Genomic DNA, 72,089 nt, shown 5'->3' with positions numbered 1-72,089 from the left:
TCCTAGACCTCTTTTTCTAATTCCAAGGCATTTCCCCCTTTTAAAAATTAATGATGGAGTTACAGCTTTAAAAAGAGACAAATACTGAGTTTACAATCTCAGGTTACCTAGGGGTGTGACTGTTAATAGTTCAAGCAGGTGATAATTCTTAGTTGATTTTTAACCTGTTGCTCTAAAGGTCATTGGAAATCAGTTAAAACGTTACCAAACGAATGCTCCGATTTGCTCTTAGGTATGTCAACATGCAAATTTCTAGTATTCTAGAGGATGTTGGGTGCACTGAACACAGTGGGCTTCTGGCTCAGGACACAGATCTATCCCAGCTGCTTCGGTGGGGAGCTCTGCCGCTTCAGGGCCCTCGCTGTTCGGGGGGCAGGTGCACTGCCACGAGTGGGTGGGCATTTAATAAGTATCCCAGCTATTACTGTGATGTGGACCTTCTGGGAGATGGTTTTTTTTTCTGTTGTACTTAACATAACTGGATGAACTTGAATTCCTTTGCCTCTCTGAGTCCCAGTGATTAAAAGAAGGCAACAGTGATCTACTTTATTATTTGTGAGGAGTAAGTGAGGTCAACAGGAGAGGACTCAGGGCGCTGCCTAACACAGTAAATACCCGTGTCTCTCCTTGGCCTCTCTTTGAGAATCTGGTCTAGTCCCAGCGATGCAGGAAATCACACCACCAATGAATCACTGATAAAATAGCAGCTTCTAATGTTAGACCCGGCTAAGTTGAATTGTTGGTCATCCGTACACGATGTAGGAATAATTTCAAAAATAATTACTCTTAATTTAAGAGAATTACTCTTTCAGAAGACACTGAAAGAGTAAGTTTACAATTTAAGATCGTGAGGAAAACTATTTCTTTAAGGAATTAAATTGTCTGAAAGCCCTTTATTATGCTAACTTCTACATGAGAGATCGTACGTCATACTTACTTGCCTTTTAATCAGACCTTTACGGTCTGCCATAAAGGGAACACTTGATCAGTTAAGCTCTGCTCGAAATACATGCTGTCCAGACTTATGCTTCTCCATTTAGATGTTTTACTAAATTCATTCAGATTCTTCTCTAAATTAGTGAACATTTACTGTACATACTTTTTAAAGAATTAAGAGAAAATGATCTCTATATTCCAGCTCACCATGACTCAGTGTTAAAAGTGTTTTTTTTTTTTTTTAAACTCGATGACTTAAATCAGCTTTCCATGTCAACATTTTCCATCTGAACCTTGCTCGGCCCTTTCTAACTAGCTGTGTTGGTTAATACACGCTGACCATGGAGCCTCATCATTTTTAATGGTGATCAGACAGATTTCTTTCTACTTGACTTTCAGCAGTCACATAACTCATCTTGCTATTTGGATGCTATCAGGTAGGACTAGGGACTCATTTCAATGGCATGGTTCCCTTGCATCCAAGAAATCACAAGAATTAATGAACCGTTGATACCAATTTTGGTACTGGTAACAAACATGTAAAAACGTGGAAGTGGCTTTGGACTGGAAAATGGGTAGAGGCTGGAAGAATTTTGAGGTACTTCATAGAAAAAATTTATGCCTTGAAGAGATTATTGGCAGAAATATTGCTGTTAAGTGCAATTCTGTTGAGGGCTCAGAAAGAGAGAAGCGCTATAGAGAAAGTGTCTATTGTCTTAGAGAAGACATATTTCACCGGGAACAGAATGTTGCTAGAAATATGAACGGTAAATGTGCTTTTGGTGATGTCCTAGATGGGAAGGAGAAACATGTTATTGGACACTGGAGAAAAGGTGGTTTTGTTTTAAAATGGCAAAGAACATGGTCGAATTACATTCTGTTATTGGAAGGAGAGTAGAACTTGAATGCACTGAATCTTGTTTGGAGATAGTTTGCTCGGAGCATTCCAAGCAGTGTTGAAGGTGCAGCCTGGCTTCTCCTTGCTACTTATAATAAAATGTGAGAGAAAGGAAAGAAATCAAGGCAAGAACTCCAAAGCAAAAGGGAACCAGCACTCAATGACTTGGAAGACTCTCAGCCCCTCTAGATAGTATGCTTTATAAACAGAGCCAACAGTATGGCTGGACCATCATTTGCTACAGAGCCCAGGTATGTGGCTGGTGGATCCAATCAACCACCCTAGCAGAAGCCAGGAATGGAGATATGGGCTTATCCTGGAAAGCTCCATGGAGGACCCTCTAGTCTGATGGTTTGGACCTCTGTGAATTGCATGGGAGTCTGGCGGGTCTTTGAGAATTTCATATCAGCAGAATCACTGCCAGTTCGGCTCAACAGGGGCAGAGGCAGCATGAAACAAAAAAAGAGTGAGTCTGAGGGCAGAGACACAGATGCAGAAGTTTGGGCTGACGGAGGACAGAGCATCGAGCCACAAGGGATTATTTTCAGGCCTTGAAATCTAATGGAACTTGCCCTACTAGTTTTTAAGACTTCCTTGGGACCCATTGCTCCATTTTTCCCTTTCAATTTCTCCTATTTGAATGAGAATGTCTACCGTATGCCATGATCATTGTATTTTGCAAGCAGATACCTTGTTTTCTGATTCACCGCTGGAGGGGAATTTTACCAAAGGATGGATCATACCCTAGGTCTCACCTATAGTGATTTATATGATTTAGAGGAAGAAATTCGGGATTGATGATATTTAGAGGAGTCTGGATTTAGAGTGGATACTGGGATGGTTAAGACATTTGGGAATGTTGGGAATGGGGTGAATGTAATTTTGCACGTGGGGAGGACGTGAATTTTGGGAGGCCAGAAGGTGGACTGTTATGGGTTGAGTTGTGTCCCCGCCCAAAAAAATATGATGAAGTCCTAACTCCCAGGCCCTTAAATAGAACTTACTTGGAAACAGGGTTGTTGCAGAAATAATTAGTTAAGATGAGGTCATCCTAGAGTAGGGCGGGCCGTTATTCCGACATGAATGAGATGCTTATAAGGAGAGACACAGATACGGAGACGCACAGGGGGAAGGTGGCCATGTGCCGACAAAGGAAAAGTTTGGAACGATGCATCTACAAACCAAGGAACAGTAAGGATTGCCAGCAAACGCCCTACGTTGGCAGAGGCAAGGAAGGCTCTTCCCTACAGCTTCAGAGGGAGAAGGGTCCTACTGACACCTTACTTCTAAACTTCTAATCTCCAGAACTACGAAAGAGGCAATAAATCGCTAATGTTTTAAACCACCCAGTTTTGTGGTGCTTTGCGGCCGCCTTTGGAAGCTGATATTGATTCTGATACACCTAATTTGAATTTTTAAAATTTAAATTCAATTAATTAACATGTAATGTATTATTAGTTTCAGAGATAGGGCTCAGTGATTTATCAGTTGCATACAACACCCAGCGCTCATCATAGCACGTGCCCTCCTTAATGCCCGTCACCCAGTTACTCCATTCCCCCACCCAGCTCCCCTCCACCAACCCTTGGTTTATTCCCTAGAGTTAAGAGTCTCTTGTAGAGTTTGTCTCTCTCTCTGTTTTCATCTTATTTTATTTTTCCCTCTGTTCCCCTCGTAATTTGAATTTTTGATAATTTGGACAAAATGTATGATATATTACACATTTAAAATTTTTCATTAAATATATTCTATCCAGTATTTCCTTGTATTCATATTTTCATTACTATTAACTATAAAAAGGACAAATGAGTCTTTTTTTACATATTGAGTGAAATTTCCCAGTTCATTTTTGTAGCTACCTATAGATATCTTCAGCTAGGTAACAGACATTAGTTATACCCCATATGGTGTTGGTTCAAGAAACTGAAGTGTTCTCATGTGAATTGCAGGAACGATAAAGGAGTGCCTCACCCCTTTAGGTCACCTGACTAAGCAGACAGTAATTTTTAAATAAAAATTTATACATTTCCTTAGAGCTTAGTCATTACTCATAAGTTTATTTTATATTGACTTTCCCACTGAGATACTGATGTATATAACGACGGGAATCCTTTTTACTGGGTCTGTCTTCTTTACCAAGTTATCAAGTTTTAGGAACAAGTGTGCCATGATGGCAACGATGGTGTCTTTTGTACAGGAGGCTGATGTTCCCAAGGCACCTTTGGTTGGGTTTTTGCTTTCAGCCAACAGAGCCCTCATTCACCCCAAGTACTCAGGAAGCCTTTGGGGAAGGAAGAAGAAATAAAGGAAGGAAGAAAGCCAGTTTTGTTGCAGCTGTAGTAAAATTACTCTAACCCATTCATGCACCCGTATTTGATCAGCCTGGTCTGAAAAGAGCATAAATTCAGCATGGCTGCCCAGAAAAAAAGACTTATGATGGAAATACCATCTTATGTATGTAATAAACCCAGGCTAGAGTTACAGGGTTTTCACCACTACTTCACAATGCAAACCCTATGTTTTACGATGGGCATTATCACTACAGAAATTTTCTTTTAAAGAAAAGATGACTAGGTTCATTCTAGAACCTTCTTTTGTCATTCATGGCAGTGCTACAGATAAATTGGGTCCTACGGTATTGTTGGAATGGATGTAACTCATACTGAGTCTGAAAGAATGGCATAAGTGAAAATTGCTGAACGAATCCTAGGTATAGAAACTCCTCTGTGAATTTTTGGTTTTCAGCAGGCTGTTCCAAGTTCATTTTTTTTTCTTAATTGAAAGCAACATGGTACTCCCTCCTGTGGGTGATGGGCTGAGTTCTGATTTTGCTCATCTGGAGAAGGTGTTTAAACACTGACCGTTGGGTCTCTTCCCAACTTACTGATTCGGCAGGTCTTGGCAGGGAGGGGTTGAGCCTGAGAATTTTCATTTCTAACAAGTTCCCAGATGATGCTGGTGGTTGGGGACCTCACTTTGAGAGTCACTGCTTAGCAAACAGCAGTTTGGGGCAACTTTGAGGCTGGAAGTTTGAGAGATTTCTGTAGTAGTTTTAGCTTTACTCTCTTTGAAGGTTAGACACTAGAGGGCAGTGTGATCCCAGCACATGGGGACAGACAGCCGATGATGTCACATCAAATCCCGACCTTTGCTTTTGCTCAGGCATCTCTGATTTTTATCTGCTTTGTTTATTGACGGTTCATGTAAGAATTTATTTATTTTTATTATTATTTTTTTCACATAGGAATTTATATGTAAGAAAGGTTCTATTGCCAAAAATAGATTTAAAAGCTGTTCTCTCTCTCCAGTCCCTTCTTTTTGAAGTCCTAGGGCTTGCTAGCTGGACAGCAGGGGAGACGGGGGTCTGTGATTTTATGTCCCATTATTCAGATGGCTTTAGTACCGAAAGATAAATTGGCTTCTTAGAGTCCGGTGTTTCTAAAAGTGTTTGCAATGAACTCAAATTCTATTCATAACAGAAATAGAGTTTTGAGACTAAATAAGTTCAGAAGAATGGGTTAGATCAAGTTATACGAGTTCTTTACTGGAACATTCCTCAGAGTCTTTATTTGTACGTTGGAAATCCTTGACAGGAGGACGTAGAATGCAGGGCCACCACGAGTATTTTGTAAAGAAACACCAGTCTGGTCCTTCATTTTTCTCGAAGGAAGTAGAGACCAGAAGATAACATGGCTGCTGGGTAGTGACAGGGCCTGTCTCCTGAGTACGGCTCAATGTACTTTCCACGGGAAATTACCTACAGGCCCGTGTGCAATGACAATGCCCACGTGAGTCAAATGTGCTTCCTGTTTGGGGCCCTGAGTCTTCCTAGTCCACCTGTTGGAATGCTCTTCCTCCAGGTGCCTGCAGGCCGCGCCCCATACCTTCTTACAGACGGTGCTCCAAGGCCCCTTTCCAGACCGGACTTCCCAGGGCACGCAGTGCAAAATGGTTGTTTTTGGTTTTACTTTGTTTTGTTTTGTTTCCTGTCACTATTGCTTTGTCACTACTTGTTATATATTAATATGCTTAATGGTTTTTGCTCATTTCTTCCTTTTAAAATAGAAGAGCCAGAGACATCTTGGTTTCTACTATATTCATATTTAGTAGGTACTCGATGAACATTTTTTGGATAAATTACCCAGTGCTAGCAAAGTATATAACCTAAGATTGATTATTGTATCAGTCAAGGTTCTCCAGAGAAGTAGAATCAATAGGAGTTATAGATGTTATGGGCTAAAATGGCAAAAACTAATGTGTGTGGTTTTTTTTTAAAGATTTTATTTATTCATTTGAGAGAGAGAGAGACAGCCAGTGAGAGAGGGAACACAAGCAAGGGGAGTGGGAGAGGAAGAAGCAGGCTCCTAGTGGAGGAGCCTGATGTGGGGCTCGATCCCAGAACGCCGGATCACGCCCTGAGCCAAAGGCAGGCGCTTAACGACTGAGCCACCCAGACGCCCCAAAACTAATGTGTTTTATAAAATAGTTCTAATAGGACCCAGATAATCTAGAGACATTTAGGACAAATTTCTATTTGCATTTCTGGGTTTAAAAGTATAGTATCTGACACTTTCCAGTAATTGTTTAAATGTAATGGTATTTTATTCGTATACATCCTGGTATGTTGGAGAACAAGCTTCAGGAAGTTTGGATTTAAATGTTATTAAGGTGATGGGTATTTACATTTATCCAAAGGCCTCTCTGAGAAGGGGTTCTACACTGGGTTTTACTGCAATTAAGGTAACTGCCTAGGAAAACACTGGCCACTTTTTTATTTTCCACCTTCCGAATCTCACAGGAAAGCTTCTCATGAGCAGACTGACCGGAAACCATACAGGGAAGCAAAGTCAGGCAGATGTCATCCCAGGCTTCTTCCACGCAGGAGGGAGGAGGCCCTGAAAGATGGCCGTGGTGATGGGGATGACATCCAGTCGCCAACAGACAAGCACAGATGTTTGTGAGGTTAACTAACTTAAGATAAAATCCACCCTCTGAGTAGCTCTTCCCTGCTTAGCCTCACAGAGCTTATCTTCCCTCCTTGAATCATAAGGTCCCTCCTGCACGCTGACCATTGAGGTAAGCGAGCAGGGAATGGGGAGTGCGTGCGTGCGTGCGTGCGTGCGTGCATGCAAGCGGTCTTAGATACAAAAGAAACCCTGAAAATAGATGTGATGTGTTAAGGAACTCAAATGTCAGGTACCCGGCTTCTAGTACTCTTAGCTGGAGCAGTGCTGCCTACAGTGAGAGAGAGATACGTTTCCACAAATGCATTCACACTTACTTGCTAGCAACAATCAATGAGTCTTCAGTAATTTCACTTTGAAAGGAGGCTAGAGATAATGTTCTCCAGGGAAGATGATGTTCCCTGGAAAAGAGTGAGTAACCTTGAAATCTCGGCTTTCCGTGGGAGAAGAAGTTTGGGAGGGATGACCTTCCAGATGACTGCATGTTATCTACCACCCACTCTGCCTTCCCAAGGTGGGCCCACATGAAGACTGATTTATTTGGAGACCTATTAGATTGATTGTCCTCTTCCTCCGGGTAAAGTAAATACTGATCCAGTTTATATCAATAAAGCTCTTACTTAAGTAGAGTAGGTGGCAATAAAAATCAGAAACTGAATTACATCAATAAACAGGAATGATGACAATGAAAAATATTTGCCAGTGGTTGAGATAACTATTTTCCATTTACTTCTATTTCACGGAAAGTAGGGATTAGCTTTTCCATATGGAATGCTTTTGGGGTTTTCTAGGTCTTTCTTGTGTAACTTACGTGGAGCCATTGATGAGCCTCACTGAGAGTCATTTGTTTTCTGTGCTCCTAGAAGCCCACGCGCTTCTTTCATTCATTATGTTTCTGTCTAACCTAACCCTAGGTTGTTTGCATAACTTCATAACTGAACTTGGAGCTGAACTTCTGATCTTTTCTTCTCCATGACTTTCATGGACCTACAGCTATTTCTACTATCCTGAAGATGCTGAAATTCCTCTGCTTTCTGAATTTTGGTTTGAGAAAATCAGAGATCAACCTAATAGAAGAAACACAATCACGCCCTTGATGGGGATGGGAGAAGACCACAGCCTTCTTGCAGAGAGGAGGAGAAGAATAGGCAAAGTTCTGGGATTGAGCAAGAATATAGAAATGGAGGAGGTGATATTGAGAAAGAAGGGGGATGGAAGTTAGTCCCCGCAGCTAAGGAGAACAACAATGCTACCAGTATTTTCTAGGTTCTTGAGTTCAAATGCCCACTCCATTTTCTAGCTATGATTTCTGGTGTTTACGTGTGGTAGTTGATAATGTCCTTGATTCTCCATGCTGCCTCCAGACAATTATTCTCAATCTTTTGACAAAAATTAAAATGTTCATTTCTTTGGAACTCACTTAACTTGAACACTTTCTTGTGGTCTAGTTGCCGATATTCACTGACTTCCCCATCTCTCTTCCTCTGTCTTCCAAATCCTTGGCCTCAATTCTTCATCCCAAGTCCTGCTATTATCTTCCAGTTCTTCAATATCCACCTGAAATGCATCTCATCTTCCCAGTTCCTCAGTCTTCTCATTCCGGGGACTCCTTTTTCCATTCTGCCTGAACTCCCCATTCTCATAACTACACTCCATTCTCCCTCTAATAAGAGATCCCATCATCTGGTTGTGTCTACAAGTACCTCTTCTTGCTTTCATCAGCTACCTTGATCATGCCATTCCTTAGCGCCATTGGGATGTCTCTGTTTTGCTTCCAATATCTCAGCCTTCTCCTTTCCTTCTTTCCCTTATAATTTCTCCAAAAATCATACCAATACCCTAAACTCCCTTGCCTGTCTATGTTTTGATCACATCTGTGTGGAAAAAAACCTCACCTTAAGGTTTTTTCATAGCACATTTCTTAGTTGGTGATTTTGCATTTCTGATCTTGTCTATTGGACTCAAAACTGAGTTCTCCATTAGGGCTTTCCCTATGTTCCATGGAGTTCCTAGAGTGCCCTTCCACGAGGGGGTATTGGAATCTCCTGTATGCAGTTTTCAGCTGCTACTCAGAGATCCTCTGGATTCTGACGCACCCCACCCCTAAGCTGAGGACCACTCTGATACCTCCACCCAGACTGCTTTCCCAAAAAGGGACCACCTGAGTGTCTGCATGCTGCCCGGGTTAGTGCTGTACAAGGGGGGTGTGGCAGGGCTACACGGTTTAAAAGACATATCTGAAATTCTTCAGCCCACAGAAGATTCTCATCCCCTCCATACCCCCTGGAAGCCCCTGGGTAGTCAAATACAATCTGTCTTCCTCTGATCCCTCTTTGGTTTGAATAACCACCATACGTATTACTTCTAGTGACCTACTTGAATCTGGTTGTGCCTGTCTGTCCACATTTCCTGAGATTCCATGTGCTCAGCGTGCACTCCAAGTATGCAATTCCCTATCAAAACCAAATCAATTCTTCCTAACACATAGTATCAACAAGCATGTAAAAATAATACTGCTGGTAGGTTCCATTGACCCAAATACTTGCTTGGGCAGACATTAATATGACATGCTTTCTATGCCTTGTTTTTAATCCTCTGAAAAGTTCACAAAGTAGATACTGTCTCCACTTGGCAGTTGAGAAAGCAGACATTCCGGGAGAGAGGATGTGGCTGGCCCAGGGTCATGCAGTTTAGAATCCAGTTCTGGAAGGATGCAAGGCTTGAACTCTTCTTCCTCTACCTGCTGGGTGGGGCATGCTGGTCTTGTTTCCTTCTCTCATTCCTTTCAAGTTGTTCCATGGTCTTGTTTACTTTCTCCTCTGTCCTTGCTGGCTACTCCCCAAATTAGAACTGTGTGGTGTACAATTTAAGGTTGCCACGTAAAATGATGAACATTGGGGTGCATGGATGGTACAGTTGGTTAAGCATCCGACTCTTGATTTCAGCTCAGGTCGTGGTCTCAGGGTCATGAGATTGAGCCCCCCCCCCCTCGTGTCCAACTCCTCACTTGGTGGGGAGTCTGCCTGAGAGTCTCTGTCTCTCCCTCTGCCCCTCCCCTCATGCGCGTGAGTGCTTTCTCTCTCTCTAATACATAAATCTTAAAAAAATAAAATGATGAGCATCATTAAATGTCACGTATTACCCCAACTGATAATAAACGCAGCATGCATTCTCTTTTTTCTTATTGAAGTATAATTGACATCCAATATCCTATTAGTTTCAGACGTACATTATAATGATTTAATATTTTTAGATATTATGAAATGATCCTCACAGTAAGTGTAGTTACCATCTGTCACCATACAAATTTATTACAATATTATTAATTATGTTCCCTATGCTGTATAATACATTTCCAGGGCTTATTTATTTTATTTTTTTATTTTTATTTTTTAAAGATTTTATTTATTCATTCGACAGAGACAGCCAGCGAGAGAGGGAACACAAGCAGGGGGAGTGGGAGAGGAAGAAGCAGGCTCCCAGCGGAGGAGCCTGACGTGGGGCTTGATCCCAAAATGCCAGGATCATGCCCTGAGCTGAAGGCAGAGGCTTAAGGACTGAACCACCCAGGCGCCCCAGGGCTTATTTATTTTAAAACTGGAAGTTTGTACCTCTTCATCCTTTCACCTGTTTTGCAAATCTCTGCCTCTCCTCCTCTATTTATTTTATGTATCTGTGAGTCTGTTTCATTTTATTTACTTATTTTTTTAGATTCCACATATAGGTGAAATCGTACAGCATTTGTTTTTCTGTGTTTGACTTATTTCGCTCGGGGTAATACCCTCCAGGTCCGTCCATGTTGTTGCAAAAGGCAAGATTACATTCTTTTTATGGCTGAGTAAGAGAGCATGCATCCTTGAAACCAGTTCAGTGGACATTTACAGAAGTTTTCTTTGGCTAGTTTAAGCCCCCACAAGCTGTTCTGTGGGTGGAAGAGATCCTGTACTATTTACTCCTAGTGACACCTGCCAGGGTCAGGCTTTCCGTGGTGTGCTGTTTCATGCCCATCTGTAAAGGTTCCTAAATTGAAAGTCGGATGTAAGGGGAAGAACGTTCTCATTGAGAGCTGGCTTTATCCCGTGAATGCAACGAGGCTTAGACCCCTCTGGTCCCTGCCTCCAGAACATCCTGTTCCAGCTGCTGCTGGTGTGGCTTAGCAGAATTTTGGAGGTTGCTTCAAGGATGCTTCGCCTTTATTCTTACACCTAATAGTATACAATTTTGAGTAAATGTTGCAGCCCTGTCCAACCTTGGGCAAACTCTAAAAAGTAATGACATTTTAATTATTATTTGACTTGTACCTTCTCCATAATAAGGAGTAGAAATCAGAATTCTGTACACATTGTTATTCTGTTATTGCCCTCTCTGTTCTGATACAACCCCCCCCCCCCAGAATTGAATACTTTTCTGTACTTATTTTACCCTATGAAGATGAAGCAAGAGTGGTCCCGCATTTGGTGAAACCAGTGTCTGAAGCAAAAACTAGAAAGGTGCCTTTCATCAGCGGCTTCCTCCAGCAGATGAGTAAAGCTTGTCTGGACTTACCTTTGTGGGCTTAAAAGCCAGAGGAGAGGAGGCTTCACACAAAAGGAGAGCATTAGTCAGCAGAAAGCGAAATTCACAAGGTGAGCATGGCGTTCTGTCCTCTGCTCCGCGGGGACACAAAGCCAGCCAACGTCAGCTGCGATCTCCAAGTTCAGGTCTGTAGGGCAGACCCGTAACANNNNCTGCTGAACATCTTGATTGAGCAACCAAGCACGCTGTGGCATGCTGCGGTCCTCGGCAGACGGGAAGGAAGGACCAGAGTTCATTACCACAGAGGAGGGAGCCCCCACCTTTGCATCGGCGGAGACTTGATTTCTCCTTGTATTAAACACAAACCGCTACTATCATATTAACCACTGCTTGGAGAAGCTAAGTTTTTGGATTTTCTCAGCACCTGATTTTGTGAGTGGCCAGAAGACCGGTCAGACCCATTCCTCCTATTCCTTCGCTGGCTTCGTATTTTAATCTCACTCCCCAGGTCTCATCCAAAGACACCGTTTTCTTCCGGGAATATCTCATCGGGTTGAATTTTTGAGCGCACTCACTTGCCTTTCTCTCCATGACATTTGACTTTAATTCCTATCTCCAAAGGGGGTGCATTTTGCCTCCTTCCATTTCCTTTGAGAAAGTCTCCGTTTCTAGGATTTCCTAAGTAATTTGGTCTCTCAGGAGGAAGATTCAGACCTCTACCCCCCCTTTGTGGGCACTGTTAATGTGCTGCCCCATTTCTCCAGCCGTATCACTTACAACCTATTTTTGAGCCATTTTCTTCCAGACATTTGCAGCTGGCTCCCCGCCAGCATTTTTCTCCCTCTGTGTGGGTGTAGCTCACAGGGCTGGCATTCATCCGCCAGTCAGCCCTGTGCATTTTATATAATAACCTCGAAGCTCACATGCATTCTTAGTTTAGGTCAGTTGTCCTTATAATCATTTCGAAAGATAGGAAAGGAAACAAAAAGAAATGACAAGGTTCTCCTTTTGTGTTTAGCAGGAGGGAACAGAGTGTGGGATGTGCCTGCCCCCCAAATACTCCATGAATTTGCTGTGGGTACTGTAGCCTCCCTGGCCCCCCAAGATTCATCCCTTAGCTTTCTTTTTTTTTCAAATTTAAATTTAATTAGCCAATATCTAGTACACCATTAGGTTCAGACGTGGTGTTCAATAATTCATCAGTTGCGTGTAACATTCAGTGCTCATCACATCACGTGCCCTCCCTAATGCTCATTCCCCAGTTACCCCATCCCCCCACCATCTCCCCTCCAGCACCCTTCAGTTTGTTTCCTGTAGGGGCGCCTGCGTGGCTCAGCTGGGTAAACGTTTGCCTTCGGCTCAGGTTATGATCCTAGGGTCTTGGGATCAAGGCTCACGTTGGGCTCCCTGCTCAGTGGCGAGTCTGCTTCTCCCTCTGCCCCTCTCGCTGCTTATGTGCTCTCTGTCTCAAATGAATGAATTAAATCTTTACGAAAATCCGTTAGTTCTCTGAGGCACACTGACTGCGGCGGAGAAACTCCAATGTGGTACATCTAGTATCAGTGTCTGGGGAGTGGACATGGCTAAGTTCCCCAATATTGTTTTGCTCCCCATCCCAGCCTTTTTTTTTTTTTTTTTTAATTCTGAAGCTCTGGAAGAGCTAAACAACATTATTTGGGCAACTATGTTTTACACCTTCTTTACAACCCACCAATTCCTACAGTGTCCCTAGAATAAACGCTGACTAGGAAGTTACAGACTGATGTTGGGGATACGGTCCGCCAAAACTGGATACCTGACAATGGAAAAGTAAGCACTTAGTTAAATTGCACATACTTTCAAATAACACAACGATTTAATTTACTCTTTAGTGTTAAAGCAGGAAAACCGCGGTAAATTTAGATAAAGCCCGCATATGTGGTTCAAATCTGGGCCAGGATCGGCTGGAGCAGAAGCTGACGCTAGAGGAAGTGAGGAGGGTTGTTTAATTTCTTTTTCTCTGCTGCAAACAGAAAACGAAGAAGCACGGTTCTTTGAAGACTTCTGATTAAAAATAAGCTAACTGCAGGAACTAGAACAATGCCTGGTTCATACCAAGCACTGAATTAATTATTAATAAGAGGTGTTACTTTTTAGACGGGATTTCCACTAGGGCAGTTCAAGGTTTCAGCCTCATACAGGCAGTCTCTTCTCCTTTTCCCATCAGTGCAATGACCGCAGTTTCCAAAACTCAAAGCATGTGTTCTGCAGCATAATCAGGCAGTACCATAAGATATTTGAATTGTGACCGTTCTAGAAAAATGCTACTGATATGGTCTCTCAATCAAAACTCAGGCAACCCAAGGAAATGTGTATGCCTGGACATCTCACATTTAGAAAAATAATTATTACTAGTAATATCAGCCAAGACTTACGGAGCCTTTACTGTGTGCTGGGTGCTCTTGGGTACTTGATAGACATGTCTTGGCTCATTTCAGCCTCATAAAAATCCTGCGAAGTAAGACTGCTCTTGTCCCCATTTTATAGATGAGAACACTGAGGTACAAAAACGTGAAGTAACTTTCCCCGAGTCATGCAGCACGCAGGGCTATTTTCAGCGGGGCAGGTTGGTGGCACGGGCAAAAATCCCCCTGAAGCTCCATCAAATACCGCATCAGACCGTCCCATTCCTTCTTCCATGGTCGGGGAGACAGGAGGTTGGCAAATTCAATGAGCTATCTTTTCTCAGTTCTGTTTGCTTTTATTCCTTTCTGGAGGAGTTCTGCTCTCTTCTGCTCTCGCTGCCAGTATCAGAGATCACCCGGCTCCGAGTCCTCCGAGCCACCTCCCTCCCCGCCACACTGTCAGGGCAGAGTCCAGACACTGAGGTACACACCCCACCGAAGCTGACTTCCTCTGTAAAGTCAGAGACTTGATGTTTGGATCTAGATCTTTCTGAGAATATGGGTGGCTGGGGGGAAAATGCAAGCCAACATCTTCCCCAGACTGCCATGATAGAAGGAACTTAATTCTGAATTTCTTCAGAATTTTGTGCTCAGTGGCTCAAAGTCCTAGAACCACAGATTTGGAGAAGACTCCCAGGGCAGCCTCCCACCCAGTGTAGACATGACCTGAAATCTCCCCCTGTTCCCCCCCCCCCCCACACACACGGGTGATGTTTTTCAGCATCTGAAAGAGTAAAGGGACATCCAATGATCAGGTCAGAATGTTGCTGCTTTCGTCTTGCTTTTTTACTTTTCAATTGAATATGAGGTGTTTTGATACGTAGGGAAGAATCTATGCATCAGGAAAGGACTAGATGCTGTCTAGACCCTAAAGCACATTTTTCCCAGTTACCTGATTCTAGCTTTTCATTACCGGGTGAGCTATTTTCCAGATCTAGATGTTGCAGATAGCTAATAATGCTTATGGACTGACCTGCAAGTGAATTCTGTCCAGTTGAGGGCCCATCCCCCATCCACGTGGTAAAAATTCTGAATGTTTCCAGTAAGGATATAAATGAGAAAGAACTCGAGATTCTTTTCTGGATGTTGGAATAAATAATAAGGAAGAAGCCATTTGTCATGTGTCCTGGGTCTTTCCATCACCATCCTCCTCAAGATGGTACAGGAGGGGCGCCCCCAGCAGACAGCGGCAGCAGACCTCCCTCACCTCCTGAGTCTCCCTCCTCACCTCTCCTGAGTCCTCTCTCCTGACACCATGGGGTGCTGTGGCTGTGGAAGTTGTGGCGGCTGCAGTGGCTGCAGTGGTGGCTGCAGCAGTGGCTGTGGTGGCTTTGGTGGTGGCTGCTGTGGCTGCCGTGGAAGCTGCCGTGGCAGCTGCAGGAGCGGCTGTGGCAGCTGCACCAGCTGCAGGTGCTACTGGGGGGGCTTGCTGCTCTGCCTGCTGCCTCTGCTGCTGCGGCTGCTGCGGTGTCCCTGTGGTCTGCTGCTGCCACTGCATCTGTGCAGTGGCTCGTGTGGCTGTGGCTTGTGTGGCTGTATCTCCTGTGGCTGCAGCTCGTGTGGCTGTGGCTGTGGAAAGGGCTGCTTCCACCGAAGTGCTGTTGCAAGTAGCAGTGCCCTGCTAGGTGGCTGCCTGGCGTCTCCTCTAGGGTAAGAGGTTCTGGAGCCTGCTCTCTCCAGTTAATGAGACTTTCCTCCATCCGTCCTGTCCGCTTCTGCTCCCACACCTCCCCACTTGTTATCACATGGGTGCACTGGGACTCCCTCTTTTGGAGAATATCACTGGATTTTGAACTCAATGCCCTTCTCATTCAACCAATGGTCTCAAACATTTTTATCTGAAAAAATCCCAAATAGGGAATGGGCATCACAAAGACGTAAACCCAGCCAACACCTTTTGATCAGTCACCTCACTGAGGCCAAAGGGATCACGATTCTGAATATTCTGTGTGAGGGATATTCGCATGGCCTCTGGGCTTGGTACTTCTGCTCTGTACCAGTGTGCAAACTATTTTTATTACTATTACCATGTTCTATTACCATCACTATTGTTTCCAGTCACCCTGTAGCTACGGCCTAAATTTCCTAAGAGAACACAGAAAACATCTGCTGAGAGATGAATGGATGAAGAAATTGTGGGGTGTGTGTTTACGTGTGTATATGTCTGTGTGTGTGGTGTGTGTGTGTGTATAATTCAGCCATAAAAAAAGAAGGAAATTCTGCTATTTGTGACAACATGGATGGACCTTGAGGGCATTTTGCTAAGTGAAATAACTCAGAGAAGGGTAAATACCATATGATCTCTCTTATAGGTGGGGGGAAAAAACAAAAGGAAAACAAGACCATAGATACGGGGAACAGGTAGGTAGTTTTCAGAGGTGGGGGTGGGGACGGGAGAAACAGATGAAGGGGGTCAAAAGGTTAAAAGAAATAAGTAAAAAATGTAGAAAAATGCAGAAAACAACCCAAAGCAATTCTGCCTGTGTTCTGCTATGGCAACAGGTGCACCTGTCACCTGGGCCGAGCTGAACGGTAAGTGTGCACAGCAGCAATGCAAGCTCAGAGCTGCTGGGCAGGCCACGGCCGCGGGCCCCTCCCAGACACCTGTCATTTCTCCATGAGATTGGCAGGCACTTCCGTTGGACCTTTCAGCACGTGCTACCCTATGTGCCTCTTCCCCAAAGACCCAGCGACCCCGCTTATTTGTCAAATGCGCATCACGTGTCTCTCCACGTGACAATTTCCTCAAACCAGATCTAAATATTTCACCTAAACCAAGGGCAACTGCGAACAAGCTAGAACCATAACTTTTCTCAGAAATGGTTACTCTCTTGCCATTTCTATCCTCTTACTTCTGTTATTTGTTTATGAATTCTGTTTCTGTTGTTTCCATGAGTCAATCTAGGGACAAAACAAAGCATTTAACGTATTTCTCCATCAGGTGTTTTAGCCAGTCAAGAAACCCCACACCTTACAAAGCACATCTGTGTTTTAATATATATTTAAAAAAAAAAAAAGACCTTTCTCTTTAATGAGAAACCAAATGAAAATATTTCTGTCCAAAATACTGTTTTGTCTTCTGTGTTTGTTCCTTTTAATTATAGATGTACATTTAGGTTATTTATGCATATTACAGAAAATGAAAAAGCAGCAGAATGGTGACATGGAAAAAATAAAAATCTCCAGCTCCTTATTCTCTGATGCTAATTTATTTCCCAAGAGGCTAAACACTTTTTAAAAGTTAGCATTTCAATTTTGTTATGGGTAATGTACGTGGTGGAAACATCAAAAGCCATGGAAAGAGCCCATCTCCACCCCCACTCCTCATTATTCCATAATAGGTCATTGTTCTTAGTTTTGTTTGTCCTTCCAGAAAAGTCGTATGTGTATACCAGCCGATACAGGTATCTCTCGCCTTACTTTTGCACAAATGATGAGCTACTGCAGTCATCATTGGCACTTGACTTCTCGCCACTTAAGAATTTATTTTAGAGCCCTTTATCATTATGTAAGGATCTTCCTCATTTTTTTATCCAGTTAATATTCTTACAAGTGAATATATTGGTGCACCATAATACATTTTTCCTGTCCCCGTGTAACGACATTTAAATGGTTTCCAATCCTTTGTTCTCAGAAACACTACTGTAATGAAAAACATCTGTGCGAGTCATTTCCCAGGCAGGCAGTACCTCAGTAATGTATATTTCTACCAGAGAAATCTATAGGTGGAATTTGTAATTGTGAGAGTGTGGAGTTTTCCTTCACAGCAATGAAGCTAATTTATACCCCCACCCCCCATCTTTGAGACTGCCTGCTGACCCATTCCCAGAGAACCAAGTGTACTGTTACACTTTTGGATTATTTTCTAGTCTGCCAGGTGAAAAATTAGTATCTCATTGTACTTTAATACACATTTCCTTCATGAATTAATTTAATCATCTTCATGTCTGAGCCATTTGTATTTCACTTTCTCTGAATTCCTTGTTCACGTGCTTTGCCCATTTTTCTATCAGGTAACTGATCTTTTTCTTATCAGTTGTTTTTGTTCTTTAAAAATTAGGGAAAGCAGCTTTGGAGTGTTGCAATATTTATTCCAGATTATCGTTTGTCTTTTGGGTTTGTTTGCAGTGATTTTTTTTCCACACGTAAGTTTGGTTTTATGCTGTCAATTCATTTTCTTAAATGACTTCAAGGTTTTATACTGCTTTAGAAAGATTTGAGGTTATAAAGTAATGTTTACATGTTCTTTCTAGTATTTTTGTGATTTCATTTTTTTATATCTGTGCATTAATAGGTATATGTTACATATAGATAGAGTTATTCTATCATTCTTGGATCCAACTTTGTTTTTCTTCAAAAAAATTGTTCCGATTTATCAAATATCCTATCTTTTTCTTCCTTTTATATGAAATGCTATCTTTATCATAGCCTAAAATCCCATTAGGGACTAGGGATTAATTCAGAACTTTCTACTCTGTTCCAGTAGACTGTCTGTTCATGTTGCTATGTTACTGTAGTTGAGAGTTCAAATAAGATTTTATTCTTTGCAAATAATTTAATTTCACTTTACCACTTGACAAAGCATTTTCTTGGTACTTCTTTGTTAACTTTCCAAATAAAATTTAGAATCACCCTTACTAGTTTTGAAAAAAAAATGTTGTATTTTTTCCTCTGGGATAGGATTTAACTTGTAAATTTACTTAAAAGGCGTGATGTCTTTATATAATTTTTTTCTTCCTAACCAAGAACAAGATGGGCTTTTCAATATGTTTAGGTGTTATTGTGTAATCTACAGAAGTGTTTGCAGGCATATTCATACAAGCTTCACATTTATTAAATTATTAAATAGATTACATGTAATTATTTTATATTATTTTTGTCCTACCATAAATCAGGTCTTTTACTCCCATGCATCTTCTAAATGGTTGTATAATGAAGACAGTTTATTGCTATATACTTACTTTCTGCACTGCAATCTTAGTTTTTAGTTGAGTCTCCTGGGTGTATACTTGTGTCTGGAATGGTGACGTTTTACTTCCTCTTTTACAGTTCTTGACTTATTTATTTATTTATTTATTTACTTACTTACTTATTTATTTCTCTAATTGTGTTGGTTTATATCTCTATTACAATAAATTAAATAAGGAGAATGATAGCAATCATCCTTTCCTTGGTTTTGATATAAGTAGGAATGTCTTTAGTTTTCCCTACTAAGTGTTGGCTTTGGGGCTGAATCTTATTTTCAGTCCAGAGATCGAATTTTAGAATCTGGAGAAGAGAAAAGTATATTTGAAACACAAATCTTGAATCAGCATTCTTTATTTCCATTGCTCCATGTGTCCTCTATTGAAGTTTCAAAGGACGCAAGCACAGATGATTCTCAGCACAAGTCATCAAAAATTTAGAAAGGCTCTTTAATATTTTTGCACACATTATTTTATGTAGCACAATCTCTGCCTTTTAAAAATTCGGTGTTCCCCCCACCCCATCAGTGTTTTCTTACTGACAAATACTTTTAGAAACTCCTGGAAATTTCTACTTAAGTTTTTCTGTTTTAGACAGAGATCACACCGACATAGCATTAAAACACCTGTCTGGGGTCACAGTAAGGAGAAAGCTCATTGCCTCCCCCAGGGCCACTGGGGATTGACTTGAACGTCATTCCATGGACACACAGGAATGTCTGGGGCTATTCCTGAGGTAGAGTTTCAACAACGAAGCTCAGCAGAACACAAAGTAAAAAGTAATCATGACAAAATTAAATGGTGATATTATCAATAATGGCTTGTGAATAATAGCATGTTGTCAGGATTGAAGAGAGGTCCTTAGAAATGGGACCAGGCCTTGAAATTCGCACAGGCAACTGCAAGTTACATAGATATACACTTAATGGAAGAAGGAGGAAAATGACTGACAAAAAATGTCCCATCTCTTGCCTGTTTTGGTAAGATAAAACAAATATCTAAACCAAGCAGAGAGGTCAGTTGAGTTAGTATTTCTGCTTATCAATGGGGAACATCAACTGCAGGATGACTGGAGTTTTCTCATGGTTTGTTTCCATGCCATTTGATGTCCTAGTGAGTAATCAAAACCGGAATTTCCCAATCCTCTACAGGGACTAGTTGACTGAGATGACGGGCCTTGTCAACTGCATCCAGCTGGGCACGTAGTAATTGACATAACTCTGACATTCTGTTGTGGTTTTGTAAAGGTTCATTGAAATCCAGACTTAGGAAGCATGTCAATGTATGGGACTCGGTGACTTTGTGACCAAGAGGGTCCTTGCTCAGTGAATGCAGCCTCTGCCGTAAGGTTAGAGCTTTGTTCCTGTGATGACATTCTTTAGTCCCTCTGGGCGGGGCTCATCTGGAGTCTGACTTGCAGCAGAGCTCTGTGCTTGCTTTCGGCATTTGGTTAAGTAGATGATGGACATACTTCTCATTAGAAAAATGGCAGCAATAACTGCAAAGTAACTCCCATAAACTAAAAACTAGAGAAAAACAAATAGAGTTAATTAGACACACATAAAATATCACTGTGTATGTCACTGATAGTACACTGTGATGGTGCTGATTTGCTTGGATGGTGGGATAACTAAGACCCAGGATCTTAATATGGGTCATTTAGATTTGCACAATACTTTCTTCTTCTATCTTAGAAGAATCAGCTATAAAAGTGTAAGAAATGCAATAACTAAGAATGTGGGCTCTGGAGCCAAGGTTACTTGGGTTCAAACCCCAGCTAACACCACCGGTCGTGAAAAAACACTAAATCCCACTGATCTATGAGTTTATGTCTGCAGGATACTGCAATGCTATGAGTGAATTTTAGATAATGAGGCTACCTCTTACATGCCTTATCCCCCCCTTTCCCAGATTCATATGTAAAATGTGAAACTGGGCTAGTTTCAAGTCCCTCAGTGGAGCAGGGAAAAGGAGCTGAGCTCTGCAGCCATGTACCATTTCTAGTTGAATCTCCTAACCCTTGAAAGTGGGTGACGGGAGGAAGAGCAGGCAGACGGGGGACACAGTGGCCTGAGTAGCACCTGACGAGGTGTTAGGAGCCATAGGCGAATGCTAACCGACTGCGTTTATTGCTGAAAACCTGCTTGGTGTGTTAAAACATGATTATTAAGAAACTGCTTATTTAAAAATTTGCCCAACTAAGCAATTCAAGAAATTAAATATTGGCTGTGGTGAGACTGAAAAGAACCTTTCAGATTTCCTAGGTATTCTACATTCCCCCAACTACCTGGCTAGGAAAACAGCAATATTGCAGCTTACCTGTATGCTGATTGGCAGGTTGAGTCCTTTCTGATCTACTACGATCACTGTCATAATGGTCTGAATCACCAGGGCCACGAAGGTGTTCATTCCAAACACCAGGGCATAGCGTTCCACACTCAGATTAACTGCAATCTGAAATCTATCATTAAACATTGAATTACGTTTTTTAACAAAATACATGTGGGACTCTTACCTTTAAAAGACAGAAACTGAAGGTAAAAGCAATGTCTTGTTACCAGTACTCTTTGTCTAAATCTCCTCCAGTTTATTTATTTTTTTATTTATTATGATATGCTAGTGACCACACAGTACATCATTAGTTTTTGATGTAATGTTCCATGATTTATTGTTTGCGTATAACACCCAGTGCTCCATGCAATATGTGCCCTCCTTAATACCCATCACCGGGCTAGTCCATCCCCCCACCCCCTCCCCTCTAGAACCCCCAGATTGTTCCAGTTTTTTTTTTTTTTTAAGATTTTATTTACTTATTTGCCAGATAGAGAGAGAGAGAGAGAGAGAGCGTGCACATGCAGGGGGAGAGGCAGAAGGCAGAAGGAGAAGCAGGCTCCTTGATGAGCAAGGAGCCTGATGCAGGACTCGATCCCAGAACCCTGAAATCATGACCTGAGCCGAAGGCAGACTCTTAACTCACTAATTCACCCAAGCGTCCTTATCCTCCAGGTTAAACAAACAGGTAGAGCAAAGAAAGGGAATTAATTTTAAAAATACAGTTGAAAGCTGAATTAAAATACCAGTTGAGGAAATACAGCACAATCCCTCCTATCCAATTAAATGCTTCCAGAAATGAAACCTAAACATTCTAAGTACTCATAACCTGAGAATATTCAATGTTATCTGATTTTAGATACTATTTCACAGTGTATTTTTATGAAAATGCAAACAATATCCAATCCGTGGAATCATTTGGGGAGTTACTCTTTTTACCGTCAATTGTATCAACAGTTTCAAATTTTGGTGGGTGAGTTATTTATTCTTTGGAAGATCCAGATCATGATAGGCCGTGCAACTGAGTGAATCTGTAATTAATTTGTTTTTAATAATTATATAGATTTTGACATCTTACAACTCACGAACGACTAGCAAGTGTATGTTATTTAGAGCTCTTCCATGGAGCAAAGGTAAAAGATTTTTGGTTCTGAAGATTCTTAAAATGAAAAGAAGTAATGTAATCCTACCTTAACAGCGACCTCGCATTAAAAAGAGAAGCTTAAGAGACATGAGTTTGATTCATTAAACCGACATATTTCCATAAAAAAGTAAACTTGCCAACAACCTTATTCTCTTTCTTTTGTTGCATGATCTTTTCGAAGTCTGCTTATATTCCTGTGTTTTGTCAATTCCTTATCAAACATTTTTCACACATTAAATCCCAAAACTTAATAAAGTTTTCGGCTCTACTTCTTTCATATGATTTGAAATTCAAATATTTCTTATCTCTTTTGGTTAATACCAAAGCACATTTCCTATAGTCAGCTTTCTCTGAACTTCTATTCAGAACAAAACGCTTTCATTGTTAAAAAAAACTGATTTCTGGGATATATAGTTTCTTATAATCGTTCCATCTACTTTTTTCAATATCCAACTTTTTATAAGTTGCTGAGCATATTTAAGTTTCACACAAAAGTATATGCCTGGACTTACACAAACAACTAAGTGAAATTAACAATAAACGTAATCATTCAAAATCAGATTGCACCACACCTTGTTATGGCAAAAAGCGCGTAATAATAATCACAACCCAACAGTGTATCGTTGCTTTTGGTTTATGAACCCACAGAACTTTTTTTCTTTGATAACTAATCTTAGCAACATTCACAGGGCAAATAATTAAATGAAAACATGGCTTGATTTAATATGAAATCAACATTTAATATGGCAGTTGATTAAAATCCTTCTGAAGTTCTACAAGGAACTATAGAAATGCTATGGAATATGGTGTGGGCTTAGGAGTGGAAAGAAATGGTTGGTAATACTTACACTGCTATGGTTATAAGAAGCATATAGCTGGACTTGAATATCAAATAACCAGCATAGCATGCCCAGATGTCGGTCGTGTAATGCATGAGAAACAGAGAGCCTGCACTAACGATGGAGAAGATGGCTAGAGCCAACTCTCCCAGAAGATCCCAGTTGACTTTCACATAGCCTACTGCAAAGGCAGCCACAGCCCCTGAAAAAGAAACATTAAGGGAGATCCAACACATTGACTTTGCACATGGCATAGGTCAACATGCTCTCTTTAAAAAGCTACATCTTGGGCAAATCTACAAAATGAATATGTGGCTTTCACAAAAATAGTGTGATCCACCTAAATATGTATTTATCTTTTTCTCAGCCACGTTTTCGTTCGGCTTCTCTCTTTACCTCCTCTTCTTTCAATTGGGTAGTTGCCGCACTTTTAATTGGCGTCTACACCACATGCCATGCAGTGTACCCTGTGGAGAGGCCAGAGAGGTTCTTTACCACAGAACCATGGGGGAGAAAAGATACATAACCCTAGTCACTTGCTACAACATGCAAGAGGCTGGGGTAGAGAAGAGTGAAAGGGCTACTCTGGTAGTACACCTAGCCTGTCCGCACTTGCCTCTCTTGCCATTGTTGATCATACATTTTTTCAATGGGTAATGGATGTGTTGCACTGGGTAGAAAATTTTAGTCTTTATTAGTAATCTTAATCTTCTGGCCTCCATCTCAATGTCTTTGAGATCTGGTCTCCTTTACTTGAGGTTTTCAGCGAACTCTATACTGATTTATAGAGTTTAAGTGATTGAATAATTGGCAGTCATTACGGTTAGTATTTATAGTTCTTTTTAACAAAATGAAAGGTATTTATATTTCAAATTACTGATGTTTGATTAATTAACTTTTCTACATGTTAGCCAGGAAAGGACCAGTGCTACAGAGGAACTAAAATCCCGCCCCCTCCCCCCCGAATTTGGAACTTAAGAGAAAGAATTTCAGTGAACCAATTCTAGCTCAGTCCTGGTGTGCAGGAGTTAAGGTGAAGCCTCCCAAAAGAGAGACAATAAGAGAACAGACACCACATGAGTTTTCTGAAATTTTTGGTAAATGAGGGTGTGGAAATCTCCTACTTCCTAGAAAATATCTTTAAAGTCTCAGTTGAATTTAAGTTTCCACTTACCAGGATATAAATATTTATTGTAGAGTAAACTTCAAAGGCAGATTTCCTTCTGATATTAGAATCCTGACTCTCACATTTATTCCACTTCTCAAGTCTTTTAAGAGAGCTACTTTTGGAAATTTTTGGCATGGAGCCTAGAATTGCTAAAGGTGGGCACTAGCTAAATCAAATCCTTTATTAACAAAACTCTTCCAGTGGTAATCTGGAAGCTTTGATAGTTCAATCTATTTTACTAAAATAATAAAAACTCCTTACTTATATACAAAGTGAGTATTTTCCTTTGGATATAAAAACAACCTGGAAGAACAAGGGGTATTATTAACTCCCTTCCTGATGATGAATTGGAATCTTAGGAATTTGGCCAGAATTTAATCATTTGGTGCTTAATCCTGAGCTCTTGAGTTACTTGCTATAACTCTACCACATTGAACAGAAGTGTCATAGTCCTCTTTTTCTTTTTTCCAGTGCCTTCCATTTAAAATTTTTTTGAATATGCTTTCTGAACAGAACTAGTTTACCACCATAGAATTTAGCAACTGAAGACATAAACTTAATGGGGGTAGCCCATCAAAGGAAGATAAAGCAATCTTTGCTTACCTCCAAAGGTTGCAATAGCTTCCACTGCCCCATTATAGATTGCAGAACTCTGGGACGGTGCCTTGTAATCCCACAGGATTTGAACATAGTTCAAAACCTGGTTAAAACCTGCTGTGGAGAAGGCCCACCACAGGGACCAGTAAAAAAGACGCTTCGAGGAGTAGCACTCCTTCAAATCTCGGAACCACTGCACAAAAACACTCCACACCACATTTCGTGGCATCGGGCTGCTCACCGGACCACCATCCAGGTTCCCTGAAATGGTGGGTATTTCTGAAGTGGGTTTCTCTTCGCCGCCTGGTGCGTTAACTTTGGAAGGTCCATCTAATGCCGCATTTTTATTTGGTGGCTTCTGTACTTCTGTGCTGGATTTTGCATGAAAAAACATGCTCTTCTTAGGCATCGGTAGGAAAAGCGACAGAAGAAAGGCCACGGAGACTGAGACCAAGGATATGACGTTGAGGTGAAAGTACGACAGGCTGGCCAGGGACACCAGGAGCTGGGCCAGCACCGAGGCCGCTGTGTAGGCGACGAGCGTGACGCTCCTGCAGTAGCCGCTCACCTTCTGGTAGTGCTCGGGGCTGACCACGCTGTAAATGTAGGCGTAGTAGGCCACCTCGGTGGCAGTGACCATCCCATAGAAGAACTCCACCACCTGCATGGCCTTCACTCCCTGGCCAAACAGGAGCAGCAGCCAGGTGACGATGAAGGCGATCCCTTGCAGGATGATGACGGGCTTGTAGCGGACATAATCGGTGAGGACGAACACGGGCAGCAGTAGCGCCAGATAAGAGTATGTCCAAACCGGAAAGATCTCATTTGTGATCTGTGAGGTTGAAAAGTGGATCACGTGACCCTGAAGCGCCGGGAGGTGAAGGGAAACCTTTCTAGGTACTACGTTGCTAAGGGACAGGTGGCTTGCCCATGAGCAAATTCTGCATCCAGTTGGATAGGATGTTCTTTGTTATGATGGAAAAGGACAAGAGAAAACTGATTTTTGAGGAAAAGAGAGCTCCCCCGCCTTCTCCAAAACAAAGCCAATTTATAAATGTACTGTGCCTCCCAACATAAGAATATATTTGCTTCGTGTGCAATCTGAACTCTCTTAAAGTTAAATAGTATGTACATGTGAGTTAAATTAGTTAAAAATCATTCAACAGACCCTTCTGAGTTTTTCAGGCTCTTAAAAAATACCATTCCCTTCTTGTTCAAAGATTTTTAACCTTAGACAAAGCGGCTACAATGTTAGAAGAAGAGATAATCTTTTTGTTTTTTGATCCATCACCGTGTCATCAATGTCCACAGTCTAATAAACACATGGCAAGACAGCAAAGAATAAATAACGTTGCAGAATTAGAACGTGGGAACAAGTAATGCATTGGATTTTCTTCCTGGCCAGATTTGCTAGGCTCCCAAAGCCTTTTGCCTCCCAATTCTACTGGCTAATCTCTGCTTACTCAATTCTGGCCTCAATTTGATGTGGGTATCTCATGGCTGTCATCGAAAATGCCGGGGACCTCAATGATCAGTCCTAGAAAGCAAGGACCGAAGGGCTGATCTTTGGGGCAGGATATGGGTGTGGTGGCAGCTCCGTCACACCAGCCTTTGTTTTGTGCCTCTGCTGTCTACAGCAACTTCCATGGGCCCCAAGGTCAATGATGAGGGAAAGCTCGGTGTTTGGAAAGGCTAGTGGAATTGAGCGGCATCCCTGAGCAAAGGTGCATTAACTGGCCCATAGTGCTTGCAGAAGCAGCCCTCACTGGGTTCACTGGCTGATTTGGGACCTGTATTTGTTTGTCCTTTTTTTTTGGGGGGGGGTCTTAATCATGATAGGCTTCCACCTGGAAAAATTGGAAACAGAGTTCTCGCGAAGTGATTTGACATCACCACACAACAAACTTGCTTTTCTGTCCACAGCACTTCATCGCCAATTAGCAAGTATCGAGGAGCCTTCCAGGTGAAGCCACATGCTCTGCAGTGCTTTCGTGGCTATGGCTGGAGATGAGAAAACCAGCGCAAGGTAATTCTCCAGTTGGGTGAGTGCGTTTTCTTGTTGCACTTAATTATAAAAAAGGAGATGAATCAATCTTTTAAGTAAGAGAATTTAGCCTTCAGGGGAAGATAAAACTGAGAGATAAAGCTGTTCCTGTCTCACCCACTGGTCGATAGTTTTTCACAGCTGAGTAAGTGTCCTCAGGAAATGATATGATTCTTTATCAGATCCTGCTTATACCTCAGTAGCCCCCAAATGTACAAGGACTAGATCCTGTGCCCGGCAGAGATTTTACTTTCGGATTAGTAAAACAGAACCAATTGAGCCCTGAAAGTTACCATGTGTTAAGCCTAGTGGTAGAACTCTATGGAAGTTAAAATATTTATTAGACATATAATGTGCTGTGGTTTCCCATTTTTGTAAGTGTGAGGACGGAAGAGTAGTTTGAATCATTGTATTAAATGACAAGGACCATGAAAATGGGATCACTGAGGTCAATGCGTTAATGTCTCAAGTTGAATGAAGCCCTAACCTCACGTCCTGCTCAAATCCTGTAAAATTAAATCATGTTAAGATATGTCTATATGTATATTACTTTACCTCTGAGCTGGTCAGGTTTTTATCTGGTCCAGATAAATATGGGATAAGGAAGGGTTCTGAGGGTCTCATCATGGAGAAAAATCCAAATAAGCACAGGATCACGGTGGGATAAATCCAGGAACGACTTGGTGAGGTTTTGAAACAATCCATGGCTGATCGAATGGAAACAAAGGCAAATTAGCTGATGTGTAATTACTTTTGGCATCCTGGATATAATGAAAAAAAGACTTCTAAATGTTTTGTGAAAGGGTAAAGTTTCATGAATGAGTGTTGTCAAATATCCCTTCGGTGCACCAGTCAAACCCTCCTTTGTCAATGGGGCTTCTTCCTCATTGTTGCCGGGACAGGTTACTTAGTGTTCTCTATCACACACATGGTAAGGAGTAGTTACTAGCAAATGGTAAACGTGGGGTAATGAATGCTTGAAAGTAAGCAAAACATTGGTGGGTGAGTTACTGGGGTACCTCTGGTGGGTCAAGTATCCCTAGGAGGTCAAATCCAGCTTAACGCTGATTTAGCGGATCAAGTTACTACTAACCCGCCCACTCTATATTGTCCCGTGACCCTGAAATCTTTCACACACTGAATAGCATGTGCTCGTTTACACATTTATCTCCCTGTTAGACGATCTCTTGCTTTGTATGGTGCTTGACACATAATACAGATCCAAGATACTTTTGTTAGGTGTCTCCAATCTGAGAATTTATAATTCTTCAATTTAAAAAAACTAAACCAGATAAAGATCTGACTGGCCATGTTTCCCTATTTCCCTCCATTCGAGACAGATGCTAAGCCTACGTCAGGAATGCAGGGATCACTTTGTAGACTGCTTTTCTCCTTTTCATTAGGACTGGGCCCATTTCTCCTCTCTGCCTGCAGTTTCACACCACTCAGTGGGGCAGGGAGCTAATTCATAGTTCACAGTTTTTTTCCTAAGCCATAAATAAAATTGCTTGAAATTCAAGCTTCAGATAGAAAGTCCAATGGAGAATCTGCAACAGGAAAATTCCCTCTCATTCCTCCATATTTGGGATCCAGCTTTACTTATGAAGCATCCACATTTTTGGTGGCCTTGGAGGGGGGAAACGAACTTGCTGTAGGATGATTTTCTGCATGTTATCTGATTAAGTCCTAATAATAACTGGAAAATAAATAGCATTTTCCCACATTCCCAGCTGAGCATATGGGAGATCCAAGGTTTCCTACAACTGGCTTCAAACCACACCGTCAAGATTTGAATCCAGATCTTCCTGACTTCTGTCTGGGTCCTTTCCCCTGCTCCACGCTGCCTCATTCTGCTGGCCCGTCTTCCTGGGCTGCTGGTAGCAACCTAATGACAGTCTTTCCTCACAGCAAGGGAAGAAAGTGTTTTCGTGAACACACTCATCCTAAAGATTATGACTAACTACCTAGAGCTTCCCGGGTCAACTGTAGTTTGAAAGTGGACCCAAGAGAGGGAAAGTGATGCTCACTCCAGAAGAGCCAGTCATTGGGTGCAATTCCAGGTATCCGGGAAGAGGAATTTGTGAGGGGTTAGCGAGGGGGGGAGGCTCTACTGGGCCACCCTGTCTTTTCACAAGGTGACCCCAGACAGCGGCAGAGTTCTCTCAAGTTAAATGAGAGGAGCACTGTCTCTCTTTATGTCAATAAGACCGTTGATGGAAACAGTGCAGAGACAATGGAAATCAGAACTTGAACGCGATTATGACTGCGAGCAATGCTGACCGTGCGAAAATTTTGCTAAGAGGGTACTGGGTTTGACTCTCCTCAGCCTTCAATGCCTGGGATTTATCTCTTCCTGAGTTACTCCTGGAAACACCAGCAAACTGCTGGGGCCCTCTTTCTTTGCGAGTCATATTCTTGTAGAAAAGTCTATACTGGGATGGTAACTATTGAGGCTTGGCTATCTTTCAAAGGATGGTCTTAATGGGGGTAACATCTGCTGACTCTACATCTAGAACATTCTCTCCATATATGGTGACCATGGATTGTCTGGTGCCTTCAAGTCATCATCTTCTCCATGCATCTCAGAGAAGTAGGTCTACTCCCATGGTTCCCTGGGCTGTTAAGAGTCCCTTGGGTTATCTATCCCTTCAACTCTTAACTGTCCTAATACTCCTTCCCAACTGGACTTGGTTGGAAAGGTCACACAGAAAAAGACGATCTATGTCCCATGAGAGCGTAAGCAGGAGGGCAGGAATTTTGTTTGGTTGGTTCACAGCTCTATGCCTAGTGCCCAGAAGAGTGTCCAACACATGGTATGTCTTGCAAAAGGAAGAGGATGAAGGTCACACCTCACTTTTACTGAGAACTAGTAAAGCTTTGTCTGCATTTCCAGAGTGTACTGCTAGCTGCATCAGGGGAAGGCCAGGGAGGTCGTTGATTCTACAAGAGCCTCAATTTCAGTTGTGCATCTGTAAAATGGGGTAATGATGCTCACTCCATGTGTGGGCTTTCTGTGAGCCCCAAGTGCCTTGACTGATATCTGGAGGCGCCATGTTGAGCACAGAGTTACTGCTCTCAAACACATGGCATTTCTCTTCCTTTTCCTCTCTCCATGCTGGAGGGGCCATAGTGATTCTGGCTTACTGAGGAGAAAATGAGGAAAGGTGTCTGACCATAGTTGAAAACAACCGAGAAAGATCTGGGGGGCTCACACCTGCATCTAGGACTGGACTTCCTTTCCTCACTCCTTTGCCAGCCTCCTCCCCACAGAAACAAATACAGCCTCCAAAGCTAGGTTTTCTGCCAGAGGAAATAAGAGAAGGCATCTAACCATACATTAGCAGGAATCCTTCAGCCAGGAAAGACGGCGGAGCAGCAGGAAGGACCGGACCCTTTCCGAGGCCAAGTCTTGCCTGGTGTCTGTTCTTCAGCCAGCACAGCTCCGATCCTTGTCCCTGTCTGCTGGGAGACTTCTCAGCGGCAAATGTCTGACTGTTGTTTCCCTTTCCCCCAGCCCAGGGTCTCCTTGTCAAGCACTGGCCTCATTCCAGGATCCTTTCCTACTCTGGCCACTTAACAAAGACCATGTGAACGTGACTCACCTATCAGATCGCCCGGGAACTTGGAAAAACAGGGACTCCTGGACTCCATCCCTAACGTGTGGTTCAGGAGGTCTGGGGGCCAGGGAACTGGTGATTCTGACACAGGACGCGCAAGGACCACTGGTCCCTTTCCCATTCCCCAGAGGTAAACTGGCTCCATGCCACAGCCTTGGAGCTTAACAGGTGAAGGGGGAAGTAGACAGAAATCATCCAGGGAGCTTTTGCAAAACTACATGTAGACATGTGACCCTGAAATTCTTTTCTGGCTCTCTAGGCCCTGAAGAGGCCAGGACAGGTGGAAATATCCTCGGGTGACTCTGTTTTAGATATGCCCCTCACACTCTGTCTGCCCCAGCCCACTAGCCCCTGCATGTGCGCACGTCACTCCCTGTTGGTGACCCATTCTGTCCTAGTCAGTCGAAAGCCTTTTCCAGTAGGGGCCCTGGAGTGTCTGTATCTAGCACCGAATAAATATCATGGTTCTGGCTCCTTCGGTTCTACAGCACACAGATATCTGAAATTCTCCAGTCTAGCATGACCTTTCACCCACCTCCTGAAGTCAGTGATTTTTTTCTTACTTATGTAAGAGCCTACAACTCACACAGGTAAAATGATAGCAACCTATCAGCTATTGTCTGCTTGGCTCCTGCTTTACACCAAATATTGTATTAGTTGTTATATATAATTATTGTCTCTAATCCTTAGAACAATCCTAATTGTATAATTACATATATGTAACTATAATTATATATTTTAGATAACAATTATATACAGGCATTTATTATATAAATAATTATAATTATTAAATATGGTCATATTAAATAAATATAAATATATGGTATAATATATAATATATATTTACTATATTTAATATTATATGTAGTTGATCCTTAAACAACAGGTTGGAACTGCATGGGTCCACTTATAGGCAGATTTTTTTTTATAAATACAGTACAGTACTGTAAATCTATTTTCTCTTCCTTATGATTTTCTTCTCTAGCTTACTTTTAAGAATACAGTATATAGGGGCGCCTGGGTGGCAAAGTTGGTTAAGCGTCACCTACAGCTCAGGTCATGACCCCAGGGTTCTGGGATCGAGTTCCCCGTGAGGCTCCTTGCTCAGCGGGGAGCCTGCTTCTCCTTCTGCCTGCTGCTCCCCCTACTCGTGCTCTCTCTCTCTCTGACAAATAAATAAAATCTTTAAAAAGAAAGAATGCAGTATGTAATACATATAACATACAAAATATGTGTTAATCGATGTTTGTTATCGATAAGGTTTCTGGTCAACAGTAGGCTATTAGTAGTTAAGTTCGGGGGAGTCAAAAGTTGTAAGTGGATTTTCAACCGTGTAGGGCACTGGCATCCCAAATCCATATGTTGTTCCAAGATCAATTGTAATTACATATTTTTTATATGTCTCTAAAGTGTCTCCAATTTCTCAGACATGGGAACAGGGCCTCCTCAAAGCTCAGGGTCCCTCAGCTAAGAAAGGTTAAGACTGAGTTCAGGGTCGGGTCTGCTGGCGCCCAGTTTACATCTTCCCTCTACTCGGGTGGGTAGATGCCTCCTACTTCTGGGACACCATTCCCGCCTCCTGGATATGTTCCTCTCATTTCCTCACCAGCCATCCCCACAGGCACTGTCCACATGGCCTCTAGGGTTCCGACCAAACAATCTCTGCCAAAATCCTTCCGTCTCTACTGGACAGACCTCTGGCTAACGGTCTCGTAAAGCTTGGAAGTACTGACCGCGGCCTTTTGTTTTTATCTTATTGAGCAGATGCTGCTCTTTGCTGTCACCATGACTATGATGACGATAATCAAATGACACAATCCATAATTGTACATTTGGAAAATTATGTCATTTTTTCCTTGACAGTTTTGTGCAGCCGGTAGAGAAGATGGTATTATCCTCATTTGATAGACGAGGAAACTGAGGGCCAGAGGCAGTAACATGTGTGCAGGTTTTCACCTTTAACCAACATTAGAGCCTGGACTTGTGCTTGGTTTTTCTAATTCCAAGTTTGGTAATCTTTCTTCCATGTTGAGATACCTGGTCATACCCTCACGCTTCCAATTCCCGTTTATTTTAGAATAATGTTTTTCAGATTGTGGATGTCTGAAAATATTTAGAGGGTTGCAAACAGGATTTTTTTTAAATGACCTCTTTGCAGATAAAAGATATTAAATATCAAGGTGCACTGCAGAGTGAAGCTATTTTTTTCTGAGCTTTGTTTGGGTTATCAATATAGAAATATACAAGAGTGACCCCACTGTATATTACATCTTTCTGTGGGACACAGTCATGGGGTTAGAAGCTGCAGACGCAAGGGGCGCCTGGGGGGCTCAGTCAGTTAAGAGTCAGACTCCTGATTTCGGCTCAGGTCATGATCTCAGGGTTGTGAGATCGAACCCTGTGTCCAGCTCTGCACTGGGTGTGGAGCCTGTTTAAGACTCTTTCTCTCCTTCTCCCTCTGCCCCTCCCTCTATCTCTCTAAGAAAAAAAGAAAAAAAAAAAAAGAAGTTGCAGAGGAAAATATAGGACTAAATATTTACTCGTGTCTCTCATAAGCACACCTGTTAAGGTCATCATAGAACACCTGTTCTGTTCAGGAGGGCCTCAGCCTTCACGGCAAAGCACCATCCTGGAAAAGACTATCCTTTTGCTACTTTTCCATTTATCATTATTTTTGACCTTGTAATATTATCCTCCTCCTAGAGAATACTCTAAACCTTCCCTCACTTCGTTGACTCTAACTCAAGGACATGAGTCGGATTGATTTTCTGACTTGATGCTTCTGAAAGCAAGACGTTGCTCTTTCCCCTTTCTGCGCTTTCCAAATAAGGCAATCCTCTTAAAAGTTGCTCTTGCAGTAGTAACTCTCACATAGGCCTCGTATGCTCCTTTCCCATCTTTCAGAAGGCCCAAGAACAGCAGATGGGCAGTTGGTTAAAAGAAAATACAATAAAAGGGCATTCTTTAAACCAAAGTCAGCTTATTGGACTATCATGACTTGAAATCTATAGTGAAAATGCCAGAAATAACAGGAAAAGCTGAGTCAATCAGCTCCTTCTGGAGGAGACTTGGAGCAGCAGCTACATCGCCCACAGAGCTTACCTCGGTCTGCAGGGCCATGGGGGACAGCTCTTCAGAGGCCTAGCAACAGCAGAGGGAGGAGGTGAGGCTGGGCATTAGCCTCTGCTTTACTCCTGCGCCACGGTGGCCCCGGGCGGGGTGCCTTCTCCTAGCTCCACCTGCCCAGGGTACTAGCGAGCACCTACTTCTGACCCAGTTGCACCATCAGCACACGTGCAGCACATCACGTGAGCCCAGGTGCTAAATGCCACCTGCACGGGTGGGGTTACCAGCCAGCACATGTGACCTCCTATAAACTTGGGAGACCACGAACACCTTTGCAGTGGGAAGTGGCCCATCTAAATTACTTTGGAAACGATGTGTTCCCTTCTCTTTTTGCTGGTAAGAAAATAATGATGATTTTTCATTAGAATTCACCAGGGACCCTTCAGCAAGACTCCAGTCTCTACTTGGGGTCTATTTCTGGAAGGCCACCTATTTTTACTGCCACTTCCCTTTCTTCAGGGTCCCTGGGGTGCTGTGGCCTTCAGAATCACAATTCCCTGGTTAGCGTAGTGCAACCAACTTTGTTTTAAGGTGCTCATAGACTTTTCTTTATCTCCTAAAAAACGTAAGGATTACTTGTGTTTCAACTATGATCAGGTTGGGCTGGGGTGGCTTCTCATTATTTTTGTTTTCATCTTCCTTGGAACAATTTCTTTTTATTCATTCCCTTATGTGTGTTTCCAGTCTCTTGCTATCAGAGTTCAAATTTTCATCTCCTCCTTCATTCCAATTACCGTATTATTGACTTTTTCCCATTTTTATTGGTCTTTAACCACGTCTTTAAGTCTTTCCAACTGGCTTCAGGCCAATGTCTTTTCCATATGAAGGTGCATACCTTTAATAATAATAATCATAAGTATTGTTTGATTTATAATAGCATCCTCGAAACTCCCAATTTTCTTATATTCACCACCAAAGAAGTTCATCTGTCACTATAATTCTTTGGTATGGGGAAAAGGAGACTTTTTGTTGATTGTTGCCGGGATCCACATTTGGATTGAGTTGCAAAGTAAACCTAGAACTCACATTTCCTGGTTGCTGAAGTCCACAGCCATCCACTTGGCTCTATTTCCTTAATTAACTTACAGACTCATTGCGTGAACTAAACCTTTTCCATATTTGTGCATATAAAAATTTTTGTGTAGTGTTCATCTACGCCCTGGAGAACCATACTGGGCCCGTGCCAATGTGGACCTTATCTAAATTGCAAGCATGGACAGTGTCCTTCTTCCTAAACAATAGGCTATACGTGTGCACTAATGTGTGTGTGTGTGTGTGTGTGTGTATACATATATATGCATATATTTATAAACATTGTGGCCACAAATATTTCTAAGTATATATTTCCATTTGTGTAGAATAGGCAACTATTAAAAAGCAAGGACTATAGAAACTGGCACACACTCGTGGGCCTCCTGGCTCCTTGAGGCCTGGGTGGGCTTCCCAAGCTGGGGGGACCTTAGGTGATCAGATTCCTCCACCCACTCTGAGAAGATGGAATTCTCCTTCCACTGCCAAAGCCTTCAGAGCTGTGGGCTCCCTGACGCAGGGGATAAGATGACATAGTCAAAGCAAAGATCTTTCCAAACCTGGTTTTCCAAAGGTTTCCCATAGCAGAGAGCCTGGAGTATCAGGGACTTGGTCAGTGGAAAGGAATCAAATCCTCTTTTAACATTTTATCAAATTCTCTTCCATGTTTGTTTAGAAGATGCTGCCAGATTTAACTGAGGTGCTAATACATTTGGAGAGAACTATCCAGAACCCCCAGTCTCCACCTAAGTCCTGTCCCATCCTCCCTACTAAACATTCCAGTCATCTAAGAGAGGGTGCCTGACAAGGCAACCAGCATCTTAGAATGGCTGGCCTAATTTTCACATTATTCTCCAGAACCTTTACTGCAGTCAAAACATCAATTTCAAATAACAGAGCCTCAGGCTGGTAATTTAAAATAACCATGAATCTCACCACCTCTAAATGCCAAAGGACTTGGGCAGTGGGTCAAGAGAGCTGACATTTGCAAATGGTTTCACTCCCCAAGCTCCAAAGCCCTTTTAAAAACAGAGTTAGGGCCAGTTATTTGTTCCATTTTCAAAAAAAATCACCTTTCAGGTTTTTCAACACTGCTGGAGCCACGCCCCTCATCAGACAGAAGCAAACCCAAAGTCTGACTACTGAAAACTGAAATAGATGCTTGTCCCTGACAGCAGAGTATAACGACTAATTATGCCTCTCAATCTACTTGCTACTAAAGTAGAAGAGACTAGGACTTTGAGTGAAACATCCAAATAAAGGGAGGAGCTGCAGCCTGCTTAAGTCAAGGCCGCAGATGCTGGAGGCAGGCATGGGAACGGATCCCAGGGAACTGCTGAATTATCATCCCTCTGTTGCAAAATCAGGATCGGAGGGTGGTTTCACCAATTTCTAGTGAGCTATTGTATTTTAGCCCTCATCTTATTTAAAATGCATTTCACTGATCTCTACTTCACTCTATACACAAAAACTAATTTGACGTAATCTATTCTGGGAACCATACAGTATCGTCTAGAAGAAAACAGATCATTACGACATATGGATTGCAAAATGTGTCACTGAAATGATAAAAAGGACTCAACTTAAAAGAAAATAAATTGGGGGGCGCCTGGGTGGCACAGCAGTTAAGCGTCTGCCTTCGGCTCAGGGCGTGATCCCGGCGTTATGGGATCGAGCCCCACATCAGGCTCCTCCGCTATGAGCCTGCTTCTTCCTCTCCCACTCCCCCTGCTTGTGTTCCCTCTCTCGCTGGCTGTCTCTATCTCTGTTGAATAAATAAATGAAATCTTTAAAAAAAAGAAAATAAATCGGTAAATTGGATTTCATCAGAAAACCGTATCTGCTAATCAAGAGACAGCAACATTAGGAAAATGGAAAGGAAAACCACAGGGAACATTTTATAACCACTGGAACACCTAAGCACAAAAAGACTAGCAAACCAAGTGTTGGCAAAGATTGAGAAGTCGTACACATTGCTTGTGGGAAAGTAAAATGATACCAGCAACTCTTTAGAAAGCCATTTGGCGCTCTATATAAGAAAATTCATACAGTCACAATAGTGAAAAAACAGGAAGCAACTGAAATGTCCATTAAAAGGTGAATGAATAAACAATATTATATATATATATATATATATATATATATAAAACTAATACTGATCTAATCAGCAATAAAAAAGAATGAACTATTGTACGACTTGGGTGAGTATTTAAAAAGTTATGCTCTGCCAAAGAATCCAGACACAAACTGTGATTCCATTAAAGTATATAAAGTCCTAAAACCAGCAAAACTAATCTACAGTGTAGAAACTGGATCAGTGGTTGCCGGAGGGTTGCACATGGAGGGGGGGGGACTGACTGCAGTAGAGCACAAGGGAACTTTCTGGAGTGATGGAATATCCTATATCTTGATGAGATATAGATAATGGGTGTATACAATTATAAACACTCAAACTTAAAATCCACACTTCATATTATATGTAAATTATACCTCAAGTAAAAACAAATACATTCTACTCCCCCTCTCATTCCCTACTCCTTAAAAGCATTTCCCACCGTGTGGGACTCTCTGTCCCCTGGACTTCTCTTATTGTTGTAAGCACTAAGGTTTTTCCGACTTCTACATGGGACAATCTGAAAACAGAAGAGCCTCTTACTAACTGGGTCTTCCCTAGAAAGTTTAGAACAGAAACTGTGCCCACAAATCAAAGCTAGGACAGACCCACAAGCTTTGGAAGTCTGGCCGCATATCACATTCTTCAAAATAATGCAGAGAGAATCAGAGTTACCTGTTCCTTTTGTGTCCTGAGTTTCTTTCTTTCTAGAACTGAGTCCAGTTTCCTGCCTTCAGATCCCACTCCCGCTCCTTCCTGACGTTCCCTGCTGGGAGTCCCTGTCACAATGCCCCTCCCTCTCCTGGGAGTCTGGAGTCCTTCAGAACGGAGCTGTCAAGAGCAATGTCTTTACACACCAAAGCCCACCCCCTTCTGAGGGCCTGCGACACTGGAACCCACCTCTTCCGCAGCCACCCTCTTTTGGAATCTCATTAGAAAAAAACCCAGAGAAACAGATCTTTCTGAAACACAGAGAGGTAAACATATCAAAAACACTGTTTTCCTGAATGTTAGAACTAAAATAATCTCGTTTTTCCTGAATTTTGTATTAAGTGACTTAGAATCTCAGAAAACAGGGAAGTAGTCCCATCACCTACCACCCACTCATAAGGCTCTATGTATCCTCCCCACCCCGCCCCCAAAGAACCATGACCAAAGCAAACACCAGGGAATCTTTGCTGAAATGAACCTCTCCAGACAACTTCAAAAAGTGTGAATTAGGCCCACATCCTCAACAGGCAGGCCACATTACTTCTGGTTCCGGTCAAAACCACCGTAAGAGTAGACACAAGCGGTCTTTATTAACACATACTTCGGATTCCGTTTTGTCATATAGGGCATCATTCTTTTTGGCTCATGTGAAGCATTTGCTGATGAAGTAATCATGCCTTTCGAGGCTGTTTCTTCTCTGTACGTCTATGGTTAGATCGATCTAGCCTCAGGTCGGCCAGAGGAATAAAACCGGCAGAGAGCTTATCTGGAAAGTCAACTGACCGAGTCTAGCCACTGAAGTGTCCTGTAGATAACTAGTCCAATGCAAGGGGTGTGCACCTGGGTAGGGAAAAATTTGTGCTTCAAGGAAAAAAACCCCCAAACTATGCATAGTTTGAGCTATTTCACAGCTATGTACATTGCAGTAACCAATAGCAATGTGAAAGAAGTCTTGTCTACAGACACTCAAAGGAATTCTATATGGTGAAGGGACAGGCCTGTTGCCCCACCCCCATGGAAAACCAGTTTTACCTCGATTTCAATATTCCTGATCTATAAATATACCCATTCTTTGGGTTCTCCTTTGATCTGGTTGTAATGGCTTTACCAGTTTCCTCATTAATGAGTTAATAAAACCTTTAACACATGTTCATATTTATATCTGTGTGACGGATATCACTTTATCCTTTTCCAAAAATTATCATTTAATACTTATTACCATTCGTCATGTCTCTAGCCTATCCAAATAACTTCCACTTCATTCCTCTGAATCTAAATGATTTGCTAATAGTTGTTAATTACTGAATATACTATTTAAAACGTTGACATCTTACTGCAGACCTTCCCAGCTTTAGGCTTTTCCCTCCTCTCTTTCCAGGTTTGGGTTTGGGGTGGCCAGTGTAGCTCAGTGGAAAGAACACGACTTTGGAGTCAGAAGCTCCAGTTCCTCCTCTTCTCACCCCTGTTTGTGGCAAGTACTTAACCTCTTCAAGTCTGCTCTTAAAATGTGGATAACCACAACCACCTCACAGGGCTGTCTAACCAGGGCACCTGGGTGGTTCAGTGGGTTAAGCATCTGCCTTCGGCTCAGGTCATGATCCTAGGGTCCTGGGATTGAGCCCCTCATCAGACTCCCCGCTGAGCAGGGAGCCTGCTTCTCCCTCTCCCTCTGCCTGCTGCTCCCTTGCTTCTGTCTCTTTCTCTCTGTCAGATAAATAAATAAAATCTTGAAAAAAAAAAGTGGATAACCACACCCACCTCACGAGGTTGTCCCAGGAACTGCTCAATCTGGTTCTCAGCACATCATAGCTGCTCAATAAAGCTTCCTTCCCATCTGCCTCCTGCATGCACACGTAGCAAATTCAACCAGAATGAACACAGCTGGGCACTCATAGTTCGGAGAGAGTAATTTCAGAAAAGGGACAGAGTAAATAACTTCACCTAAATTCATTTGAATATTTATCCTTGAATTACAATTACCATTACCCAACTTTGAGAAACCCAACTTCGAGAAAGAATTGATGATCTCTGACCAATAATGACCAAGCATACCTCGTATTTTTGTCCATTTCAGCTACTTCTAAGGCAGTGTGAAGAAAAACATACTTGGAAGTTAGTTACGTTTGAGTCTGCTGAAAATATGTACCTTAATGAAAACACAGCTTTTGCCTTAGGAGATAGAAATGTGTTCCATTCTTGGTAACAGCAAAATAGTTCTGTATGAGTATTTGTAGAAAACATTTTCTTCACCCTTTTCAGGTTAAGCAATCCACATCCTCACTCCTTTTGCACACTTAGAGTAGCAACCCTGACTTGCCAAATAATTTTTATGTACGTTTATCTGATGAATTAGGTATCCTTTCCAGAAATATTTTTGTAAGGTAAGCTTGTGTTTTCCTTTAGCCTCAATCGAAGTAGTCTCTCAATAGAGTCCTGGGTCTCTTCGCTTCCAAGTCCCCTTTTCCTCACTGGGGCCTTTCTCTCTACTCTTGGATTAGGATTTAGAATTCTGCGCTCAAGTTTCCTTTCAGTTAGAATCTGTGCCCGTGGGTGTAACTATGGGGGATGCTGGCCCTTTACCGGAATCCTGGTCTCATTTAATCGGCTTGACAGATGGCAGAAAGTGAAATTCTCGCCAGACCTACTTGCGCGAGTCTCAGCACCGGGCTGGCAGGAGAGCGCAGGGGCCTCAGCGCGATGCTGCCTGGGGCTCGCGATGGAATCCAGGCCAGTCCCAACCCGCCCGCGGCCGCTCAGGTACGCGTCCTGCCCCCGCCGCCGAAACTGGGAGACACGGGAGTGCTGCGGCCCCGGGGTGTTGGTGTTTCTGCCAGGAATTCGCCTCCTGCAGCTAGTCTTACCTAGAGGAGGGGGTGTCTGCTCGCCAGATCGCTCACATCCCCAGAGAACAAGCCCCGGCGACAGGCTCCCTCCGCCGACCCACCGGGGGAAGCCTGGCGCAGACTGTAGGGGCGGGGGCAGGAGCTTGCCACACAAGGAGCCCTGGAGCCCCGCCCCCAGTGTTTTGCATGTGCTAATTACAGGTCTCCGACACCTTTAAACTCAGAGGAGGAAATCGGAGATCTGCCCACAAACACTAACCTGGTACCCCTTGTACCTGAACCCGAAAGGAGCAATTTAAAGTAATATCCTGATATATCAGTGTAATAAAGCAGGATGAACTGAATGCAACGTGGATCTATTTATAAATATGTCCTTGCCTATAAATCCATTTACTTTTCCCAAAAACTTGTGAGAGAGGTACAGTTAGGATGCCCATTCTGCACTGAAGAAAGTGAGACAGAAGGCAGTGAGGCTAGTAAACGGAGAAGTCTGGGTTTTTGTCCGGGCATCCTGGCTCCAGAGTTAATGTTTATAGTCGCTGTGTTATTTTATTTTATTTTATTTTATTTTATTTTATTTTATTTTATATTTTATTTTATTTTGTTTTTTTAAATTTTATTTTAAAGTTGTGAGATGGCATGGTTTTCTTGCGCTTTGAGAATTTTCTAACACAAATAGTTCAACTATTAAATAGTTTTTGTTAAGCGGAGGTTGTTTAAAAAAAAAAAAAGCATTATGAAGTTCTCGTTAAAATGGGGGATAAAAAAACCAAACGCCCTAAACCTTTTTCGTTATCTGTTGGTAAATGGAAGATCCTCCCCAAAGATAAATACTGTTTGGTTTCGAAGGACTCTGACTGGAAGTGAAATTGATTAAAAGCCCCCTACGTGTTTTGGGTCGCTGTCCTGTGGGCTTGGATTTTCTATTTTCACCTTCCTATGATTTGCGGAAAATTGATTTATAAATTACCAAGCTACCATTGGGAGCGGGAATGCCTGCTCATTGTGCAACAAAGTGCCCTTGTACATTGACTGCCAGGCCTCCCAGAGAACCGGAATTTTCTTAAAGGTCCAGGGTGTCACAGTTTCCTCCATAACCTTTTGCCAAGAGAGGACCTCATTTTGAATCTTGATTTTACTTCTGTGTTTCTCTGATAGCCCTTGGCCGTAGTCTAAGTCAGAGAGAGATGATGAGGAATTCATTCACTTGAAGGAACGTAAACATATTTGCTGATTAGAAGGCATGAGGTCTTCTAAGCCTTCCAAAGAGGATTTCGTTGTATAGTATCCAATGGTGGGAGGGGTAATGGATGAGGTCATAGATGAGAAGGGACTGGCCATGTTGATAATTTTTGACTTGGGTGATGGTTCTCAGGAATGTATTGTCCTATATTCTCCACTTCTGTTTATGTTTGGCATGTTCCATCATAAAAAAAAGTTTACAAAATCATTTATTCATGAAGAAGCTATTTAGGGGTGCTTGGGTGGCTTAGTCAAGTGTCTGCCTTTGGCTGAGGTCACGATCTCGGGATCCTGGGATCGAGCCCCAAGTCGAGCTCCCTGCTCAGCAGAGAGTCTGTTTATCCCACTCCCTCTGCCCCTCCCCCTCCTGCTCATACTCTCTCTCTTCTCTCAAATAAATAAATAAAATCTTTAAAAAAACCCAAGCTATTTATTGAGTATATATTACTTGCCAGATGCTGTTCTAGGTGCTTGAGATACTGTCAGTGAACAAAAGAGTGAGAAATCTTTGCTTTGTAGAATGTACATTTCAGTTGTGCATGGGGTGAGACAGAGGGGACACCAAGGGGTCAACATGATAAATTCCTGAATTTTATGGTATGTTAGAGAGTGTTAGGTGCTATGGAAGAAAAAAAAAAGAAGAAGAAGACAGTGTAGAGATCGGATGAGGATGTAGAATGAAGGAGGAGAGGGCTAGGGTCTGAGCAGTGGGGTGTCCGTGTTGGGCAAGCACACAGAGGATGAGAGGAAGTCACTAGGAGGAGGATGAAAAGCAGGAAACAAAAGTTTATTAGGGAGGACAGGTGCTCAGTTGTGTCAAACTGGGAGCCAGGGAAAAACCCCATGGAAAGTGTCAACCACTCACTTGGTCGTCTTACCCAGCAAGTGAATTGAATGTCTCCTATGTTGGTACTCAGCAACGTGGCTGCAGCGATATGCACAAAAATCTATTTGAATTGTTGACATAGGAGTGGAGAAAGGGTGACCAAAGAAACCTGACATTGGATACTGTTTTGTAATGGACTCTCTCTCTCTTTCCTTCTCAGACAGCAACTCTTTGAAGCCAAAGGCTTGTTTTTCCTGAGATCCCTGGTGGTTGGCTACATACTTACATGTCTGCTGACTGAACAGATGGGTGAAACCTACACAGGGCAATGGAGGGGAACATGACTGGCCATGGGGGCTATCCAACAGTAACCACCAGAAGTAGTTGCAGACACAGACATCAGGGAAGGCATCTGTAGGATGGTACCCTCAATGACACCGACAACCAAAAGTTGGGTTTCTACCTCCCTCCCCCCAGGTTTCTATCTTTATTATAAAACCCATTATAGGACAGTATAGGACCAATCACCCATGAACTGAAGCCTATCCCAAGTCTTTAAATATCACCCTTCGTCTTCAGCTCCATTAGCCTCAGTCATGGGAGGGTACACATTTTATAGAACAGAAAGACACATTAGAATAATGTGAATAATTTTTTTTTATTAAGAAAGAGTTGCCTTTTTTTTTTTTACAGAGACATAGAAATGGAAAGAAGTTAGTGAATGTGCAATAGAAAAGTTCATCATAAGTAATTTTTTGAAAAAATGAAATATTAACTATCATGATTTTATTTTATCGAGCTACAATATAAATAGATGTTTGACCTGGGTGGCTTCCCACCACTCCCTTACGGTGCTCCCACTCCCTAAGGCTGACAACATATGGTGTTCATTTATCTTTCTTCCAAACGGAGACAAGATTTCAAAGATGACAGAGAATAGTTACCTGCTTGACGTTACCTTCTGGAAAATACAGGGAGAAGAAATTGGTGTCATCATGATACCACATTGAAGGGAAAGAACCAGCCCTGAAACTTCAGAGCCCAAGGACAGAATGAGCAGCTCTAAGACATCAAAGTACATCAAACAGGAGCAAGCCGGCAGGAGGGATGGAGGAAAGTCTTACCAAATGCTCTGAGCAAAGCCCCAAACATCTCTCATGCTAGAGGCAGAGCTGACCAGCCACTAACAGCAGCATTGCTTCTTACAGCAGCTCTTCTGTTGGCAACAGCACTTCTGCTGGCAGCAGCCCTTCCCACCGCCGCAGCCACAGGAGCCACAGCCACAGGAGCCGCAGCCACAGGAGCGGCGGCAGCAGCAGACCACGGGGGTACTGCAGCAGCCCCCGCAGCAGCCGCAGCAGCAGGGGCAGCAGGCGGAGCAGCAGCCCACCCGGTAGCACCTGCAGGTGGTGCAGCTGCCGCAGCCGCCCCCGCAGCCACCGCAGCCACTGCAGCAGCCACCACAGCTGCCACCACAGCCGCCCCCGCAGCCGCCCCCGCAGCCGCCCCCGCAGCCACCGCAGCCGTCACAACTTCCACAGCCACAGCACCCCATGGTGTCAGGAAAGAGGACTCAGGAGAGGTGAGGAGGGAGACTCAGGGGACGAGGGAGGTCTGCTGCCCTTTGCTTCACGAACCCTTATATACCCGCTTCGGGGACCAGCCAGGGTCATGGGGCCACTTCCTTGTTGTGGTTTCCACCAGCTTCCTTGGCTGAATTTCACAAGACCCTGAATGTATTTCCTCATTGAACACCTCTGACTTCATAGAATTGCTTGTTTTAGCATTTACTTCTTCCTCAAGTTGTGCTCCTAATGAAACAACATGTTTCGAAAATGTTTAATCTTGTTCGCATCTAGCAGTCTTTCTTCAAGGGCAAGGAGGACTCGCACAGGAGTCTCACTTGATGAAAGCTCACGCGTCTGTGCGCATCAGGAGGCCTTTGCCCAGTGATTGTCTTTTCCTTGGTTACAGACGATCCCTTCTCTGCTTGCAGATGGTCTTTGCTGAATGCCAGAGAAGGTGGGATCCCCCTTGGGGAAGCAAAGCACTCCCATTTGCCTCTTTTCACATGTCATAAAGTTCTGAGGCTAGAAAGTCCAAGAGTTTTCTCATTGATTTTCAGATTCACTTCGTCCTTGACTCATGCGTCAAAATATGGGAAAGTTGCTTGGAAAGGGATTGCTCTGGGGTTGGAGGGCTTGAGATGTATTTCAAAATGAGCTTCCCATGCCGGCTCATGCCTCCCTGTGCTCTGCACTCATGGGGTCGTGCACTGAGTCAAGTTGGCTCCAAGGCCCGAGAAAGCCATGGTCCCTTTGTGCCTCAGTTTCCTTCGTTTAGGTTAAGACATGTCTATTTTTTTTTAAAGTAGACTATATATATAGTCTACCATATATATGTGTGTGTGTATATATATATATATATATATATATATGGTGTACATATGTGTATATATATATAGGAATATATATAGGAATCTTTTATTTTTTTTATTTAAATTCAATTAATTAACATATAATGTATTATTGGTTTCAGATTAGACTATATTTTTTAGACCAGTTTTAGGCTCACAGCAAAGCTCATCCGAAAGTTCCGAGATTTCCCATATACTTCCTGTCTTCACACACGGCCTCCCCCACCATCAGTGTCCTGCCCCAGAGTGGGACAGTTGTCACAATGGAGGAACCTAGCACGAAGTGTCATTGTCTCCCGAAGTCCACTGTTTACTCTCCGGCTCACTTTTGGTGTTATAAATTCCTTGAGTTTTGGTAAATATATAATGACAGGTAACCACCATTATAGTATCATACAGAGCAGTGTTCTGCCTATTCGTCCCTCTTTCCCCATGAATCTCTGTCTCCAATTTTACCTTTTCCAGATCTCTTACTATGAAATAATTGTCTTAACATGAAATAATTCATGTTTAATTTGAAAAATACGCAGCTGACTCTTGAGCAACTCAGGTTGGAACTCCATGGTTTCACTTGTAAGTGGATTTTTTTTCAATAAATACAGCACAGTAGTGTAAATGTATTTTCTCTGCCTTATGATTTTCTTAACAGCATTTTCTTTTCTCTAGCTTATTTTAAAGTAAGAACGTCGTACATACTATATATAACAGATAAAAAGTGTGAATCAATGTTTGATGTTATCAGTAAGGCTTCTAGTCAACAGTAGGCTATTAGTAGTTAAGTTTTCGGGGAGTCAAAGGTTATGTTTTAAACTGTGTGGGGTTTGGTGCCCCAATCCTGCATTGTTCAGGGGTCAACTGTATATAATTTATGCCCTGCCCAGCTTTGTGTTGCCAGCCTTAAACTCTTCACAGCAAGATCTTGACTCTACTACTTACTGAGGTTCATAGTAAATGTAGGAAACTTACTTTGTCACTGTAGCTTCTACTTCTAGCTTTTGTAGAAGAAAGGAACTAATCACATGTGTGTATATGAAACTCCATTGCAGGTGCTTAATCGTGGTTAGTGTCCGCGCAGTCCTGGGAGGTAAATGCCATTCGCATTGGGTCAAAAGGGTCAAGGTACTCTCTGCTTGTCACATCTGGGGTCTGAGCCAGGATTCTGACTCGGCTCTGCCTCGCCCTGGCTGAGTGTAACAAAGGGACAACCATGTCCCTTCATTTGTAAGATCGGCTCTGTTTTCTCGGAACCTACTGCTGAAACGTCCAGACTCCCTTTTTCCTTTCCATTATAACTTCGAGATTCAACATCACTCGCAGGGATTACAATCAGCTCCTGTCATATTTAACGTATGTTGTGTAGAACAATGGTTCTTTGAGGCTACGCCCCTCTGCAGAAATGCCAGCAATGGATCACATCTGCTCAGCCACCCATCACTTCTGAAGGAGCTCCAGTGTCTCATTATCACTTGGGTCCCCTCTGCAAATGTCACCGTAGGTTGCAAAGCCTAGGGGAATGGCACATGACCTTGGCCTTCACGACCCAGCTTAATTTTTTGGATTTTTTTTATATTCAGAAAGATATCATGATTGGTCATTAAAAAAAATTTATATTTTAAGAAAGATACCTCACCACCGCTATTTTCCTCACCTGTGGCCTCTTGAGAGATTTCTGGTCTTATTCAAAGCTCAACTGAAACATCTTGTGTCTGGTTCATCTTTGCCCACAAAGCAGCATACACTCCTTCCTTGCCACTTTTTCCGCTCCTTTTTTCACATCTTCACATTACCAGATTATACAGCTTTGTCTGTGTTCCTGACCAGACTGAGTTCCTTGAAGTCTGGGATCATATTTTATTTATATTTTCATCCCTGTATCAGGAACACAGAAGTGAATTGAGAAAGGGGCTGGTTGGTGGGACGTGAGAATGTTGCAACGGACTGAAAGTTTATGTCCCCCCAAAATGCATTGGCTGAAATCCTAACCCCCATTGTGATGCTATTAGGAGGTGGGGCCTTTGGGAGGGGATCAGGTCATAAGGGTGGAGCCCTCATGAATGGGATTAGTGCCCTCATTCAGGGACCCTAGAGAGCTCTTGCATCCTTTTTCCACCATGTGGAGATGCATCGAGAAGTCTGCAACCACGAAGAGGGCTCTCACCGAAACCCACCACAGTGGCACTCTGATTGGGACTTCTAGCCTTCAGAACTCTGAGTGTTTATAAGCCACCGGTCTATGGTTTTCTGTTCGAGCAGCCCAAACTAAGATGTGATCAGGCAAAATAATTTGGGCCAAAGAGGTATCACACCAAAGGCTTCCAAAAAGACACTGAGGAAGACACAGTGGCAGATCTTGGGAAAGATGGGGTCTTCCTACCCAGCCTGTAAGCAACAGGAATAGAGGGGGAAAGAGGCATGGGAAGTCCCAGGCCAAAGTTCCAAGATGGTAGATTTGTCCATAGCATTCTCCCAGCTCTGTTTTTATGGCCTCTTTCCTACCTCTTGGAGCACTGCCTTTCTATTCCCGGCAACCTAGGTCTCTTGGAAGCCATTTTGAGCTCCCTGGCTACAACGTAGTATTAGAAGTTTTTGTCCCAGTTCCCTATGCCTGGCTTCCAATCTTTACAACCGTGTTTGTGCAGCCAGGAGTCAGAAGGCAAGCCTGCTGGTCCAACCAAGGCACCTGCCCCTTTCCCTCACCAAGCATGGCCTGCATTTCTCTGTATTCCTTTTTTCCCCTCCTGTGGGGATGAAAGAAAGAACGCTGGGTTGAGCTGACAAGCAAAACGACATAGACGCACATGGCTTTTTGTTTTGTTTTGGTTTTGTGCTTTGCTTTGCCTACTTCATTTTTTAAAAGGGGCTAGGATTTCATTTTGGTGGCTTCACTAGCGTTTCCCGTGGTTTTCTCACTACTGACCTCCTACCTCTCTGTAGTATTTGACACAAAAGAAACTGATGAGAATGCAAAGCAAGTGACTCCATCCAACAAACATTTTGAGCTCTGGCTCCTTGTCAGTATGGTGGCAGGGGTCAGTCAGCGTGGGTGAGCCCCTCCCTGGCCTCATCCACCAGCCACCCCACGTCCTTCACCCCTTCTGAATCATATGTCCCCGAAGATTCTCTCCAAAAATTAAAAAAGAAAGAGAAATTTCATACAAAATCCTTTTGTGGACTTCAAGGGTTAGTTCTAAACTTGAATCTTTTGCCCCAGTGGTAGGATGTGGGATATTTCCCTTATATTTTGGTAGGGCTCCGGATCTCAATGGGGGGCGATTTTGCCTCCTGGGGGACATTTGGCAATGTCTGGAGACGTGTGGGTTGTCATCCCTGGGGGAGAGTTTGACATAACTAGTCAGTAGAGGCCGGGGATGTTGCTCAACATACTAGAATGCATAGGACAACCCCCACGACAAGAAGCTGTCTGGCTCAAAATGTCAGTAGGGCCAAGGTTAAGAACGCGTACCACTGTTTTATCTTTCCAAAGTACTTTCCAAAGTATTTCTCACCTATTTTTTCAAAATGAGATAGTGGCCTGAGACTCAGCTAAAAAAAAAAGAAAAAGAAAAAAAAAATTCTCAACAATAAAGAAGCATTCATCCCATGACGTAGACGGTGTTCTGTGCTGGGAGGTTCCATAATGGACCATTCTGTGCCATTATTTGGTGTGTGTTTTAGACAGGATCTCAGGCTGGGTGTCTGGTCACCTATATGAGACCACAAGAAATGGGTAATACGGGTCGTGTCGGTAACTTTCAAATATGCCTTGACTGTTAATTTAAAAATTGATGTACATAATTAAAATATTTCTCTTCATTTATCCGCCATTGTGGGCCATCCCATTTTTCACAGAGTTTCCTCTTAGATATCAAGTGATAAAAACTTCCCAAGCATTCGGGTTCATTTTTGTTGTTGTTGTTCTAATTAGGAAATGTCTTCGTATTTCCAATGCAATAGGAATTGTACCAGGAAAAGATGAGCCATTGCAAATATTTACTTGTGCTTTCAAGCAGGCTCACAAGGCGAAATGTACAACACAGCTGAACAGGGACCTGCCTGACAGCTCTGTGGCGGCCAGTGAGACTCCCGTTCTCTGGCAAACAATCTCTGACGTGGGTAGCAAGCCTGAATGTGCAGTTGGCAGGGACATTTCAGCCTGACACTCCTTTTGTTTTTCCAGTTTGGGTAAGAGATCTTCTGGGCTGAGCATGGAAATAACCTCCCTCCTGATGTTACTTGTTGCTCCGACTTCAGCCCATCGGTTGGGCTGCAGGAAGTTGTGCTGTGTGGGCTTGTTCATAGAGGGTCCGTGGCTGTTGACAGCATCCCCTTTTCCATGGCTCCCAGGAGCCCTTACTGAATTTTTAGGGCATTTATTTGACCTAGAAAAATAAACAAATAACCTAATAAATCTAGCCGACATCATGAAAAGGGAAGTAATTAATATATTATGAGATTTTCCCCATGTGACTGAACGAAATAGCAACAGGGAAGTGGTCATGGGTCTCACTGTCCCTACCCCGGAGTTGGTATATAAGGGGCTCCCCCGGCAGAAGGCGGCATCAGACCTCTCTCACCTCCTGAGTCTCCCTCGTCTCTACTCCCTCCTGAGTCCTCTCTCCTGACAGCATGGGGTGCTGTGGCTGTGGAAGTTGTGGCGGCTGCGGTGGCTGCGGTGGTGGCTGCGGTGGCGGCTGCAGGGGCGGCTGTGGTGGCAGCTGTGGTGGTGGCTGCAGTGGCTGCGGTGGCTGCGGGGGCGGCTGCGGCAGCTGCACCACCTGCAGGTGCTACCGGGTGGGCTGCTGCTCCGCCTGCTGCCCCTGCTGCTGCGGCTGCTGCGGGGGCTGCTGCAGTACCCCCGTGGTCTGCTGCTGCCGCCGCTCCTGTGGCTGCGGCTCCTGTGGCTGCGGCGGTGGGAAGGGCTGCTGCCAGCAGAAGTGCTGTTGCCAGCAGAAGTGCTGTTGCAAGAAGCAATGCTGCTGCTAGGCGGCCAACTGGCCTCTGGGAAGATGCTGCAGGTAACTTTCCCTTTGGTAAGATTTTCTTTCTTCCTGCCAGTCCTTCCTGATCTGCATGTCGCAAGAGTGACAGGACATTGGTTCTCAGGCTGAGGAGTTTAATACCGATCCCCTGGTCCCTGACATCCTGCCTCTAAATGGAAAACACCAACACAATCCTCCATCCATCACCAAAGTATGAGCCCAACCAAGAAGAGTGATGATTTTTAACGTTATGCTTTCTTGAAATATTACTGCTGAAATGTATGTTTCTACTCCTTTCCTCCTCTTTTTGTGGCTTCTATATCCCGAATCTCTGTTAGTTTCTGTTTCTGTAAACCTAAGACAATGATTTTCCTAATAAACCACATAAAACTGTCTCACCAAGATCTCCTCTCTTGTCCTTACTCGACTGTGTCTCACCCAAGGATGTGATTAACCCATCAGAGTACAACCCCTGGTGTTTGTTTGAGATGGGTTTGGAGTAAGTAATCAGTAATCTGTCATTAATAGGTTTTCATAGGACGGTCATAATCGGGTGGCTTCAACTATCCTCCTGGGCAAGTCAGAAAAAAGATTCTGGTAACATTGTGTCAATGGACTGTCTACCTCCGGATTCAACTTTTCTAACAGATTTTAATCGTAGTGTCTACAGTCGGGGGAAACCCAACACCCATTCAGGTTTTAGTTATTTCCCTCTGATCTTATTAACAACCCCAAATCCTACTGCATATTAACGAGAATTTTTATTCCATCACCACTACTAGTTAACTGTGTCTGTCTTTGTCAGGTAGTGGTCACAAAATAATAGCGTGGTCGTAAGTGAATAAATCTATTGGTAAGTGTTCTGAGTTACCAAACACTTTGACTACATTCTGTCCTATCTAAACGTATTGTAAGAACTGAAAAATTAAAATGTCACAGTGGGAGGGGCGCCTCGATGACTCAGTTGATCAAGCATCTGACTGTCGATTTCTGCTTAGGTCATGATCTCAGTCAGGGTCGTGAGAGCGAGCCCCACCCGGGCTCAGGGGGGAGTCTGCTTGAGGATTCTTTCCATCTCTCTCTCTCTGCCCCTAATCCCTCACTCATGCTCTCTTCTTTTCTACATACATGAAATCTTTAAAATGCCACAAAGGGTTGTTTTCAGACCACATGTCTCCATGTCCCTTGAAGGTGAAACCCCTCACCGTGTATGTAATTGATGGGCCCACATTCAGAATGCGGTACCTTTCAGGCGAACAATGTTTTAGACTCTTCTACTTATATCTGTTTCTTTTGGAAAGCAAGGGACAGAGACAGGGGCACCTCAACATTTCAGGCGGCTGTTTAAGGGCTGCGGCGGTGATTTCCTCCCACTGGTTCACGACTCAGTCCCCAGGGTCTCGGGTCCTCTCTCTCTCTTCCACCTGGGAAGTCCTCACAGAGAGCAGGAGTGCTGCCCTGAACAGAACCGCAGGTGGGGCCAGCACAGGGAGCACGGGAAAAGCACACAGCGAATTACAGCGTCGGGGATGCTTCCGCGGAGGCCGGGCCGGGGTTCACAAGACTCACGCAGAAATGGGCACGGCTTGCCTGGCCCAAGTCTGTTTACAAAGACGCCCAGAAGGTGGTGGGTGATACTGCCTGCTGGGAGGGGGAGTGCTCGTTACTGCTGGCCAGCCGTCACACTGATGCGTGCATCGAAGGAACGAGAAAATAAAACGAAATAGATGAATTTGCTTCTGCGTACACCAACTCTGCTTGACACGCCTGGGCATGGGGGGGCACACAAAAATAATCCAGGGCTGGGAGAATTCCCGCACTAACGGAAGGGGGTTAGGTCTGAGTGATACAGTGTTTACTTCTGAGGATAACGGAAATAAAGCATGTGCATCTATTTTTATAGATACATTATATTTCCTGATTTTACAAATACATAGGAAGTAACTGATGAGGGACTAGAAGGCAGGCTGAAGACAAAGCAGAAGCTGACACCCTGCAACCTTCCTCCCCCCCATGTAGTCAACATTCCTCGGCACTCCTGGCTGCCCTAATACTAAGGAAAGGACCTGCAGCTCATTGATAGGGACACAGTGATAGTGTAAACAGCCTTGCCTTGACAATAACGGGGTCTCCAATATCCTGTGAGTCTTCTTTGACATGTGAAGGTATCTGCAGCTCGTTGATAAGGACACAGTGATAGTGTGGACAGCCTTGGCTTGATGATGGTGGGGCCTCCAGTATCCTGCGAGTCTTCTTAGACACATGAAAGTGCTTCTCAGTCTCCCTTTTTCCTCACCTCCCCCAACCCCGTGGTATATAATCAGCCACCCCTCACAACCCGGGGCAGCAGCTCTTTCTGCCCGCGGGTCCTGTAATAAACCACCAATTTTGCACCAAAGACGCCTCAAGAATTCTTTCTTGGTTGTGGGCTCCGGACTCCACCCCACGAACCTCACTTACATTCCCCAACCTCCTCATCAGTAACTACAATGTGCCAGACACTGTTCTAGGCACCGAGAGTACATCGGTGAACAAGACAGATAAAAATTCCCGTTCTCATAGACCCAACACCCTAGCCGTGGGAGTGAGACAGTACACTTAGTAAATGAATATATTATATGGTATGTTAGAGACTAAAGACTGAACATACAAATGGTCAAAGGCCAAACCATGTATAAAAACAGACCTCTCACCCATAATCTGCAGCAACCAGCCGGGAAACCAGCCTTTATCTCAGTAAGCTGCCCAGGCAGCCCATCTAGGACCTGCAGCTCAGAATTCCAGAAGTCTGATCGTTATCTCCAGCAAACAATCCATGTGATAACTCCTGCAATAATCGGTTCCAGATGGTCAGGACCTGATCAGTAACTCGCAGCTTCCCGGATTTCTGTCCCTGCTTGCAATTTAGGACCAACTAGAGAGAGCCAGAAGTGCCCCCCTTCAACCAGACACATAGCATGGTTGAGGAGCTAACTGCTTCTAGTTAGCCCGCCTCTGCCTTCTCGGGCCCGTAGGCTCCCATCAGGGCACACCTGGAGCCTCTCCTTTTCCACCCTGTCTGCCTTGGAACTTCTGCCAAATGCAGGCGATGGTGCCCACGAAGCATCTGCTGTAGTGAGCTCCGAGTAAATAACCTTTGTCTGTTCTCGTGGGTCTTCATTTATTTCCACGACACTCAACAATCCCGCTCTCAGATGTGTAGGAATTCTTCCACATGTGCTCCATGAGATATATACAAAAATGTTCATAGCAGCACTGTCAAAACCAGCAAAACTCTGGAAGCAACAGAAATTCCCATCATGCAGAGAGTAGATGAACAAATGAATTTTAGCGTAGTTACAGGAAGGAGTACATGTGGGTGTAATACATCCACGTCCAAGAAAAGCAAAGAAATGATGAGCTCAGGCTTTAGGGTAACGACTAACCTGGGTGTAGGGGTGCAGAAGAAAGGGTTGGGGTGATGAGGAACCTTTTAGACTGTGAGCTCAAGGCTTTACCCTGTTACATTATCAAGATAATTAGCAAACTAAAGACTATGCTTAGAGTGTATTATGAACCAGAGGTTACAGTGCCATTGATGAGGGAACAGAGGCAAGCCGAGGACAAAGCAGAAACTGACACCCCGCAACCGCCCCCCATGGATGTATATGACATTCATTAGGCACTCCTGACCGCCCTAAAGGAAAAAGAAATAGTTAACCTATAGATACTACAATCCTGCAAGACTTAAGTCTCCCTCAGTTTGCAAATGTCTTAGCAGTCTACAAGAACAAAGCATTTCTATCAATAACCTAGCTTCCAGAAGGGCATGTAGATACGATTAAATGTCCTTATAATCTGCAGCCTCCAGGAAGTTCCCAACTATCTTCATGTGAATGCCTTACTAGAGGGAAAAACAACCTTAACTTGACAATGGCAAGGCCTCCGGTGTCCTGTGAGTCTTCTTTAACATATGAAAGTATTTTCTCAACCTCCCTGTTTCCTGACCTCCCCCAACCCCATGGTATATAATCAGCCGCCCCTCCCACCCCAGGATAGCAGCTCTTTCTGCCCAAGGGTCCTGTCCCCGTGCTTTCATAAACCACCATTTTGCACCAAAGACGTCTCAAGAATTCTTTCTTGGTCGTCCGCTCCGGACTCCACCCCACTGAACCTCACCTATATTCCACAAACTCGTCACCATGGAGGTCCTTAAAAAAATAAAGTATATTAAAATACAATGTCATGGGGGAGACAAAAAGCAGTGTAGGAGAGATTTGGGTTGCAGGGAGGGTGGGTCGGATGTCAATTTTAAATTGAGTGATTCAGATAAGACTCATGGAGAAGGTGGGTAACATTTGAGCACAGACGGGAAGTGCGGAGGGAGTGAGGTGTCCAGTTGTCAGGGTCAAGAGCACTGTGGACTGTGGGACTGTAAGCAGAGGAGGGTGCTGGGAGCAGGTGTTCAGCAAGGTGGTGGTGGGGGGGGGATTGCATCTCACATGTCAGGTCAGGTCACTGCAAACTTCAGCCTGGCCCGTGAGTGTCTTAGGCCACCTGAGGAAGGTGTGAGTTAGAGATGAGATCTCCTGACTTTCTCTGCAGGAGGATTACTGTAACTGTGCCTTGAGAATTGACTATGGTTGGGGTGGGATGGGAGCCACTCCACCCTGAGGAGGCTCATTTTGGGGTGGGGGTGGGGGTGGGGGCAGGGACCTGGCAGATACTTCATTCCTGTGCTGCTTTGGAACTGTTTGGGTAGACCTGTTTCTCTTCTTTGCCTGGTTTCAGGCGCCTCCTTCCCCGGGGCGGAAGGGAGGGGAGGGGGACATTGTGCGGTCAAGCCTATGGTCACAGATGGCCTGGAGCACTGGCCTTGAGTCTCCAGAAAAGATGTCCCCAGTTCAATTTTAACCCCCCAGTGAAGGAGGGAGTGTGAAAACGAATAGGACAGAATTTGGCACTTTTCAACAGAGGCGTAATATTCCTAGGCCACATCCCACATGACACTTGAAATTAAATTCTCCAAGCATCAGGAGGTAGGGCTGCTGGTTAATTGAGTTCTGGGACTGGGGACAGACCCCATCTGTGTGGGTGGGACTGAAGTGGAATTTACCCTGAAGGGAGCAGATATTCTTACCTTCCGAGGTATGAGCCAGCCCAGGCCGATTGAAGAACGGACACGGGGTGAGGCTCTCCCTGCAGGCAGGTGAATCCTTCTTCTTTGAATGGAATTTAATTGTGGTTTGTGACTCCAAAGGGAGCAAAGATGCTGGAGGGCATCCTGCAGGAAGGGTAGGGGCTGGCTGGTGCTACTGGGCCTGCAGCAAGGTGGAAGGAGGTGGGGAGAGGCACCTGGGGGGGGGGGTGAAGAGCACTGTTTGTATTTGGCTGTGGTTTTAAATCACCCCCTGTTGTCCTTGAACCTGTAGATACTTGCCAATAGTTATAATCTGGGGCCTGAAAGGTCATGGGGAATTACAGGAAGACTCTACCCCAACTTTGGGATGAGGAGGGAAGAGGGGAGCAGGCCCAGTGGTTGTAAGAACCTTGGACACCAGCAGGGTGCCCTGCCCTCAGCCCAGCAGAACAGGGACCCCTGAGAGCCAGTTGGTGGCAGCAGAGGGGCTCCCTGGTGATGAGGGTAGAGGTGGGGTAAGTAGGGGCAGCTGTACCTGGGTCTGTAATCTGGAACCCTAGGGATGTCTCAGAACAAGCTGAGGGGAAGAGTGCACAGGGCAGCCCAGCAGTGACTACCTGAGGAACTGAATTCCAGCAAAAGGCTGGGGCAGATCCAGCCATTATCACTGCTTGTCTCTCTCTCCCTTTCCTCGCCTCCCCCCTCTGCTCCCAGGCACATGTGCTCTCTCTTTCTCTCATTCAAATAAAATAAATCTTTAAAAAAATAATATATTGAATCCAAATGGATATTATGCAGATTAAATGAGTCAGTGCCTGGCACAAAAGAAAAACTCAATAAATGTTAGCTATACATTACACCTTTTCTTGCTCCTGATTATTTCCTTGAAGCAAACTCTTAAAAGTGGAAAGACTAGATCAAAGGTTATCCATGTTTTGCTGATAAAAGTCACAGAGTTGCTCTCTATAAAATGTTCATCAGTTTTTCCCAGCCACTGTGTATGATGGTTTCTTTACCTCTGCAACCAACACTAGATATGATCAAAACCATGTTTTGTTAATATAGCGGAAGAGAAAATTAATGTTTTTCTTATTAGTCAAGTTCACTGTAAAAAAAAAAAAAAGTTAACTTTAAACACTTATCATGAACTCCCGTGAACCTAGCTTCAATAATGATTAATTCGTAGCTAATTATTTTGAAGCAAATTTGTAAGAATTAAAGTAAAACCACAATACCATTGTCATGCCTAACAATTAAGAATGTTTCTCTTTTAAAGAGAGTGAGAGAGAGAAGGAGCAGTGGTGGGGGAGGGGCAGAGGGAGAGGGAAAGAGAATCCCAAGTGGGCTCCACAGTGCAGGGCCTGAATGGGGCTCCATCTCACAACTCTGAGATCATGACCTGAGCCGAAATCAAGAGTTGGGCCCTTAACTGACTGAGCCACCCAGGTGCCCCTACGAATAATTTTTAATTAATATCTCTTAGTAATTGTTATGTTCAAATTTCCCCAAATACCTTATTTTTAAAAACAGTTACCTAGTTAGGGTTCCAAGAACACTCATGTATCCCTAGAACTGGTTGAAGCCTCTACGGTCTATTCTAACCTGCATTTCCCGTGAGGCTCTCTCTGTGTCCTGCAATTTGTCTTTACTGTACAGTTGGCTAGTTTTCCACGGCTGAGTTGGAAGACTGCACCCCATGGAATCATTGAACACTCTGGATTTCCAGATCTAATGGCCTGCTAGGATTCCGTATCTAGTTTTGGACAGTGTTGAATTCTTCCATCAAGGGGCACATCATTCTATTTCTCTCACTCTGGGTGAGACATCCACAGATTCATTAGGGCTGCATTTTCCTTCCTCTTTGTTACCTGGGCTCCTTCTGCAGAGACAAATGTCCTTTTCTCAACTCTTTGGTTACTCTGAGGTGCATTTTATTTAGGAAAGGAGGGATAAATGCCTGATTCTCTGACCCACCATTTTTAAAAACTGAATTCAAAATAATGTGTTAATTTTCTGGCATCTTCCAAAGATAACTAATGAGGTTTTTTTTTTTTTTTTAAGGTTTTATTTATTTATTTGAGAGAGAGAGACAGAGAGAGAGAGCCATCTGGAATTTATGGCAATTTGGTGTGATGTAGGGTTTTTACGTAAAAAAAAACCCACACTGTTATACTATAGTTATGCATGATGTAACCATTGACAGAAGCTAGAATAAGAATACATGGGACTTCTCCATAATATTTTTAAAACTGCAAATCTACACAATTTTCAAAATAAGGAAACAATCATTTTTTTTCTTTTGCTGTTGTTGGTATCCGAGTTTATATCTTCAAGACTAGTTAAATATCCAATTGCTTAGGTATCTTAGTGGTGAATATGAGGAAATTATACACAGAATTGGCTATTATGTGGTCATTAAAAACAGTTCCTAAAAAGCAAATATTTAATATAAGGGCAATTATATACAATTAAATGGTAAGTCAAAAATCAGAATAAAACCTATATATTTGTAATACTCTTCATTTTGTTATGTAAATACACAGAAAACAGCACCACGGTTCTTAAAAGGGGAAGAGTAGATTAACAATGACAAAATCTGGTGGACATCGTCCTCATTAGCTGATCAAATTTAACATCACCAGTAAGGGATAAACTGACATCACATACTTCTCAATGCCATGTTCTGAGTAGAAAAAAAAAATCACTTGCATAGTATTCTTGCAAATATGTTTAACATGAATTTGATCATGAGAGAACAAACAAATTCATTCTGAGGGTGATTTTGCACAACTTGCCAAGACAAAAATAAAATGTTGAAGGACCATTCTAGGTGAAAGCCAACTTAAAAGACATCTTTGGTTGGAGCCAGATTGAAAAATTATTAAAACTGTCAGAGAAACAAACTGCGGGCTTCAGAGGAGAGGGGGGTGGGGGAATGGGGTAGGCTAGTGATGGGTAGTAAGGAGGGCACGTGTTGCATGGTGCACTGGGTGTTATACGCAACTAATGAATCATGGAACTTTACATCAGAAACCAGGGATGTCCTGTATGGTGACTAACGTAATATAATAAAAAAATATAAAAAAAAAGAAAAAAGAAAAAAATGTCAATGTAAATTACAAGGCATTCTTGGGAGAGAGAAACTGAAGATTGTCTGTATACTACATAGTAGCACGTATCACTATTAAGTTTCTTTAAATGTGAAAATCGTATGGCAGTTTTGCAGAAGATCCCTTTTGGGGAATACATGTTAATATTGTTAAGGGTGAAGTTTCATATTTGCAACTTATTCTCAAATGAAAGGGAGAGAGAAAACTAAAACCCTGGCAAAATGTTCACTGTTGGTGAACTTTAATGAGTGGTACATAGGGTCTTATTCCAATATTCTCGCAACTTTCCTGTAGGTTTGTGATTCTCCAAAATAGAAATATTGGGGAAAAAAATAAAAGCATAGGAACACAACGGAAAGAAATATAACAGAACGGTAGAAGTGGTTACTATAAGCAATGTTAACTTTCGCCCTTAGAATTTTCTGTCATTTGAAATTGTTTATAAGTGGACACAGGGAAGAAATGAGGACAGCATTTCACGTCTCTGGGTGGCATCTCCCCACATGTTTGGCCAAGGGCTCTTACCAGTGGAGAGTCGAGCAACCCTCACTTCTGTTGTGAATGTGTTTGCGGACAAGTTCCTCTCTGGGTGTGTTTCCTCGGAAATCTGAGGACAGCGTAGGTCTAGTTCCCCAACTAAAGAACATCTTTAGGACCTACAGGAATTTGAAAACCTGCAGAGAACAAGCTTATGGTGGATTGTTTAATGAAACCTCTAGATTGACCTAACTTGATTATAAGAATTTCCTGATTGTTTCCCAAATTGCTTTACTATCAGCCCAAAGCCTGACACATTGACTGCTTGGCCAACTGGAAGTCAGACACCTGCATCCTGCACAGCAATGGAGGCAGCCACTGTCACTGTCATGGCCACGATTTTGCCTGGACTCCCTCAGCCTCAGGCCCAGGGCTGTTGTGTGTAACTGAAGAGACGCAGCGGGTCCCCTGGAGCAGAGTTCAGAGCACCTCTCTCCTTGGGTGTGAACACTCCCTGGAGCATTAATACTTCTCTGGGGGGGTGATGTCACAGGAATACTATAATGCTTGGTGGCGCTCGTGCCATCTAAAAGCCTGCGGGGTTTCCATCAGTTAGGTCTTTCTTTCTAAAATCTCCCTAATCCGTTTTGTTCCCCCGTGGGCACCCCACTCATGCACACCTTGCTGATAACACCTTTCCCTTGACTGCAGGTTACAATATTTTGGGTAAGTTTCTATGCACATAAATTGATCTTGTTGAGCTCTCAAATCAACCTTTCTAAGCCCTTCTAAGTTCACAAGGATCTCACTCTCTCTTTTTTTTTTTAAGATTTTATTTATTTGAGAGAGAGACAGAGATAGTGAAAGAGAGAGCATGAGCAAGGAAGAGAGGGAGAAGCAGGCTCCCAGATGAGCAGGGAGCCTGATGTGGGGCTTGATCCCAGGACCCTGGGATCATGACCTGAGCCGAAGGCAGATGCTTAACCGACTGAGCCACCCAGGCGCCCCGGGAATCTCACTCTTTTTGACAGCTGTGCAGTTTTCTGATGTATAGATATAACATTTAATGTGACCTCAATGGCAGACATTTAGATTTTTTCCTAGTCTTTAACTATACTGCAGTGAAAGCCTTGCGAATAATGTGTCTTTGCCCAAGACGTGAATTTCTGAGTTAAAAGGCATGTGCTTTGATAGGCTGCTGATGGGTAGTAAGGAGGGCACATATTGCCTGGAGCACTGGGTGTATAATGAATGCAAACAATGAATCATGGAACACGACATCACAAACTAAGGATGTACTGTATGGTGACTAACATAACATAATAAAAAATTATTTAAAAAATAAAAAAAAAAAAATAATGTGCAGATTGCTAAATTGCTGTCCTGAGAAATAGTACCACTTACCATTCTCACCAATATTGTAGAAAAGGTAGTTTTTCCTTGCCCATGCCAACAGGTTACTATTCAATTTTCAGAAATAGCTAGTGGGGACTGGGAAAAAAAACCGTTCAAGAGATTTTGAAGGCCAAACTTCCTCGTTATCCCTATCCATGCTTATTTCACACAAACCGATGGTGGCAGTGTGTATGATATCCTCTACGGAAAATCCCTTTTGCAAATGGGCTGGCAGAGTTCACCTCAAAGCTTCATAGCTCCAAAAGCTGGTTTGTGTACATTTAATGGGGAAATAGAGTTCTAATTGAGCAACGGTATCACAATCTCCCATAAGGGAATATTTAGGTTGGAGACAGACCCGAGTTGGTTAAATGTGGGAATTAATCTTTTGTGGCTAAACCTGAATTTTAAATTCAGTTAAGGAAATCCTCTTGTCAAAAAGATACCATTCCAAGTCAAATTTAAATTGTCTACAAAATCTATATTTTCACGAAATTATTTTGCCTCGGAAGGAGCATGCGTGGATGGCCATGATAGACATTCTGATGCCCGAGGTACATTTTATCCAGCTCCACGTGTGGGCTTAGCTATTATTGTCGGTTTACTTAAGACCTTCTTGAAAATATTTCAAGTTACAATATAGATTTGAAACAGATAAAATACTGAAGAATTTAATGGTGATTAAGGTAGGTCATCCATTATAGGAGTAGTTGGTGTTCACAATAAATTCAAGCAACCCCAATGGGACTCTTTCTCCCCTGCTCAACACCGCCTGTTCATCCTCCCTGAGAGGTAACCACCAAATAAGAAGCTGTTAGGAGACAGTATTTTAAGGATGACCTAGTATCGTTTATTAGACATCATTAGTATTATAACTAGAAATACAAAGCAGCAGTTGAGAAATCAGGAATCCATTGTGCTTAGAGATGGGAAAGGCGGACACCGATGGGCAAAAGCAACGACCACAGAGTAAAATGATCCCACTGGCCTGAGCTCAGGGCTGCTCTTCAGGTGTTGGGAAGGGCTCACGTCTTTTGGTTTAATTATTCCTTTTGGTTTAGACACTATTGAGGTGTGAAGTCATGAGCCACCCAAAGCCAAGCGAAAAGAGAAGACACGCAAGCAAGGTCCCAACACAGAGCCCCAGGCGACAACTCTCTCCCAGCAGGGCAAGCAGCCAGGGAGCAGCAGACGGGGACCGGCTGAGGGCGTCTGCCCCCCACAACTACTGCCTGGGGCAGGTACCAGGCCTGCGTCTCCCAGGATCAGCGGAACCGCCAGGTGGGACAGCCACTCGAGCCCCAGGTGAAGGATCACGGTGTTGTCCATCTCTCCCCACTGCCTGTCCCCGTGCAAGATGCTCTTGCTAGCGCTCTCAGAGAGTGACACTCACTGACACTTCCCAGTACCAGAGACTTAACCAAAGAGAAAATTCCCAGGAAGTTCAGGTGACAGGGAGTCAGCGGGGCAGACAGATGGGATGGAGGGGAGCCCTCGCGAGGGGAGCAAGCAGACGCCCCAGCAGCACCTGCACACCGGCCGCCTAGCAGCAGCATTGCTTCTGGCAACAGCACTTCTGCTGACAGCAGCCCTTCCCACTGCCGCAGCCACAGGAGCCGCAGCCGCAGAAGCCGCAGCCACGGGAGCCGCAGCCACAGGAGCGGCGGCAGCAGACCACGGGGGTACTGCAGCAGCCCCCGCAGCAGCCGCAGCAGCAGGGGCAGCAGGCGGAGCAGCAGCCCACCCGGTAGCACCTGCAGGTGGTGCAGCTGCCGCAGCCGCCCCCGCAGCCACCGCAGCCACTGCTGCAGCCACCACCACAGCCGCCACCGCAGCCGCCACAACTTCCACAGCCACAGCACCCCATGGTGTCAGGAGAAAGGACTCAAGAGTGGTGAGGAGGGAGACTCGGGAGGCGAGGGAGGTCTGATGCCGCCTCTGCTCCACAAGCTGAGCCAGCGCCTTGTTGTTTATCTGTCTCCCCAGGAAGGATCTCACGAGGCCGCTGACACCTTCCTTGATGAAGTCATTCAGTGGCCTGGCTAATTTTAACGTTTACTTGTCTCTTAAATCTATATTTGGATGAGAACATACTTCTAAGAGCGTGCGTGGGTGAGAACGTAATATTTTTACCCCAGGGCCTCCTCTAGTGCCTGGGCCCTTGTAAGGATTCAGTGGACAGCTATTGAGTTACATAAATGCCTGAAATATTTAAGAACAATATCAATTTTTTTATAACCATGGGAATCTGAGTCTAGAGCCAGGTAAAATCCCGTGTTTCTGTATATACTTCTTAGTGACCATGGGTTTAAAAAAAAACACACCAACACTGTTTTTCTCTCTACGATTCAGGACCCACCTCTCTGTTACAAAAACTTCCTGAAAGGATAAGTGAAAATCAAATTGAAAAGAGAAAAAGTAGGCATCCCTAACTGTATTCTGTCTCCCCTTAAAATTGCTTTTCCTGGCTCCCTGCGATTCCTTGTTCCCAAGAATCGCTTGCTCATAAAAATTGTTTTAAGAAGTTGTGTAATATCATATGTTTAAGATATAATTGTGGGCAGCCATCTCCTACGCTATCTGTCAAGTGTGAAGTTTCTGCTGTTGTTTGTCTGTTAAATAATTGAAGGAACAAAAAATAAGAAAGGTTTCATCGGGTGGCTGGCTTTCTCTTGAGCCTCTTTCAGGTTTACAGTCCGTGGCCAGGCCCCATTTCAGACCAACCAAGGCCAAGGGAATGTTTATTTGAAATGATCACTCTCCATCTGGCTGCCTCTCCGGTCCCAGAGAGCCTGCGGCTGTGATGCTGGATTGTTGCAAGAACCTTCCTCTTCTGGCTACTCCAGACAATGCAGGGGAGAGGAAGCCACTCCACCCCGGTCTGTCTCTGGGCTTATGCTGCAGCCTCTGGAGGGGACACAACCCGGCTCAAGCAGGGCTGCACTCCCCCAGAACGCTCCTGTCCCTGGGTTTACAATTGGCACCTCTTTTATAAGCTTATCTTTTGAAAGCCAGAGAGGGAAGACTTAGAATGTCCTCCCATGGTCTACTTCTGGTCAACCAGAAGGCTGTCAGGATGCTTCTGGCTCTCCATCTTGGTTGCCCAGCATCCCGGGGAAGCCCTGCCGTGCACAGCAGAACCCCGTGAAAGGTCTCTGATGGCTCCTGTCTGAGACACACGCATCCCTGTCAGGCCCCTGGAACTGCTTTTTTCCTCCACTTTGGCCATAATTTTTCTATGTCTGGACTGACGATGCAACACACAACGATTTCTTTCAAAACAGAAAACTCAGAGTTTACTAAGCATGCTGCCGTGCTAAAAATAGCAGTGTTACCATGGCAAGGGTGCTCAAGAAGGAAGCAAAGAAAAGGTCTTGTGAGATTCTTCCATGGAAATTGGGCTAAAAAATAAGGGGGGTGTCAGTATATAAGGGGCTACCCCAGCAGAAGGTGGCATCAGATCTCTCTCACCTCCTGAGTCTCCCTCCTCACCGCTCCTGAGTCCTTACTCTCCTGACACCATGGGGTGCTGTGGCTGCGGAAGTTGTGGTGGCTGTGGCGGTGGCTGCGGTGGCTGCGGCGGTGGCTGTGGCGGTGGCTGTGGTGGTTGTGGTGGCGGCTGTGGTGGCAGCTGTACCACCTGCAGGTGCTACCGGGTCAACTGCTGCCCCTGCTGCACCGGCTGCTGTGGGTGCTGCTGCACTGTCCCTGTGGTCTGCTGCTGCCGCCGCTCCTGTGGCAGCAGCTCGTGTGGCTGTGGCTCATGTGGCTGCGGCTCGTGTGGCTGCGGCTCGTGTGGCTGTGGCAGTGGGAAGGGCTGCTGCCAGCAGAAGTGCTGCTGTCAGCAGAAGTGCTGTAAGAAGCAATGTTGCTGCTAGGCAGCCGGCGTGCAGGTGCTGCTGGGGCGTCTGCTTGCTCCCCTCGCAAGGGCTCCCCTCCATCCCATCTGTCTGCCCCCGCTGTCCCCCTGGGCTTTATGGCACCTTCCCCCTTGGTTCTCATGCTCTTAGTTTAAGCAACTTTTGCCATTTAAAAAATAGTCATGTGGACATTGTATACAATGTCACCCAAGAAAAAAGAAAGAGAACCTCTTGATGATTGAGCTCAGTAACCATGACTTCTACTGTGTTCTCTTCTTACTTTTTTTTTCTATCTAGACATGAAGTCTTTTTGTATTTACCATAAGTTTTTTGTCCTTTTTGTGGCCACAGAAGCTTTCTAGATACTCTCCCAAAAATCTCCTAATAAAGTACAAAAATAAACTCTGAACAGTTGTTATTGTTTTATTCTTAGAGTTATTTTCATTAAGCTAACATTAATTATGTTCCTCCGTGGGTTGGAGCTGTCAACACACAAATAATTATGCCTTGTGTGATTACAGTCTAGTCATACACAAATAACCACGAACATAAGGCAGATAATGAACATGTCAAAAGGCGGCCATGTTGCACGTCGTGGGAGGACGGAGTCCACATGGTTGGATGGGGAATGAGTGTAATGGACTGGAACAGCTTCAAGAAAGACATGACACATTTGGGGGTGTGTTTTAAAGAATTAGTGAAGTTTTGACAGGTGAAGTTGATGGAGGGCAGATATTTCAAGGAGAAGGGCAAAAAAGTGAGGGATGGGAAAGTTCAAGACATATATGGGAGCTTGCAAGCTGTGAGTGTGACCAAAGTACAGAGTCTGTGAGTGTAGCCGGACACAAGCAATGACAAGACTAGGCATATAATTTATAGTGACAGCAGCGACTAGCATTTACATTGCCCTTAAAAACCAGGCATTCTTCTAAGAACTTACCATGGTGCTTATAAGTTTTGATGGAAGCCATATTATTATGCCCATTGCATAGAAAGAGAGGTTAAGTAACTTGCTTAAAGCACACAGATGTCGGGGCTCCTGGGTGGCTCAGTCATTAAGCGTCTGCCTTTGGCTTTGGGCATGATCCCAGGGTCCTGGGATCGAGCCCCACATTGGGATCCCTGCTCCGCTGGGAGCCTGCTTCTTCCTCTCCCACTCCCCCTGCTTGTGTTCCCTCTCTCGCTGGCTGTCTCTCTCTCTCTGTCAAATAAATAAAATCTTAAAAAAAAAAACAAAAAAAAAAAAGCACAGGGATGTTGCTGGTGGAGCTCTGGCCTGACGCAGGGCTACGGGCTGGTGGTTTTTGAGAGGGGGTGTTTAACTGCAACGTACAGTTAACTGGTTCGTGGAGTGAGCTGAAGCTATGTCAGCCATCCTGGGAAAGACAACAAGGACCTAAGACAATGGCAAATGGAAACAGGAAGTGTATGTGTGAGTGATAAAACCATACTACAAAACCCACCACTCGAGGGCCATGCTTGCAGTCACAAAATAGGCAAGATACCAATGGTGATTGCTGTGGACTGAATAAGGCACAGTCCCCCGCATTCCTGGGTGGAAGCCCTAACTCCCAGTGTGACGGTATTTGGAGCTGGTGTCTTTGGGAGCTAATTAGGTTTAGATAAGGTCCTGAGGGTCTGACCTCATGATGGGATTAGTGCCCTCACATGAAGACAAAGAGACGCCAGAGTTCTCTCTGCCCTGTGAGGGTCCAGCAAGAAGGTGACCCTTTGGAAGTCAAAATAGAGCTCTCACCAGAGCCCAACCACACCTGCACCCTGATCTCAGACCTCCCAGCCTCCAGAGCTGTGAGGAAATAAATCCTTGTTTAAGTCAGCGAGTCTGTGGTCTTTGGTTATGGCAGCCTCGAATAATACCGTGATGTAATGATACATAGTGACTTCTATTCTCGTTTCTGAGAATTTTGGGATACTGTACAAGGCAGCCTGTTTTTAAACTCATATTAAATATGGTCAACATAGGTGAGGAACTGACCACTTACTTTAAGGTCATTTGTGTCACTCTGTAAGGTGAGGGGGTGAAGGGAGTTGATAACAATGTAAAAAAGCTGCCCAATAAATCACACAATAAATTCTCTCATAAATTGCTCCAATCCTGTTCGCCATGTATGTATGTATGTATTTATTTGGGGGGGAGGGGCAGACAGAGAGAGAGAATTCCAAGCAGGCCCCACGCCCAGCACGGAGCCCGCCATGGGGCTGGATCCCACGACCCTGAGATCATGACCTTGAGCTGAAACTAAAAGTTCGATGCTCAACCAACTGAGCCACCCAGGCGCCCCACGGGTGTTTATTCCACTCCCTCAGCATGGGTGTTTTGAGCAATGACACGGTGCCTTGATTTGCTAACCTGAAAAGACCTAGACTTGAAAAAACTGTCTTTTTGTTCTCCTTATCTAATCTTGATCTTTCACATTTGTTTCAAAGAAGACTATTTGGATTCAGATTGTAGACTAAAAATATGCTTTGTATGGATCCCAAGGCTTGGCACACGTTACAGTTTGCTAATAATGTTATTAGGATGAGTAGACGCTCATTATACGATATGTGTATCACAGATATGTTTTATGTTTACATGTTACTCATATTGAACATTATTTATGGCAATATGTTATCTTACACAGGTTATACATATATTTTGATATATACATATCAGGTCATGCATGTGTTATACGTTATACACAATATTTGCACGCCTATATATATATACACACATACACACAAATGCGCTCAGATTCTGAATTTTATGACTCAACACATGATTTTTTTTCTTCACTCATTTGTAAAATCCGGTGATTTGTGAAGATATGTTCTCAAATACAGTCGTTTCTGTGAAGGCTTGCCTCCATCTCCTTCTGTCTGTTCCTTCCTGATTGCTGGGGCAACCGTGACTCCTGGGACTTTGCCCTTGTGTTTACTTTACCTTCTGTGGATTCTATGATCTAGGTTATCACAGGTTAGAGCGTTACGGTCCGAAAGACCTTTGGTCACTTCAAAGCAGCCAAAGCAAAGACATAGGAATCTTCAGTATATACTTACGTACAGAATGTCCTGGAATTGTGTTTATTTGGCTGTCTGGGGAGGAGGAAGGCGAACATCAGTGAGAAAGATGGGAGTGTCCTGGGAAGGGCAAACAGGTGGGCCATGATGGTTGACTGGGCTTGCCTTTCAATGTTGGAAAGGTAAGATTTGGTCTACCTCATTTTTTTCTTTGGACCTGACTTCTGGCTCTCTTTGCTGTTAGAGGTTAAATGACCTGTTTGATAAAGATGCCTGAAGTTAAAACAGAGCCTTACTGAGTTTTGTTTAATCTATGATTCAGGTTCTTTCAACAAGAGAAGGTCTTTATGCCTTGGCAAGACCCTGACGTAGTAACATGGTACCTTAAATGTCTCCTGCATTTTCAATGATTCGAGTAATTATTTCTCTTTTATATCTTTTAGACTAAATAAACCAAAATCAGATGATATTGAACTGAACCTCCTGTGATAAAGAAAAATAGTCTTATGATATTTGGTTTTTATATTAGATAAATTTCAAGGGTCAATTACTAAGACATGGAGTATAACACACTCAACGACTTTTTAACTTACTTCTTGTAAGGACACCATCTATCAAGAGTGGCATCCTGTATTAGTTTCCTAGGGCTGCAGCAGCAAACCCACCACGGGCTGGGTGGGTGGCTTAAATCACAGCAAATTATTTTCTCACAGTTCTGAAGGCTGAAAGTCCAAGATCAGAGTTTTGGGACGTTTGGTTTTTCCCCGAGGCCTTTCTCCTTGGCTTGAGGATGGCTATCTTCTTGCTGGGTCCTCACGTGGCCTTTTCCCTGTGTGCTGCCTCGCTGGTATCTCTTTCTCTTCTTACAAGGATAACACCAGTCATATTGGATTAGAGCCCCACCCTTAAGCCTTTATTTATCCTTAATACCTCATGAAACGTTTTATCTCCAAATACCGTACGACGGGTGTCCTTATAGAAACTCCGCCCTGAGAGGACAGACACACAGGAGAATGTCACGTGGTAACAGCTGCAGAGATTGGAGTTGTTCAGATGTAAACTGAGGAATGCCAGATTGTCAGAAAACCAGTAGAAGCTAGAAAAAGCCAAGGAAGCGTCCCTCTATGGTTTGCAGAGGGAGCAGGCATCTGGATTTCTGACTTCTGGCCTTCAGACTATGAGATAATAAATTTCTGCTGTTTTAAGCCCCCCAATTTGTGATTCCTTGTTAGAGCAGCCCTAGGAAACTCACGCAGGGGTTAAGTACCCTGCATTTAAGCGTAGTATATGAAGAATTGCTATTGATTTCTTCCATTTGGTCCTGTATGTGGTCACTGTGCTGAGCTCTCTCACTGGCTCTAATGATTTCTCAGTTGATTCCATTACTATTCCTAGTAATGGCAATATACCCAAAGCCTCTCCATTACATATAATGTTCGTTGTAGATTACTTGGACATTCCCAGGTAGCTAAGACGTACTCTTTTTTAAAAAAAAACATAAAGAGCTTTCAAGTTTTATGAGGTGCTTTTCCTGTGTAAGTTGAAGTAGTCTTACCCTTTCTCCTTCAGTCCATCGAAGTAGTGAATTTTATAAGTGAAATGGCCCTACATATTTTTTTTTTTCCTGATATGGTCCCTACCTAGTTTGGAATCAATATTATACTTGCTTTATAAAATGAGCCAGGAAGCTTTCTTTTTAAAAAGTATTTCCTAGAGCAATTTTATAAATAAGGAATTAAGTATTTTAAAGAATTGGGTAGGATTAACTAAAAAAGGGGTACTTGAAAATGTATGTGTATTTGTTGATAATTTTCAAAAATGCAAGGTTAATAAAAAATGGATTCCTAGTAGAGAGAAAGAGGAAACAAAACATGAACTAGATACAACTGAGTCAACGTGGATATAGATCTCACAACCAGTGAGGAGATACAGCAAGATACAGCATTATGCAATTTATAAAGAGTTTAATACCATATAAGACCTTCCTCAATAGGACTGTACATCGATATGGATACATACACATACTGTGAAATTATTTCAAGTATTATTTTTAAAATGAGAAAGACACAACTTTTTTGAAAAAAAAAACTGATTCCAGAGTAGTTAACATACAGTGTTATAATAATTTCAGGTGTACAATATAGTGATTCAACAGTTCCATCCATCACCTGGGGCTCATCAAGATAAGTGTACTGTCCATCTCCTTCACCTATTTCACCCGCCCCCCACCTCCCTTCTTGTCCCCATGTGTTCGTTTTCCATAGTTAAAAGTATGTTTTGTAGTTTGTCTCTCTCTTTTTTTTCCCTCGTTCATTTGTTTGGTTTCCTAGATTCCACGTACGAGTGAAATCATATTGTATTTGTCTTTCTCTGACTGGCTTATTTCGCTCAGCATGATACTGTCTAGCTCCATCCATGTTGTTGTGAATGGCAGGATTTCATTTTTTTTCATTTTCATTTCTTTTATGTCTGACACTTGAGCTGCTTCCCTGATTTGGCTGTTGTAAATAATGCTGTAGTAAACATAGGGGTGCCTGTATCCCTTTGAATTAGTGTTTTTGTATTCCTTGGGTCAATACCCAGTAGTGTGATTCCCGGATTGTAAGATAGTTCTACTTTGAACATTTTGAGGACCCTCCATACTGTTTTCCAGAGTGGCTGCACCAGTTTGCATTCCCACCAACGGTGCCCGAGGGTTCCCCTGTCTCCACATTCTCACCAACACTTGTTGTTCTTGTGTTGTTGATTTTAGCCATTCTGACAGGTGTGAGGTGGTCTCATTATGGTTTTGATTTGCATTTTCCTGATAAGGAGTGATGTGGAACATCTTTTCATGTGTCTGTTGGCCATCTGTATGTCTTCTTTGGAGAAATGTCTATTCATGAAAGGCACAGTAACTTTATGATTGTCTTTTTCTTTAAAAAATATTTATTTATTTATTTATTTATTTATTTATTTATTTATTTGAGAGAAAGCGAGAGAGTACTCATAAGTGTGCATGTGCATGTGGGGGGAAGGGCAGATGGAGAGGGAGAGAAGCAAATTCCCCATTGAGTGTGGGGCCCTGCGCAGGGCTTGATCCCACAACCCTGAGATCATGACCTGAGCTGAAACCAAGAGTTGGATGCTTAACCAACTGAGCCATCCAGGCGCCCCTATGATTGTCTTTTTGGGGTGGAGAAGGAATCAGTTGTTTGAGCTTACTGAAAGCAGGTCATAGTCTAGTGTCTCTCCCCGCAAATTTATCTTCTGAACACACTTCTTGTGTGTGCACTTAACACATTATGGATAAAATGTTAAACGGGTCTCATAGCTTTCTCTGCCTGACTTTGGTTGGGAAGAAGCTTAGAGTCAACTTTTCTGTCTACTCCAGTGGGGAGCAGGACTGCCTCAGGTCTGTTTTTCTATATTAGTTTTTCCTCTTAGTGTGATTCACGTAGCTCTAGTGCTCCCTTGCCATCAGGTTTTCAACTCTTTATCTTTCTGTGTGCTTTTTTATAAGCCGTCTCAAGTCCTTTGTGAAATCAAGTGGAATATAAATAACCAAGCAAGAAAATTATCAAACAAAAGCCATTGGCACTTCAGCCAAATAAAATGTTGGTAGTTATGTGTCTTCGCTGGAGCTTCCCAGAGTTCAGCTTCTCGGATTGGTACCTACTTGTCCACCCTGAGCAGTTCTATTCCTACAGGAAAAAAACATACATTATGAAAAACCTTTCTTTATATGCATTTCCCCTCTTCTTCCATCACCTTATTTTGATGCATAGTGAAAAATGGACCCAATAATTCCTCCAAACACTAAATCGTGCATAATGTCAAAGAGAGGCAGGTAAGATTGGAAAAGAAGAACTTCACCTGTACCATGATAAATGACCTTTTGTCTTGTCCAGAGAGGTAGATTTTCATAGTCCTATCATGTGGAAATTCAGATGTCATGTTTTCAATGATCCATGTAAATTATTCCACTTCAAAGTAGACATCTTTTTCATATATTTTAAATTGTTCTCTCATCTCACTTAGCCATCTCTCAAGGCCATATTTGCTAACAAAGACTTTTGAGTAGGGTCCATTCAAATGGAGGAGAGAAATGGTTTGACCAAAGGCCCCCGAGACACACATACGACCCCTGTTCTGATCTAATCAGAGGTGTAGCCATCAGCCTCTGTGTCTTCTCATGCTGTGACTGGTCTCAAAAACCCAAATTACAACTCCATAATGTTTTTTCATCCTGGTTTTGCAGAGACCGTTTTTGGAGATATCAAACCGAAATTTGAGATTTCTTATTAAGACCCCATGGTGTCCTTTTTCTGAATGAAACTCACTCTTGATTTCGCGTCTTCTTTTCTTTCATTGTTATTCCTTTGTTCATATTTCTGCACTTGAAAAAATCATATATATATGTATATACATGTATATGAAATACATGTATATATATGTATATATGAAATATATGTACAAATGAAACATATTTGAAATATATGTATATACAAAATATATGTATATGCATAATATATGCATATATATTATGTATATACATAATATATGTATATACATATATATGAAATAAAGTGGTATGTAACTAATACAAGAGTACAGTATTTAGAAAAATACTTTTTCTTCTTTAATTTTGTCCCAGATAGAAATAACTTTTCTGGTGGCTTTTTTTTTAATAATGAAAAATAAAGCTTTATTAGTTTTTAAAAATTGCTGATTTTTCACAATCACATTGTCACTGCGTATTCTGCATTCAAGGACAACTCTCTTTTCATTGGACATTTTTTGGTTAAGACTCTGACGACAGCAACATTTCTTGACGTGTTTGGGATTCCCTGAGCACTAATTCCATTTTTCAGTCTAAACATTACAGAGGAGGACACTTAGCACGTCCCATAGCCAGAAGCTTTCTGCAGGGCCAGACGTCATGCCTCCACCTGCGTAGCTGTGAGCAGGGGTGCTGTGTGTCCTGATGGGGCTAATTTATGAGGGGCAGTTGGCTGAGGCCCGGGAGAGGGTCTTGAAGGATTAGCCTGAAGCAATAGGTGAGGAAGGTCAAGGTTGCTGTTGGAGTCCTGTTCCCGTTCTTCACTCCTATTCTTCCTTAGCTTGGTGGCAGTGGTGGGGAGGGCTTGTTTTCACCTGTATTCAGTGACTCATGTGTTCTTTGTTTCTCAAAACCTACTGTCAGGAAATACTTACTAACAGAAGTCACTTCTTAAAAGTTCAAGGTGACTAGTCCCACGCAAAATTTCATTTAATATTTTAACTGGGAACCAGGTGCCTTTGCAGGAACGTCAACTGTGATTACTAGTTGGGGCTGAAGCACTTTTGTGATGTTCTGCACAAGTTCTGGTCTCGAGAGGA

General features: G+C 43.3%; 1 protein-coding gene and 1 long non-coding RNA gene across 2 annotated transcripts; one reads left to right on the top strand and one right to left on the bottom strand.

Annotated features, from left to right (window-relative positions):
• Nucleotides 1-19,122: 19,122 nt before the first annotated feature.
• On the bottom strand, nucleotides 19,123-40,344 carry LOC103662704 (thiamine transporter 2). The gene is made up of 6 exons (XM_040637162.1): nucleotides 39,199-40,344; nucleotides 27,400-27,551; nucleotides 24,807-25,632; nucleotides 23,045-23,237; nucleotides 21,041-21,182; nucleotides 19,123-20,247 (listed from the first exon to the last, which is right to left on the bottom strand). Exons 2-6 carry the CDS (start codon nucleotides 27,547-27,549, stop codon nucleotides 20,071-20,073), a joined length of 1,488 nt encoding a protein of 495 aa, XP_040493096.1. The 5' UTR covers nucleotides 27,550-27,551; nucleotides 39,199-40,344; the 3' UTR covers nucleotides 19,123-20,070.
• A 1,643-nt stretch (nucleotides 40,345-41,987) lies between these two features.
• LOC121104805 lies at nucleotides 41,988-50,144 on the top strand. The gene is made up of 2 exons (XR_005837183.1): nucleotides 41,988-43,933; nucleotides 49,823-50,144. It is a non-coding gene; the product is annotated as an uncharacterized LOC121104805 (long non-coding RNA).
• The last annotated feature ends 21,945 nt before the right edge of the window (nucleotides 50,145-72,089 follow it).

Source organism: Ursus maritimus, unplaced genomic scaffold, assembly GCF_017311325.1.
Source record: "Ursus maritimus isolate PB19 unplaced genomic scaffold, ASM1731132v1 scaffold_1, whole genome shotgun sequence".
Classification (NCBI taxonomy): Eukaryota; Metazoa; Chordata; class Mammalia; order Carnivora; family Ursidae; genus Ursus; species Ursus maritimus.
This window is presented reverse-complemented; position numbering and strand designations above follow the sequence as displayed.

Bases quoted from the DNA above. Each gene is read 5' to 3' on its own strand.
- LOC103662704 (XM_040637162.1), bottom strand. From the start codon at position 27,549: ATGGATTGTTTCAAAACCTCACCAAGTCGTTCCTGGATTTATCCCACC. The intron at 25,633-27,399 runs GTAAAGTAATAT...TCAACCTCACAG, and splicing joins AAAACCTGACCAGCTCAGAG to ATCACAAATGAGATCTTTCC. The intron at 21,183-23,044 runs GTAAGTATTACC...GTTTAATGATAG, and splicing joins CTTCTTATAACCATAGCAGT to ATTTCAGATTGCAGTTAATC.